A 72089-nucleotide genomic window follows, 5' to 3' on the forward strand; every position below is an offset into this window, starting at 1 on the left:
TGCCCAGAACATGCTGCAGCTCCCTTCTGGCCTACATTAGATATTTCCCTTTCTATAAAGGTCAGGCAGATTCAGATTCAGGGTGGCTGGTCCACATGGGAACACGCAGAACCAGGAGTTTCAAAGCTCTCCTGGTCTCCCAGTTTAAACTGTCAAACTCCAACATCATTGTTTCATTTTCTTCTCTTGAAACTACCTCCCTGAGTTGCCTCTGGTCTCTGGAATTTCTTCACAGACTCAGCAGGAATGGCTCAAAAAATTCTCTCCTAAGCGTGTTTCTTCTCAAATTGAAGGTTCTAGCCGCTTAAAGCCCAAAATTCAATCAAAGGTAAATCCCACCCTTGAGCTAACATTTAAAAAAATTAATAAATTTTTAAATTGTTTTAAAAACACTGTGAAAAAGTATCTGCTCTTCACTCATTTTCAGTAACCAGAATTTGATAGTAAAATTTCAAAAATCCCTCTGAAATCAAGTTAGTAAAAGCCTGTAAAATAAAAGCATCCCATCTACAAGCACATACTCTTATAAATGGGTAAGCATATAGAATGACAGAAGCAACATCAGACCTCATTTTATCTCGTAAGTGATCAAAAGGCCATTTAAGTCAGAACACAAAGACATGAAGATTTAGAAATTCCTATGACAAAGATCCTGTCTTTCACTACTAAGTATAATAGTCAGATAATTCAAGAAATCAGGGGGATATACCACCACAACCAGTTAGCAATTTTTGTGGGGAATAAATAAACAAACAAATAAAAACCAGGTTTCTAAAAATTGAGTAATTTGTTAAGAAAACCTCTATAGTTTTCAGCCTTTTGGCATTGTTCCTCTAACTATCTCCAAAGAAGTGAGATACAAAAATTCAAATATGAGATTCCCCTCCCCCCCACGATCAGTTTTGGAGTAATTGAAGTCCTCAGAGCACAGAACACACTGGCAAGTGCCATATGAAAGTCCTAGATGGATGAGAAATATGAAGGATAATTTCTTTACTTTAAAAAGAATTAAAATAAGACAACTATGTGGTTACTGCAGGTGAGAATAATTATAGTGGATGACATTTATGTTTGGCTAGTTTCTCCTGCTAACTCTGTCAACTGTTCTCGCCCAAGTGTTTAAATTAATTTCATTTTTCACTTAATCCAATTCCCATTTCTAGTCCAATTTATAATCATTGCTTCCCCACACTAGCGTGGCATTAAATTACTGTCATTCTTGGCCATTAAGTCAGCCGAGTAGATCAAAACCACCACAGCAGTGCCATGAATTTCATATCGAATACATTCCTTTTTGTTGCATTGTAGAAGCTGATCATCACTGTCAGAAGCTACATTATATCAATTTCTGATTTTTCAGGCAGAAGCAACACATTCTGAACCAAAAATGGAGATAAGATCTTTTTTTTTTTAAATGAACACTGCATTTTCTCTGGTCAAATCCCGCTCACATTATTTTGCAAGTACCCACTGAAGAACAGGCCCACACAAGCCTAAATTTTCATCTGCTACCAATGTTGCAACCATACTTCTCCTTACTGTGAACTGCAAATTTATTGCTCCCTTTAATACAAAGGGAATGATCAGAGAGGAAAAAAACAAAACAAAACCACCTTCCCTGATGGTACTCGAATTTCTTTGTGTGCTCAAATTCAACTCCGGAGCCAAATTCACTTTTACATTTAGCAATACACAGACTTTTTAACAAGAGTTGCCATCTCAAATACAGCCGTTCATGTCCTTCTTATGGAGAAGATAGACTTAAATAAGATTACAGCTCAACTAGAAAACCCCAGGGAATCCTGAGTTGGTGTCCGAGGCAAGGTTCTACACTTTTCTGTTCAGGGCCAACTTGAAGTTCAGTCACTTCCAAGCTTGCTTTCAAAAAAATATCTCCAGAAATTTAATTTCTGCATAGTCAACTTTACTGTTAGAAAATGATGTGATATTCTAAAAGTAAGGACAATGCTTGATCTCATATTCTGTGTGGTTCATATAACATGCTGATCTATAGTGTTAAATAAACAACACCTCAATTTCCATATTAAAATTCCCTTCCCTAAAAGCACTTGCTCTCACTTGGAATTGAACGCAAGATATACCTGCAAATCTAACTGGATCGCTATTGAAGAAACCCTGATGTGACTTCTTCCCCCCTTTAAATATTAGAAGTACTATTTTCGGCACATCTGCCAACTCGATAGCTGCCCAAATGCACATTTTCTCCATGCATGCTTATACAGGAAGAAACAAGGACTTTTGTTGCTTGTATGCACAATAAATCACAATGATATTTTTTATAAACACTGTACGGACCTAACAAAAAAAAAATCTTACACTTAAGAGGCGTTAATTGGTATGACTGCATTATTTTTAGTGTCCTACTAAAGCAAGAGCTTATTATTCCCTAACAGTTTCTCAGAGTACTCATACCTAACTTAGTACTTCATACATAATAACTGCAAAGTGCTTTACAGATACTGTCAAATTATTCACAATCTGAAAAGCAGACAAGAGATGAAAGAGTTTTTCTGGAATACTTTCAAATTTAAGTAAAAATTTATCTCTAATCATTTGTTAACTTGAACAGAACAGAGATCTGACTGACTAGTTATATATTAGGAGATTTTTAAGCATCTGCTCTAACTATACTATTTGTTCAGCACACCACTGGATTTCTGTAGACTCTCGTTAAATGGTAAACTTGGTTTTCGGATAAAAACTCTACACAGTTGTTGAACACCCCTCAGAGGCCTTACCCCCGCCAACCTCTTCATCCAGGCAGATCCCAGAATCAACAGGAATCGTTAAGGCTACAGTAAATCTTTACCCCATGCGCTATAGTTAACAGGATTGTGGCTTCTGGGTCTACTCATGATCTTTTCATGACTAAACGAACGCTGCCATTAACATTTACAGAAGTAAGACTCACCCCAACTTGCTTCTGAAACGTTTGTAAGATATTCTCCTACCCCTACAAAACCAGACAAATCTATAACAAGCTTAAAAAAAAAAGTATTCCCACTGTTTACTAAGATCAACTTCTGCGGTTCACCTCACCACACTAAGTTTTAAACTGTAGCTCCATTTCTTTCGCATTTCATTGTAGTGTACGGTGCCAAGTATACGGCTTGCCAGTGTTTGTGTGTGACAGTTATGTATATCAACTGTCACTTAGACTCTGCCAGAGACCATACAGACAAGCTGGCTTCGCTCCGCAGGCTGAATTCACCCTCCATCGATGCCCTGGGAGACTCACAGCAACAAGTCATCAGCAACCTGCAGCATCGCGGCAACCCATCATTTTTCAGTAGAATTGCTCCAGATTGACCAAATAGGAAATTTAGTGCTGAGAACCAAATCTTTCCCCACCCTAAGTATTTAACCACCGGAGCAGTACCTTTTAAATTCCTAGGGCTGCAGATTTAATCTTCCAGCAATCAAGGTGCCTAGCTCCTCTCCAGCTGGGAGCTCTCGCATATTTAAACACTGGAGAGGAGCTTGTTTTTGTCGCTCAAACGAAGAGCGTCAGGTCTGGATACACGAAGAGAACCGCTCCTACTAAGTAAGGAGACGCCTTTCAACGCCCGTTTCGAGGCAGCAGAGCCGTGTTTTAAGAAACCGCCACAACCCGAGCACCTGGAGCACGTCCCCGCACAACCCCGGAGGGAGCGGGACCCACCGCGCCCCGGAGGCACCCCCCGGCTCGGCTTCGCCCTTCTCCCCTCCCCCCCCGCCGCCTCCTACGCCGGAGTTACACTGAGCCGAGGGCCGGCGGGACCGCTGAGGCGGGCGCCGGCCGTTACCCAGGGACGCCCCAACGGTCGGAGCTGCCGTTTGAACCGTCTCCCTGGCAACGAGGACACTCACCCCCCCGGCAGCGGTGCTTGAGGGGCGGCCCCCGCCTCGCCCCGCCGCCCTGCTCCCGGTTAGGTAACGGCGGCGGCGAAGCACCGCCTCAGGCCCGGCCGCTCTCTCACCTCGCGGCAGGTGCCGGGACCGCGCACGGCGGCGACACCGCCTCCCCGCCCCGCTCCGACGGCACGGGGGGACGAGCCGCGGAGAACGAGCTCCCGCGCCGCAGACCCGCCGGGCCGGCTGTGCCGCTCCGGTGCCTGAGCAGGAGGAGCTTCCCCGCCCCGCCCAGTGCGCAGCGGCGGCCCGGCGCGGCAGGGCCGCACCTGCCGGAGGAGGGGCCGGGTTGTGCCGAGGGACCCTGTCGCCGGCTCTCGGTCACTCCCGAAGTGTTGCAGAGGCGGCAGCGTCCACCGTGCCCCCGGCAGGCGGCGGCCGCCGGCAGCGCCACAGGCTTCCCGCCCGCCGGGGCCGCGGCCCTGCGGGAGGGCTGGAGGGAGCAGGCCTGGCCAAGCCCTTGAAGTAGCGATAAGTTTGTGAGCAGAGCACCTGAGAGGCGTGATCACCACAGGGACAGCGGGGTCAGGAGGGTTGTCGGCCGGAGGAGGGAGTTGGGAAGGCAGATTTTTGGACAAGAAATACGGCTGCAAAAGGAGAGGTCTCCAGAAGGGCAGGTCCATTGCAGGGTCAGGGCCTGAGTGCTACATCTAGGATATTAAAGTATCAGTGCTTTGTTATCCTATTAAGGATTTCGATGCGGCTTTTAAAAAACCTTCTTGCAAGAGTGACAAGGGACACCTCTCTGAGATAAAACTGCTGCACACAGGCGTGCTGCAGCCGTGTATTTTTCCAGATGCTGTCTTTGCAGGGACACAGTACCCAGCTTTGCAAAGAGGCTCAGTAACAGCGCTTGTCTTTCAACCTTGCCTCATGGAACTGTGAGGTGGTGGGAACTTTTCTTCCTCCACCCTCTAACTGATCCCATGATTGTGAAGAATGTTCAGGAGAATTAAAAATGAAATCTAATGATTAGTGAGCCACTCATACAATTTAGCAAGACTGGACAGTGCTTTAATATATAGGAGGAAATCCTATTTTGAGAATTGTTTGGAGCAGCACTAGTTTTGAGCACAGTCTGTATCTTGCTACTGGAATTTTTAATGAGTCAGTTCCTATTTTCTGAGCTGTACAGTTAATACAAAAACAGTAGCTCCTGAGAATCTCTGCCTCCATCTCCAATATACTTCCACATTAAATTTTACCTACGTGTCACATCAGAGTTCAAGCCTTTTTCAGACGACAGTTCCCTACAATATTTTTCAGAGAATGCAGGCCTTTAGTTAAGCCTGCTTTAAATTGCCCATGAAAGGCATCTAGGAATACCACAATTCTTCATCTGCAGAGCAGACAGTAAAAACTAGAAAGTCAGTTCAGAAAGCACACAGCACAAGATGCGGTATATGGTGCCTTTTGTGTAGTAATGCAAAGCTTCTCCAAGTCAAGTTTGAAGCAGGTTGGCACCAATGCAGTGCAATACTAGGCAGAGGCCCATTTCTGTTTCAGAACAAAGGCATAAACACAGAGCCTCAGCTTCGTATCAGGGCCCGTTAACTCATGTGCAATATGAAACGGTTGTGGCTACATTACCTTTTATTCCAGGGCTATTTTGATCAGTGTTAGCTTAAACACGTCCACACCTTGCTGCGTGGCACAGGGTGGACACGACAAGGTAAGTGAAGAGCAGAGCCTCCCTATACTCAGACATTTCTGAGCCACTGTAACTAGAAACTTAGCAGGAACCGGAGTGCAGAATTGCAGGAGGCACAGTGCCAGTGATAGAGGTGAGCGGAATGTGAGCAGACAGTTGGCTGGAGCTCAAGGGGCTGCAAAAACATTGAGGGACGGTCAGTGCTTTGCCTCTTTCCCTGGCACATTGGCCCTGAGGCCCAGCACGGGCTTCCTTGGGCTTCCAGGGAGGTGGCTGCGCAAAGAACGTGAAGGACAGTAACATCCGGGTGGTGGTGTGGTGCAGGCCTCTTCATGCGTCAGGATGTAAAGCAAATGCCTACACTTTTGTAGACTCTGATCAAGCAAGAAAAGAAGTTAGAGTCTGCACTGGAGGTGTCACAGACAACCAATACATACAGGAGCGTTGTCGCATTTTGGATGAAGTTATTATGGGTACAACTGTACGGTGATCATTTATGGCCAAACTGGTATTGGAAAAGGGAGCCCCAATGAAGAACATACTTGGGAAGAGGATTTGCTACCAGGTATAATATATTGTATCGAATATTAGAAAAACTCGTAGAGATTGATACTAACTTTTTTTGTAAAAGCCTCTCTTCTGGAAATCTATAATGAAGAGCTTTTTGATCTGAATCCTATTCCCAATGTTGGAGAAAGACTGTAGATGTTTGATGATCCCATAAACAAGACTTTTTTTGAAAATTTGAAAGGCTTGGAAGTAATACCTGTACAAAACAAAAATGAAGCCTACCAAATCTTGGAAAGGGGTGCAGCAAAAAGAACTACTGTAGCTACTTACGTGAATGCATATTCCAGTTGATCCTACTCTGTGTTTTCTGTTACCAAAGAAACCAGAGCAGATGGACAAAAGCTTGTTAGAACTGGGAAGATAAACTTGGTTGACCTTGCAGGAAGTGAAAACACTTCGGTTTGGGGTAGTTGATAAAAGAGCTTGTGAAGCTGGAAATACCAAGTAGTCTGTTCTGACTGGAGAAAGAGTTATTACTGCTCTTGTGGAAGGAGACACAGAGAATCTTAACTTCAAAGAATCCTTCAAGACTCTCTTGGCGAACAACAAAGAACATCAATAATTGCCACAGTTTCTCCCACATCTATAAATCCTGAGGAAACATTAAGTACACTGGGATAAGCTTCCAGACAAAATAACATAATGAAGCCTGAAGTTAACCAGCAGCTACCAAAAGGAGCTATTATTAAGAAAGATACCGAAGAGATTGAGCATCTAAAAGGAGACCTTGCTGCTGCATGAGAGTGAAATGGAGTCTATATTTTCACTGGAAATTCATGAATCTCTTGAAGGAAAGCTGACAGTTCAGGAAGAACACATTGCAGACTATATTGGCATAATCAGTGTCATGGAAGAAGAAGTGAAAACAATCAGTAAACCATTCAAAATTAATAAAAGCAAACCTTAACAACGAAAACAGATCTGCAAATCAAGGAGAAAGAACTGAAAGAAGCACAGACAGATCTGCAAGAAACCAAGGTTCCTCTGGCTGAGAAAGAATATGTGGTTTTGGAAGTAACAGTTTTGGAAAACACCAGAGAAAAGCTTCATGGCACAGCTAGCCATTTGGTTAGTACTGTTAGTACAAAATATATATCTATGCAAAACTGGATCATAAGAAGGCTGTTGATCCACACACTGCTATCATCCAAATACATTTCCAGGAGAAATGAATGTTCTGTTCAACAAAATACAAGATTCAGTTAGTGAGCACAGTCTGAAGCAGCCACAGATGTTGACATCTTATGCATATTATATAGGTGGTCTCCTATCTACCAGTTGTTCAGCGGCTAATATATTTGCATTAGTTGTATCGGTGTCTTTTGCCTCTGTTAAAAAATCGCTGTCCACTGAACTTTCTTATATGTCTGAAAAAATATTACAAAATAAGACTCTGCCATTTGCTAGTAAAGCTGAGCTGTTGAGGTTGACTGAGGAGCATGTATGTCAGTTAAGAAGAGCATTAAATATCTTGACACCAATGGTGGAAATTGTCCCGGAACTAAACTGTCAGTTTCAGAATAACACGAAGCAATTTTCTGCTGTGGCTGATGAGATGGAGGGCCATAAAAAGAAATTTATATCTTCTTAGGAGATCTCTGTATCACTCTGAAAAAATTACAGGAAGAAACAGACAGTGTTTTTCTTCAGCTGCAAAATAGTGTGAAAATTTAAGAGAAGAAGTGGAAATGGCAAGGCTTGTATACAGAAAGAACACAAATGAATTAGTGTCTTCACTGCAAAGCCAGCTGGACCTGTTGGCACAGGAGATACAGAAGAACTTAGCTGGTATACTGTCAAAAAATGGAAGTTTGAAGACCACCATCACTGCTAGGCAAGAAAATGTTTACCTGGAAACTATGGACCTAGTCAGCAGTAAAACTTCAGCTTCAAAACAAATTTATTGCATCTCTGGGTAATTTCTGTCGAGAGCTCAAGGACATAAATGATGAAAACAAGAAGATGCTGGTGGAGTCCATTGTCTGTTCTCAGCAATTTCTTAGCAATCTCAAATGTGTCTCAAGATACTGGTAAACGGAATGAATTTAAAACTGCTCAGACTGTCAGCTTTATGGATCAGTAGGAGTCCTCCTTCAGCAATGAGAAACAGCAGCTTCAGTGTTTACAATAGAAAAGAGAAAGTTTATGATTGAGATCAGTATTTTGTATTGGATATGTTGTTCTGCATTAAGTTGCAGTAGATGTGGTTTGGAACTACCACATTGTACAAATAGATCCTACAATAGATTTTATTATACGCATATCAAGAATACAAATAGTCTTTTGTGTTCAAAGTTCCTTGACATACTACTGGCACTAAAACAAACTAATTGACAATTTTAAAAGCATTGGAATTCACCCGTGAGAGCTACAAACCGACAGCCTATACTGACCTCAAAAAAAGAGGGAGTATGTCATGTTGCTGCCAGCCACGTTCAAGGTCTCCACATCCGTGCTCTCATTTAGAGGCCTGACTGAATGACTGCTAAAAAAAGAATCTTATTGATTTCCAGTATGTGCTCACTGAAAGCCAGTCAATAAGTAAGAACTTACTCAAAGAATGGAATTGTCCTGTGGCTATTGGAAGGTGGGAGCTAGACAGCAAGCAATTCTGTGTAATGGCGAAATGCAATGGATTTAAGTATTATATAGAACTTCTCTGAAGAACAATAGTGAATTGTGGCTTGCAGCATTTACGAAGTGTGTGACTGTTAAAGAGACAGAAAAATTATCCTTAAATATAGACTTGTCAGGCTCTTTTATTCTCTCTCTATATATAAAAGCTTATATTGCTACAAATATACTCCCTTAGATATTTTTTATAAGTCTGACTTTAGAGATTGGCATCAGTGTAATTTCTTTATCACTACAACATATGGCAGTCTTCCCTGCTGCCAAAACAAGGCCATGTTTCAGCCTTAGGGTACAGCTGGGTTGAACTTAAAACTGCGACTGTTTTCACACATAGATACAGAATTTCATTTTACTCCTTCTGACACCATAAAGGAAAAGTAAATTCAAAATTCCTGTCACCGTAACCTCTATGAACACTACAGTGCCTAGTGGTTCCAGCCACTCTAGGAAGTGCTTTTTCCTTCTAGGTTTTGGATAACATCTAAAATGACAATCAGTCACTGCTATGTCAGGATCGTGTATCACTCAGCTATCCACACTGAAAACTTCTTCAGTTCAGATCCCAGCATGAATTTGCAAGATTCTGAATCTTATGGTGAGTTTCCCACATAAACACAAGTTATAGCAATCTCTGTCCATGGGCAATCAATGATTCTGTAAACCTGTTCTCAGAGGCTCTTTACAACTCATCCGTACTTAACTCATCATTTCCTCTTAGAGTGTTCTTCCTGATTCACAAAGCTGAATGTAAACCTGCTGTACTGGTGCATGTTATCTCAACATTCTGAAAATTAGTCAAATCCTAGTTACTTTTGAAAGTATACCAACCACCACTATTTTTATTAAAACCATAAAAATATCAAACACTACACTAAGTTCTGAGCAGTTTGCTCAGCCGAGCATTTTCCAGATCACATGGCAATACCACAAGCATCTAAAGCAAACAAACAGAATAAAGGTTCAACATTAGAAAAAGGAAGAACAGATAGTATCTGCAATCCTATTCTTTAACCTTTCAACTGGAGCTAGAATAAAAACCGTAAGTGCCTCAGGTTTTCTGCGTATTGGTGGAGCTGACAAACACCAATTGCATGACAGCACCTGCTTAAAAGAAGCCCAGTGGGCAAAAGAAAATTAAAACAGATAAGGGAGTAACTATTCCCTTCTCACTAGTAGATATATAAATAGTGTTAGCTATAACATTGGAGTTGTCTACTGCTTTGACCTGGTTCTTTCATCTGGAACAGGTTTAGTCAGATGAGGTGACATTCCCTAGAGAAGGAAGGAGGCTTGCTGATGGGTAGCAGGGTGTGTAAGGTCCTGTTCTGAACCTTGAAATGCTTCCTCTGCCATGCATGTTGTTCTGAATAGAGCTCTGGATGTAGCACTTAACATTACAGAAAGGAAAAAAGGAAGTGGAGGTTAGACAAGAAACTAACAAAACGGTTCTCTAAGCAACCCGTATAGTCCTGTTGACAGGTAAATTGCTGGCCACTGAAAGTTAACAATTTTTTTATTCCTCCATCTCCCTTTTCTAGATCCCCCTTCCTCCCATAGAACAGTTGAACATGGCTCAGCTTGAGGCTGCTTTAAACAAAATCATTCTCCACTTCTGAACTGTTGAAATCAAAATAGTCTGGCACATTAGATGTGACAATCCACAGCTTTTATTTCTGTGAGATAGGAAGTGTATTCTAACATCAAGCAAGCATATTTTACTGCCAATACTCTGAAAATGTAGTTGCTCCATTTAGCACGTGGCTGCTGCAAGAGGGACTGGAGGCTCTGACGTACAGGAAGTTCCATGACCAGAGGAAAGGGATCACAGAATGGCTGGCAAAGGAAGAGCACGGCTAAAGCCTTGGGGAAAATGATCAGGAAGAGAGGGGGAGACCGTGCACTTCTGCAGTGCTTTTTCCACTGTGATAGATATACAATGCTTTACTGAGCCTGGTGCAAGCCTTGGCACTGCCACTCTGCTAATGAAAGCGTAGGCCTCAGTGTAGAGCACTTTGCATGCCTTTGTTTTCAAAACCAGTGTACCTCAGGAACCACAGCCTCTTCAGCTTTTTCTTGCATTCAGGTCCTTCCTACAATGGAAAGTAGCATGGAGATAGTGAAGATCTGAAAGAATGACTGAAAGTTTTCTGCACTTTTAATTCTGGGACAATTAGACAACCAATCCTCTCCCTGTTAAGAATAGGAGGGAGGATGCAAGTCGAGGAAGAAGAGAGCTCATATCACAGAATCACAGAATCACCAAGGTTGGAAAAGACCTGTAAGATTATCAAGTCCAACCATCAACCCAACACCACCATGCCCACTAAACCATGTCCCACAGTGCCACGTCCACACGTTCCTTGAAGACCTCCAGCAATGGTGACTCCACCAACTCCCTGGGCAGCCTGTTCCAGTGCTTCACCACTCTCTCAGTAAAGAAATTTTTCCTAATATCCAGTCTAAACCTCCCCTGGCACGACTTGAGGCCATTTCCTCTTGTCCTGTTGCTAGTCTCTTGGGAGAAGAGACCAACACCCACCTCTCTGCAACCCCCTTTCAGGTAATTGTAGAGAGCAATATATTAAGTAACTTACTGAGCTTAGTCTGTCTGCAGAACCAAAGGGCTTTCTATTAGAGGGTCCTCATCCTTTCCATGATTAAAGCTGTCAGGGCTGACCTCACTGTTATGCCTTCAAAAGCCTGAATGATGAGTAACAAAGTTTTGTTTGAGCCACTTGCTGCTTGCTCTCTCTCATGAGGAAAGAAGCAGCAGCTACACAAAGGACCTTACTGCAAGCAAGCTCTGGAGCCTGAAATGGCATCAAAATGACCTGAAGCTGAATATGTAATTCAGCAGAAAATTTGCCACAGTCCAGAATGTTCATTAAGAACAAAATAACTATGTACACCAGCAATTCCTTCCTCACAGAGTTTTAAAAAAATTGTTTTTAATTCTATAGTCATTAAGCCCTGTAAGTCAGAACATCAGAAGACTAGGAGAATAAGAAAAGCTAGCAGGTACACATTAGAAACACAGCATGTGACAGAAATATGAGCCTGTGTAGCACATTGTCCTTAGTCTTCCTCAACCTGGGACTATTCACTTTTCAGGCACCACCTTGAGAACAGTTGATTCCATAACTGGTCATGGAGTTCCAGTCTTTTGCCATGCAAAAGCACTTGCAGACATCAGTTACTGTAGGCTGCTGCACCCTGCACTTACAGTTTTGGGTTTACTGAGTTTTAAGTTGTTTCTGCAAATGCCACCAGCCTTTCAGCCTTCTTAGTGTGTGTTCTAACAGTTCTCTGTGTTTTTAGAGCATCATTGAAGGTCCTGTATGGCTTCATGTTGTCAGGGCATGAGTTCATATACCGCGGCTGGAAGAGCTAGGTAGATTCCCAAAACAATGATGTTCTGCAGATACCAGTGATGCAAGGTCTCAGCTTATTCAAGTGTCTCAGCGTCTGACCTGAGACCCCTGCACCTTGACAGCTTTTCCCACATTTGTGCACTGGAAACAGAAGATATTCTAGTTAACACAGTCACTGAAAGATGAGTATGAGTCTATTCACAGCAGCACTTACGCAGTTTGGAAACCTTAGTCTCTGAAAGCCTACTATTTTTGTGTACGTGACTGGTGCTGTTAAATCAGTGGGGAAAGAGCTTTTGTAATCATACTGGTGGCAGAAGCATGGCTGTACTAGGTCAGACCAAAGAATCACCGAACACAGTGTGACTGAACCCTCACAGGTTGACTTTCCGATGCTTAACACTTTAGTTAAGGAACAGTAGAAATCTGGAGTAGGTAGTTTCCTAACATAAATCTGTTCTTCTAACACGATGTAATCTTTAATCAGGCAGCTGGTGATAGAAGGTGAATGCAAGTTCCACGTGTATGTGAATTAGCTTATTTTGCATGTCGTGGAAATGCCAGTAGGAATAAGGAGCATTCTGGGTGTAATATGTATCCTTTTGTCCAAGTTGGCCAGTACATATGTTTTGTCTATTTCCATTCTTGTCGTTACCTAGCCATGGAAGTATCTGAATACTGCAAAAGCCACTTTAGCATATCTCTGCATAGTTACCCCACAAATGAGACATTCAGGCACAGCTCTTTGAAGGATCCATGCTTGCTTCCTCAACAATTTGTTGGACTGGTTAGGCTGCATGCATGGTGGTCTGTAATACATTCTGCCATTTGGATCATGATGAAAGACAAGAAGCAGTGCTCCATATACCAAATACTAGATGGACTGCTTACTCCATATGGCACAAACTTGCCTTATCTTGTGACAAGATTTAGGTATACTAAATGTTACTCCATCCAGTATATGTCGGAATAGATATGTATGTATGTATTTGAAGTTGAACTTCTGTAACTGAAGGATTTTTAACAGGTACACTAGTCCAGAACACAATATACCTCTTTTCAACACTACAAAAAATCGAAGAGATCCTGTAACCAAAAACCCCCGCAAAAACAACAAACCAAACCTTGAATGGAGTATTTGATGGATTCACAGATTGACAGTTGACATTTATCTGGAGTTCAGATTAAGACTGTTAAGCTCATTTTGGACAAAAAGACCTGTACACATGGCACTTAAACCTGAAAATTAGAGCACTCCTAATGCATTCTCTTTAGGTCAACAAATAGTGACATATGGAAAAGTAGTATCTTGTATCAGCTACTCTAATATAGTCAAGAAGAGTGGACAAGCTTTTGGAGACACAGTCCTTCCACTACTCATCTAGGTTGCATAAAATCAGCCTAGAGTTTTCCAATAGAAAACACTGACTGGAAGAGCTTATAGGAAATACTTCCCTTTTTTGGAGATAGCACACTTCCTTTACTTAAGATCCCCAATACAGGACCTTCTCCTCAGGAGAGGGAATAAATAACTTTTTTAGGATTCAGGCTCTAGATATGCTTTCTAAGACCATATCTCAAAGACCTAAACAGGGCTTATTTTAGAGGGATCAGAGGGTATGGAAATCCCAGTAGGTTGGCACATAAAAGATGAGTGACAACAGCATGATGAACAGTCATCTAGATATAAGACAGAGGAATCTGGCATTTCTGATGCGTGGTGCACACTAGAGGAAGGCAGTCTTAGTCCCCAAAGCTAGGATGTAAGAGATTGTTCAGTCTGTTTTATGTAGACACTTCATATAGTCAGTAAGAGGAAGATCCTTAGCGCATCAGTTAGAAGTCCTCCTCTCTTCATTGACAAAATAGGAGACATAATAGCCCTACCTTAGATACCAAAGGCTTGAAACCCCTCAGCCACTTTCTGGATTGTGATTGTACTTCAGGATGACATATGCGCTGCGCTGCTTACTCACCCTCTTAAATGAGAGCATCTGAAAACCAATAGAATGAAATATTAAGCAGCAGTTCAGCAGTGGCTTTTGGGGTCACCATTCTGGATGTACCTACATTCCCCCTAAGTCCCATTTAGGCTCTGAAATCTTTTGTTATAGATGGTTCTTGGTTTTTCACGGCTATGCCTGTTTTTGTCACCGGGTAGCCCGTGTATAAAAGTACCCTCATACCTCTAGAATTCTGTAAAATTGAACACACAGAAATTGCAAGGACTGTACTAACAGAGCCACCTAAGTGTCTAGGAAGTAGAAAGCCAGTATGGCTTTTGAGTAACCCAAACTGGAAAATATAGCTTGTACTCTTGTGATTCTGCTTTTTAAGGTTCACGCCTTTATGTTATTAAAAAAGAATTGAAGATATGACCTGACTAGGATGCAGACAAGTCTGAGTACTGATTTAAATGTAAAATTTTTTGATGACATAGATATCTTGGTTGGGATTGCAAAAAAACCCCAATTATAATAATTTAGCATAGCTGTCACAAAAAAATGGTACTGAAATTGCAATTATACCTGAGGCAAAAAAAATGCTTTATCAGCACACTTCATTTTGCTGAGTACTGATAAATGGCAAGGATAGTATCACAGCATGCAGCTATGCTGTTGTATCTTCAGCAGTTTTCAGGCTAACCTTGCCAAACTTGTACTGAAACAGAGGAGTGCTTACACAGGTTACTAACATTATCTGAATGTGACTGCAGGAACTATCAGCTGTGGTACAGTATGTAACAATACAGACAGAAAGGAGTAATAAAGATTTATACATATTGATGTGGACTTCATGTACTAACTGACCTGAGGGTCAAAGAATGCACCTTGACCTATTTTATTTGGCAGTATAGATAACCCATTTATAAGCTGCTTTGTGTTTTCAGATCACAAACTTTGATTAAAAAAAAAAGTGAATGGTTTTCTGCACAGCCAGCGAGCTGAGCTGGCTTACCAGGCAGCCAGAGGAGCCCTTCTTGCAAGGGGGTTGAGGGGTGGCTACGAGCAGAAGAAGGATTCTCCTTTGGAGACAATGCACTTTTAGATTGCAGCCTTAAATTGCTCCTGTTAAGCACACAAAAAGATACTTGAAAGTAATTTCAGGATGATGGATTCCATTCTGGGAACCAGGCACCTTGTGCACATTGTCTGCTGAGGTAGATAGCAAGTTGTAACAGCGCAAGAGACACTAGAAGACAGACTGCATCTAACTTTCAAGAGATGTACCTCTGATTTACGAAAAAGTCTAAATCCTATTTTAGGTTAGTAGGAGTGATAACCTACTTCCATAACAGCTACAGTCAGATACCTGGGGTTTTTTCACCTGAAACGACAGAAGCCATTGCTCAAAACATTCCCCAGAATGATGAGCCTGGAGTGGCAGTGGAACAATCTGGTCTGAAGCCAGGAGGGCTGGGAGTTCTCTGGGGGCTAGCTCCGTACATCTGAGAGGAAGAGAAAAAAAGCAGCAGGGAGGGAGGGAGACAGTTTATGGAAGTTATCAAATGAAACATTTGGCTTGTGACAGCAGGGGCTGTAGATGACAACAGGCCCTCCTGTCCATAAAAGCAACAAAACCATATAATATAGCATTTTCTAAACAGATTAAGGTATTAACAAACAACAAGTAACTTGTCATGCTCCTTCTGATGTATGAACAAAGGGTAAAAGAGTGCAGGAGCAGCTTGCAGAAATGTAAAAATCTCAGTTCTTGGTGGGGTGAGAGGTGAATTTCCCTGTGCAGCAAAGAGGGAACTGCCACTAGATGCCCTGAAGGCATCCTTTCTGCAGGCTTGCAAGAGATTTTACGCCAGGGCAAAACTGGCCCGTGTCACAACCTGTTAAAGAGTCTGGCAGTACTTCTGGAAAGAGAAGCTTGGCTGCTGTAATTCAGACAGGCCATCAACAGACATTTCCTCTGGACTAACTCAGCATATGGAAATATTTAAAATCTCCGTCATCCACAGGCTGAGAGTCCTGCTACTTGTAGGTACAGCAGAGAACCTCACCACAAGGCAGCTGTTAGATGCTGACACCTGATCCCACAGAAAAGCGCTCAGAGGAATTTTTGTCAGTAACTTACTGGAAACAGGTTCTAGCAGTTTTGTGCATGTGAAATTTATCATTTGTTATCACTCATCATTATAGCCTTCTATGGAAAATTCAATTCCTTAATCCATATTAGAAAAACATGAGTCACCCTGACAAACTGTTTATCAACTAATGAAATTTTGACCATTTTCAGCATTAATTTTCTAGCCAAAAAGGTGTTAATCCCTATAAAATTCCTGAACTAATACTCAAAACCACTATTTTTGCATTATATTATGCATATATGAAAGTGTGGTAGCTTCATCTTGATCCTGAAGACATCTTACATAAAGGAAGAACTCTGCCTTCAAGGAGTCTCAGTAAGTCTGCGTTATAACGCTGGAGCTTTGAAGCTTAATCATGCCCTTATTATACAATCTAAAACCGAACTTTTAGTACATAGAGGTAGTACTTCTTTAAATAATTTGGGACCTCTTTAATGGTCTATTTTAGTAGCCCCCAGAGCAACCTGACACTTACATATTTAGACACTGTATCTCTCTATATAATTAGTAAATGTGATTGTTCAAAATCCATCTCTGTCCCACATGCTGCCCCCAGATTTTTGATGCTGTGGAAAGAAGAGACACACAAAAGGGCCCTCTAACTTCAGCAATGATTTCCAGCTGAACTCTAATACTGGTAGTCATGTGTTGGTATCGTTGAAACCTTTTCTTGTTTCTCTAACGCATTCTCTACCAACACAATTTGTATATGTAAGCTCTCAGGGAAATGGTGATACGTACAAATGAAAATGAAAAGGCTCAGATCATCTGTATTAAGAGTGTAATTAATTTTCTGTATTACTGTACATAAAGTACACTATTTAGGAATAATGCAAAATTAGCTAAAACTATACAGCATTATTTGTCTTAACTATATCCTCCTTTGTGAACTAATCCAACCCCAGACATTCTTTACGTGCATTAAAGGTACTACCACATTAAGTGTAGACCAATTCCTTTGTAGTGGACATCACTTCTGTTACAACAGGCATTTTTCTGCAATGTGTTGCAATAATCCATGCTGGTTTATTCCTAAATCAAATAAACCATCATCTTTTATGGTAAATTAAACAAGTAGAGTGTAAGTCTGTTTTCCCCTGATCAGCAATATGAATACGTGTAGTCTAAACCAGTGTCTCTAGTAATTGCTTGCACAAGATGTTTCAGAGTAAGATGTAGAACAAACAAGCAAACTCATATAGTAGATAACAGTAGATATAATAATCTTCCCTCAGGTGAACTTCCTTCCTGACCCTCACTGGATCACACCCCAAGCCAGGGAATTTTTGATCCATTTCAAGTGCAGATTTTTATCTAGAGCCTTGGATTCTTTCCTGTTATTTTCATTCCTATTTATCCTGTTTTGTATAAACATTACTGAATTCAAGGGGGGTTTATATGTTAGCTTTTATGAGTTTAAGGTCAGCCTCTAAACAGGTACTATTTAAAATATGGGGGAAAATTAATGCAATCACAAACTTAGGAAGTGCAATCACAAACTTAGGAAGTGCAATCACAAACTTAGGAAGTGCAATCACAAACTTAGAAAGAAAGTTTGGTTTTGAATCGGCAAGACTTAACTACTGTAACTCTACTGGTGGCTGCATATCTTAGAAAAGTTAGATGATGGGTTTGTCATTTGTTTCTTGGACTAAATGCTAAATTGACATGATGTGTTTCTCAGATCATGCTCTGTAGTTTATCTTTTGGTAATACAATGCTACACATTCTGCTTTACTTCAAGGCTTTTACTTAAAGGTTGTAACCCTATGGTCACATTTTCTTTGCTCTGCAGACTGGTAGCTTCCCCTAATAGTAGCCTCTTCTATCATTAGTGTAGATGCATTTGCTTCTTGGAAAGGAGAAGACTCGAAACGGATAGCAATGACTTGTGGAAGCAGCCAGGAAAGATGTGTTATCTCAGTATGGTATTTCTTGAGGCTTTGCAAAACATCCTTTGTGTGTGCAAGGTAGATTTTTAGCTACTGGAGATCTAGAAAAATACAAGTATAGGACAGGGACTCAAATGCTACTTACCCAGCATAACACTGATTAAGCCACTGAGCTATTAAAATTGCACTGTAACTTCTCCAGCTTCTTATCTTACTCTTATATATAAAATGGTTTTAGAAGTGTTCATTGAGGTTATTTTGGCTTTCCCGTTCTGCACAAAATTTGGCTTCCCATAGGTAAATAAAACAGACTGATTTTTCATGTAAACTGTGCTCGCAAATATGCAATTTGCAAATTGTAGAAGGCTACAACTGAAGTGTAAATGGAATAAATAAAACTGGTTCTGCAACTACTTATAGAAGCATGGAAATTCAATCCCGTGATACATCAAGTCACAGATAATAGAACTAAGTTAGAAAGTTCTGTATATAAAATGCATCACACCCATATAAATATTTATGCATGATCACAAATTAAAAGCATGCAGAGAAAATATAAACATCTTTTTGGGAGGGAAAAATATTACATTATAGTAGAATAGCATCTTACCAACACATATAGGTTATATATTTCTATGTGGTTTATTTCATGAAAGAAACAGGTAATGACTATTCCAGTGGATAGCTGGTGAATGGTTTCAGTGTATTAGCTATCTTCTGTACCATCAGATTGTTACTGCAGTGGCAGTGCAGTAAAATCATGGCTACTGTTACTGCCTAGAGCCAGCTCTCCCTAAATTGCAGCTGTGCTCCCATCGCCATTCTTTGCAGTACAGCAGATTGCATGACACCAAACATTTTCAGTCCTCTTGGTTTTTGTAGCCGATGCTTACAAAAACAAAAATAAAACTCTCTTTTCCCCAAAAAACTTTGTCTCCCTTAGATCACAGAATTGTGATAGAATATCATATAGTTCACCAGATACAAGTATTCATGCTAAAAAAAAACTTAAGTTTTTTCTTAAGGTTCTTTTTCTTAAAGTTCCTACCAAGGTTTTCTTAAAATCTGGACATATCTGAAAAAAATAAAATTACATTCACTGGCGGCTATTTCACCTTACCATAATAAAGTTTCAATTAGAAGTTGAACTAATGTATTGTTAATAATAAACATTATTTACAGATATTACGGATAACACATTCTTCCATTTTTTAGGGATAGATCATGACATTCTTGGGAAAAAAGAAAACACTAAGGACTTCCTGGCCTGTTGGTTGCAGTTTCCATAGTCTGAGAGAAGGTCAGTGACAGAGCTGGGAATAGACCCTTCTCTGTCGAGACCATGCTGTTACTAAGGCTTCAGTGATATTCCAGATAATAAAATAGTTGCTGGTGTTGCACAAAAAGAACATGTAAGTAGCTTTCACAGAAAATAATTAAGTTATTGATGTTAAACAGTAATTTTTTAGCAAAAACTAAAAGGCCTTTGTCTTGACAGGGCATCGCCGTGGTTTGCGTTGACTTTTTTTTTCTTTTAACGTGCTTATAGTTTAAGACAGTTGCATACCTGCATACCGTTGGCTTTCACTTGTTACTTTCACAGTAGATCTTTATATGTGTAACAAACTTAGTCAGAAAAAGATACTGATTGATACAGAGTAAATGTGGCAAACACCATGTAAAGAAACATGTTGACATTGTGTAAAAAAAAAATTAGAGGAAGAACAGGATGCCCACAAACTTTTATCTATGGTCTAATTTCAAATTAATAATTGGTAGACTATTTGGGTTTGGGGAGGGGTGGGGAATTCAGAAAGAAAGAGACGATGCTGCCCTATGTCACAAAACCAATGGGTCTTATATTTATTGTGTAAGAATGAAGCTTCCTCAAAGAGGTGAAGTGGGATTATTATGTTGATTCTTGTTCATATACAAATGCATTATGCTAATTTCCTGTTTGCCACCAATGTTTCTGAATTTGGAGATTAAATCAGACCTTTACTGAAGACTAGATGACGCATCCTATTGAGAATTGTCTTCAAAGATTTTTTGAGAAATCCCTGTTAGGAGTAGTAAGTAGAGGGATTCCATTTTTGTATATTGCTTTTAGCATTGTGGATGGCAGTGTTGGAATAAACAGTATGGAAGGATTGATTGGATTCCTCCTCTGTTTTCAGGGAAGCATTCAGTCAGACATGAAAGAGATTTCAGCATGACGTGATTTAAATTGGGAAATTTCAAAATAACTGATAAAGCTAAATAAAATTCCCAGACACGCTGAAACGGAATTCTTGTCACTTTAAAGCAGCTTCTTTAGAGAAACCTTTTAATAGGTAAGGAAGCGTAGTCCTTCTTAGGGCAAAATCAGCCCAGAGCTGATCAGACGTGAGCTGAACAACTAAGTTACTTCAGAGCCTGCTTTGGTCTATAGTTTGTCCAGTTTTCTGGAATAATCACAGGTTAAAAATAAAAGTTCCTCTTTCCCTCCTTGTGCCTTTAATACACACTGTGCCCACAGCAGACCTCAGGATCACTCTTTTTTTGTGATAAAAAATATTAGAAAGATACAATTTAAGAAGCTTTATCAGTATGCTTCATACAGATCAGACTAAGAATACATATTTCCAAGCTACACTCAGGTGGTGCTGCAATTCAGAAATCCTGGATTCATGTTTTTCAGCTGTCAGAATGTTCACTTTTATTTGCCAAGCAGAACGTACATAAAAGTTCAGATCATGTAGAAAGCAGGCATTTCCATGTGCTTGCCTTTTTTGCTACACTGGAAAGAAGAGGTCTTAGTCATCTTGGATGGGTGGGTCACCCAATGTACTTCAGTCATCTTAGTCACTTAGGTCAGGCTTACTGGTCATTCAGTCACATGATTTACCTCAGTCCCATCAGAAGGTACTTTGGTCACCTCCCCAGATGATAGTAAAATGCAGAGTAAACTCCATGGAACTCAAAAACCCAAACAAAGTAAGTTTTATGATATCAAAGCATCTAAAGAAAATTACTGTTCTCTTTGAGAGCAATTCTTCACGGGAGGTCTTCACTGGGTATGGAAAACCTTACTGGAGAATAGGGAATTATCTGGGCTTGCTCAGCCAGTTGAATATCAAGGACCCCAATGAACAGGTACAAAGGCCTAAAGTTCCATCAATTTATATGTAATTAATCCAGCAAAATGGTTGTGGTCACTGCATTTATCAATATGCAACTTGTATTTGTACAATGCTCTCTGTGACAATTTATCATAATACAGACCCTCTAATATAGCTAACATAATTCCTACCTTTCAAGTGGATAAACGTTCACCCACATTTTTTTCAGGCCCAAAGGGATGGTGTTTGTCTTGGGTGACTCTGGTGCATCAGCAAAGCCAGCCCAAGATCAGCCACCTCTTCATTCCACCCAGTTTCTTCTCACCACTGGTTCACCTCTTCCACATTGGAGCTGGCACAGTCGTTTCTGTAACTGCTGGAGTGAAACGACCTGGGTGCAAAGTGCAACCTCTCACAAACCAACCAACCAACCAACCAACCCACCCACCTGGCAGCAATACTAGTTCAAGGTATTCATACTGCTCCTATCAGATGCCTTTTGTTTCTCCTCCTGTGTTGCTGGTAGCTTTCTGTGGGACCAGTCAAACCATCAGTAACTGATATGGCTTAGAAAAATTATGGGCCTTCTTTTCTTTATTAAATCACAGGCTTTCTTTTCTTTATTAAATCAGACCAGCTATCTGATGTTGTTCGCTCTGCAGAGTTCCTACACCCTTGCTCTGGCACGAGGGATGAACTGAAGACAGGGTTACAGGAAAGAATAAGGGTGCCAGTTCTCTCAACCAGTACTGCCACTGAGAAAAGAGCACAAGGAACTGAACCCTATGAGTAAAAATGAAGTAAAAATGCACATGTAATTGCTATAGTTAATTAATTCCAGTACCAGGCTGCCTCATTCTCAAATATGCTGGCTCCTACTGTGCATTTCCAAGTCAAAGTAACCTGCTAATTGAGATATAACTATCAGATAGGAAAATTATGGAAGAAGATGTCAGGTATACCAAACCACAGTCAATCAGGAGAATTTAAATGTAATGTCTTTGAAATGAGTGTTATCTGACAAGGAGCTAGTAACCTGTCTGGGCTGTTGCGAGAGCCTGTAAATGTGAGCTTGCTGCATTCTCCATAAACTTCATCCATGTAAGGACTTGACAAAAACTCCTTTAAATAAAGCACTGCAGCCACCTAGCCTTGAAGAGATGCAAGTGTTCAGTAACACTCTGATCACAGCCTGGAATTCAGCAAAAGCCTTCCATGTATTTGTAGATACTTCGGGAGCCAGTAAAAGATGGATCAGTGAAGCCAGTAACACAGAAACAAACTGAATTAAGTAACAGAACAACCAGAAATCACTAAAAGGCAAGAGTGATCTAAATGTCCATCTTTCTTGAGTTTGTCTTTACAAAGTTGCAGGACAGTCATTTTTGCTTGGCTCATAATCAATTCTTGCTAATGCTATGTTCTCTGGTTCTGCCTAACACTGATGAGATAAGGAACAAATGGATCAATGCTCTCATTGTATTTACTGGGAAACCAGTAATCAGGACAGAGGACTGAATTCCCTGAATTCTAATTATACATTATACATTATTTTGCCAGAGTATCCCTTTAGACTGCCATAAATTATGAACAAACAGCACCAAAAATACGAGAAAACAGTGTCAGTGGTAGAAAATGGGGACAGAATCAAACATAAACCTATGCCGCCGTGGTATAAGGGCACTTCTAATTTTCCTCTGCTGTCAACCTCTGGGTCATTCCCAGACCATAAATCACATAGCAAACCTCACCTGCCTCCTCTCCAAAATTCACAAGTTGGGCACCCATTACAAAAAAAACCCTCTTATTTCACTGAGATTACCTGCCCATCTGGACTAATACTCCGATTCCTGCTTTTCTGAATAGTAAAGACAGCAGAAAAACCTTAGTAGTACCTCACAGCAAAGCAAGTTAACACCAGACATTCCTATTCTCCCTTCTCTAAAGGGAATTTTCAACAGATCAATCAGACTTTTGATGCTAGTTAACTACCAAAATTAATTTTTCATTTTCCATTCAGCTACAGAACTAGCTGAGAATGACAAATGAAGAACACACGATGTAAAATCAAAACCAGGATGAAAAACTGAAACAAAGATTCAAAGAGTGGTCACAAATGTACTTTTTATTTTCCAGGTGCACAGTAGTTTTAGAAATTTCTCTCTTAGAGGTGTGAAAGGATTAAAAGGAGATCTAGTGTGGCAGCCTATCGCACAAATATTGTGTGAGTTACGGTATTTTCCTCTCGTGTTTGATGCTGTCCGCTGTCAAGAATAGGCTGCTAGTATGCATGAACTCAGTTGGATAGTCTGTGTTCTTCTCATGGGTTGTTTTGTTAAAGAGCTACTTAAGAACTGATTTATTTCTTTTGTTAAATTCCCTGCAAAAATTCAGGCTCCTGGTTCAAGGAAAATGCATCCCATTTGTAACACTGTATAAGCTGAATACACACAGTTTTCATGCTTTGAGGAACTACACATTTGTTTTTTAATAATCACACTTGCAGATACTTTATATGGGGAAAAAATAATCCAAGTTCTTGATTACTGGTATTTAATATCAACATGGTCACATTGGTAAAATAGCAAATTATAAAAAAACCCCTGTTTTTCATCTCAGTTCTTCTGCTTGCTACAGTCTAAGAAAGATGCTTCAGAATAAAAATCTTGTACTTCTGATGCTTTCTTTTACATAAGAAGAACAGCCTTGTGCCATCCTCAGTGATAGGAAGTGACAGGCAGAGCATGACATCACTCTTTATTTTTAACCGATTGCCTTCTGGTGAATTTATTTTGCTGTCAGTAAATATTACAGCAGTGTTAGTCACATTCAGGCATTATGGAGACAGAAGCCCTGTTCTAAGTTTGATCCGAGAAGCCGGCAGTTCTTAGCTTTTGAAGGGGAGAAGCTTTATTTCCAAATTTGGCACAAGGGCTAGCATCCAGAGACTGATTTATAAGAATATGTCTCAGAGAAATGCTGAAGTACACATCAATGGTCTACAACCACCAAAGGCATCCATGTGAATTTTACCACTACAGGAGCACCAGATAGGCTAATCACTTATAAAAAGTACTCAAGAACAAATGTTTAGTCAGCAAATAATTTACTACTGATATTTAATTAAACTTGCCACCTGTCTGAGACCAGCAGCTCTTAACAGCATCCATGTTCCTTTTATCACTAATATCACTTAGCTTCCCAGTATCACTACTCATGCAGTACCTCAAATAAGAGAACATAAATTAAAGACATGTTTCTATCCTTCTCCTACAGACAGTTAATCTTTAAAATGAAGAAGTGGAGAAACTGCACCTTCAGGATTTCCCCAAAGGGAGCAGACATCCAGCACGGATCACGCTTATGCCACCTTGTCTCCGTTGCCTTTGTAAATCTATTTGGCTTTCCTCATCCACCCGCTTGGCTCTTGCCTACCCTCTAAGGAAAATACTGTCATTCATTAGGCAGTACTCAAGCACACTGTAACCTTACTAACTATCACATCATCATTGTTATTACTAAATAATGCTACTAGTAGAAGACCAAGTTCTGAAACGCAAGTTTTGCATGCTGACAGTAGTAAGCACGACTACATGGATGCAAGGGCAGAAAATACAAGTTTTCCTCCTAAAAAAGAACATGGCAAGAAGTTGGGTCTTGTCTCCGTCCTTCATTAACACTCTCGCTCCAGGTCACTTCATTCAGGCAACTATTACCATGCATTAAAAGAGTCTGCAGACAGCACATACACAACTTAAAAACATAAAGCAATTACTTATTGGCTAATTCACACAGCGTCTGGAATTAATGAGCCACTAATAACCTCCTTTGGTAAGACACTCTATGAGTATTGGTTGACCCTGCAATCACGTGGAGGACCATCAGGCTCTGTTGCTTTTTGCAACAGGTCAATAGTCCTTAGGGTTGCTCTTTCTGCCTTCCTTTCTCTCAGAGGATTTTGTATCTTTTCGTGATTATGTTTTTCTTCTTGACTCTTTAAAATGCTAATTCCATCTCAACAATTTTACTCTGTCTACAGTTTTACCTTTCTTAGCTTTTGCATGGCTCAAGACCAAGTACTTTCTCAGAACCCTTTCTCGCAGTTTAGCGATTTTTGCAGAAGTCAGAAGGAAGGTTATTCAGTTGGGCTGAAAGAGAGGGTCTGCACCCTGATAACATAGCGTAGCCCACAGATTCTGAACAGTACTGGAGAATTGTCCAGATTTCCATGTGGAGTATGTCTTCTAGATGATACCTGCTTATAAACTCAATTTTGTCACTGAATAAAGCAGTGAGGTGCCTATAAGGACATACTATACACGTTAACGAAAGAATAAGAGGAACAACATCCCTAAACACTTCCATGTCACCATTATCCAAGTAAAAACTTGAAAAGCTTTTAAAAAGAGGGTGAGACATGTTACACACAGAGACCCTCTCAGTCTCGCTATCGGGCTACCAGCCGAACGGCAGCATTGCCCTGCAGGCGCCTGCCCGATCCCCGTTCTCGCTGCCCGGACTCCACTCCGTTGTCCCACCAGCTCCCACCGAGCGTCACCCCGCTGATAAATCAAGCGGCGACAGTTACATGAGGTATCGGGGGCTCATCCGCCAGCCGGCAACCCCTGCAGCCCGCCGCCTTCAGGGCATTCCCCGACGGGACTCGCCCGGCCCTGACTCCCCACCGGCGCGGGGGGACGCTCCCTGGGGGCTCCGGTCAGCCACGCCGTTAGAAGAGCCACGGCAAGACCAAACCGCCGCCCCTCATCGGCGCGGCGGGCGGGCGGGGGGCCCCGGGGCGAGCCGGCGTCCGAGGCAGCGCCGGGGGCGAGGAGGAAACACGGCCAGGGCGCTGTAAAATAAAAAAGGGAATCGTCTCGGCTGTGGCTGTGGGTTGGTCGGGGATTTTTGGTTGCCTTCTCCGCTGCAGCAGCCGCCATCTGCTACCGCGCAGCACTTCAGCCCCTTTCCCCGCAGCCAGGCCTGTGCGCATGCGCCGCCGGTCCGCGCAGGCGCTGCGCAGGTGGAGGTGGCGGTGGTGGTGGTGGCGGCGGCGGCGATGGGCGGGCGGCTGAGTCGCGTGTTCCGGACTTTCAACGTGGAGAGCCGGGCCCGCCGCGAGATCAGCAAGGAGAAGCCCACGCCCGCGCCGCGGCACCCAACCTCTCGTCTGGACGAGCTGGCCGGTGGGTGCCGGCCTTGCCAGGCCGCGGGGCGACGCCGGAGGGGCTGCCAGCGGGGGGCGGGGTCTGTGGGCCCGGCGCGGGGCCCAGCCACGGGAGGCGGAGAGCGGGTGCTGGGGGCGGCCTGTGTGGGCGAGGTGCTGGGGGCGCGGGGCCGCGGCGTCCCCGGGGCGGCGCGGGGCCGGTGACATTGAGAGCGGGGCGGCTGGGCGCGCGGGGCATGCTGGGAGCCGTAGTCGGCGGCGGCTGTTGCTAGGGGCGGTTGCTAGGGGCGCTGGGGCAGCGGCCGGCGGGCGCCTGGGGCTGGGCCTCTCGGGCCGGCTCGGAGTCGGACCCGCACAGCGGCGGCAGTAGCCGGTCTGCTCCGCGGGCCGCTGCGGGGCAGTGAGCCAGCGGGCCGCAGTCGGGTGGTTGCCAGCGGGCCGCTGGGCCGTGGCGGGTACCGCGGCGCCGCCGTGCGAAGCGGTGTGGTTAACGCTAGAGCTGGAGGAACAGCGAAGCCTCTCCGAGAAGCACCGTGCGTCTTGGGAGTCGTGCCGCTCCCCTGGGGGAGCAGTTAAGCTGGCAGAACGAGCAAAAAGGAAACAATTTGACTCAGATCTGCCTTTTCTCTATTTTTTTTCCTTCTCTTCTTCTCCCCGCTGCCTTTAGACCACCCAGAGATACAAGAAGAAATTTACAGAAAGGACGATAGGCTCCTCACCTTGTTAAAAGATGTTTATGTCGAGTCCAGAGATCCACCTGTGCAGGTGAATATGTCTTTCTGTAGGAGGCATGCCAGCATCAGCTTTGTGGTTTTCAAACTCAGCACAAATTCTGTATAAAGAAAAATGTTCTGTTAGTGCCTAAAAGCTACCTTTTTTATAGGTAAAAGTGATGTTTTCATTACTCTTTTATATATCGGTAGCACTGACTGTGTTTGACCCTGGGTCTTCAACACGTGACAGACTGTGATTATACAACCTTCTCAATGCTTACGCAGCCTTCCTTTTTAACATCATGTTGATCTTCCTTTGTTTTTCACCTGAATTCCCACTTCTGCTTCCTCTAAGGCAGAAGGGCAGTTGGCCAGCCTTTTGCAAAGATGCAGGAATTTGGCAGAGATCTCTCCTAGAGTTGTTAAAAGAAAAGAGATTGGGACTACTATGGGAGCATGGATGGGGTAGAGGACAAAGACATCAACGTTTTAGTGGAGTCTTTAACTACTGATGTTAATGTCGTACTGTGCAGAGACTTTTCCTTATGTGGCCAAGGAAGTGCCTTAGTTAGTTTTTTTTCTGCATAACCTTCTGGTTTGTTTGGTGACCAGTTTCCTCATTGCCAACAGCTGCAGTCTTTGGCTTGGAAGGCAAAGCATATCCCTTCCAGTAAAATGCAGACTGAGGTTCCGTCTCCTCTTTTCCACCATGTTACATTATGGCTTATGCATTTTACCTGTTGCATTATTGGACCACTTTATTCTAGCTGCTTTATTCAGTAATGGAAGTTTTATAATCATCTAGCAATAAAATTTCTAAGTCTCTCTAATTTGCTACTTTAATAGTACCTTGTATTGAAGACTAAAAGTATTTAAAAATGCAGACAGATTTCTGCAGTCTCTCCCTGAAGTTTCCAAGTAACCTCTATCCTTAATTTTCATAATAGAGATTAGGAGTCTAACCTTGAAGTGCTGAAGGTCTAATTTCAATATCTTCCAATATTCAATTGTAAGCCTGTCAAGAGAGATTTGAGAAAAAGCCAGAAATGGAACAAATCTTAGTGCTTGATTCCGTGCCACATAAGACTTCCTCTTGTGGTGTGTCTACTTGCAGTTGTTAGGAAGAGATGATTGATGTGTTAGCACAGAGGCTCGTGGGCAAAACTTCATCCAAAAGCTTCCTTCCTTTCCTGATGTTATTCTGAGTATTTTGTACATTGTGTATGTATACATACCTGTTTGTATACATACCTATATGTATACATACCTATATGTATATTTGGAATGTCTGTCTCTGGTAAGTGGAAAAGCACCAACCCTAAGTCGTGAAGTGGCAGATACCCAGAGACAGATCATTTTATTAAGACTTTAAAAAATGTTCATTATCCGAGCACAGTTTTAGCACAAAGTAAAAGGAAGAAATGGGGAACTAGTAGCATCATCAGACGTTCTTTGTAATTTAGAAACAGACACGCGGTTATAGATGCTGGAGCATCCACATTAGTCTTCTCAGCTTGTGAGTTAATACAGAGTGTCTGTGGGCTAATCAGTGGCTGTGGACTCTGATAACTTTGAAAGTACTTTTTCTTAAAATTTAAGGAAGGTTTTAATTGTGTCTTTTTTGCAGTATCATTCACTGGTTAAATCTTAATAAAAGGCAATATGAGGAAGGCAGAGCTGGTTTGGAAATTACTTGGAAATATGATTTTTTTTTTTCCCCTTTGCCGTGAATCAGTATCAAGTACTAGGTTATCTGCATTTATGTTTGGCTACCAAAATCTGTAGTTTGCTTTGTATGAAGGGCTGCCAGGTCTGTACAACACTTAAGAGTTCAATGGATGGTAGCTTTTCAGAATTTGGGTGGGGATTGACATTGTATGTAGAATGGCTGCGGAAGAACTGACAATTTTTGTGATATCAAGAAGCAAGGCTGGCTAAGCATTTTTTTTTTTTTTAATGCTGTGAAAATGGGGAAAGCTAACAGGAAATGCCATATTTAGGAAGACAGCTTGGCTGCTACTGTATGCATAGTAAACAGAACTGCTGTTAAGCTCTTTTTGTTTTCCTTCCCATGATTAGGTAAAAGGTGGAGGTGGTGAACATCTTCCATGTAAACAGGAGGAAAAGAGACTTACAAAACTAGGCCACTTGGGAGATCTAGATGTTAAGAAGGTTCCCAAAGGCAAAATTTCCATTGTGGAGGCTCTGACGCTTCTTAATAATCATAAAATTCATCCTCAAACATGGACTGCAGAGAAAATAGCAGTGGAATACAGTCTGGAACTGAAGGAAGTCAACTCTCTTCTGGAATTCTTCATTCCTTTCACTGTGCAGGAATTTCCTAAAGAAACCAAAAAAGCTATAAAGTCAACATAAAAATAATTACCAAAACCTTGTGTGATCTCACTCGTGTCTTAATTTTACTCGAGTATATTGAGTGTCTGAAAAGAGTTGGTAACATGTCATCTAACAAGGCTGCTTTCTTATACCAGTAAGATGTATTCAAGCAATTCCATTCTATATTGGATGGCTCCAGTTAAATGCAGAAATTAGAGGATACAGTTTGTAAACCAGAATATAACAAGTTGTATGAGAGCATGTCACATGATTCTGGTTATCCCATTCATATGTTACGAGTTCAGTTAAAACATGCATGTTCTAGTGAGAACTTTACCTTAATAGATTGCCTTTCTTAGCAGAGACTTCCTGGCTTTCAGCTAAATCAGTGCTCTATGTGTATTAGCTCTGTGGTTTCATGTTACAGTGTTCTTTCAAGGACTTTCTGTCAGGGTGTGTGTATATACAAGCAGCTGTATTTTTTTTGAATAAGAATGGAATAGTATTTATACTTCATAAAGAAGGTTAACCACAAGATCATTTGGGAAATTCAGCTGTGTCAAACTTAAAATAAAAAGAAGGTGAATGGCAAGAAGGCTTCAGTAACAGTAATGACTGATGTGTAGCTCCTCTTCCACTCTGTTCTGATCCAGCTTTAATATCTGCACCTCCCCAGGTGCTGTCTGTCAGTAAATTTGTAAAGAGTGATGATCTTCTAGCATAATTCTCTTGCAGCAGTCTTTGGCACCTACTGTATGAGAAATAATGGTTCATATTATAATTAATAGGTAGCAATGAAACGCAACTGGATCTACTAATTGGACCCACTAGTAGGTCTTCGGTAAATGTCTGCCTGTCCTGTTACAATAGCCCTTTTTCCCCGTGGAGGCCTTCTCTGACTTACCCAAACGTGGGCTAGATCAGGTCATGTTCACTCACAGTAAGTTACCCACGTGCTACCAGATTGAAGATGAACAGCATCCTTTCCAGCTGTTGGTAAAGGACAACACAAATTGTGAGGTGGTAGCGGTGGATTGTAACCTTGATAATGTGACTATTCAGGTCTGTGTAGGTAAGGAAGAAGTTTTGCACTGATGATTAATACTGTAGTGAAAACTGGTTCATGTTTTCCAGGTAAGCTGGGGGGGATAATCAGAATTGGTATTTAAAAATGCATTATGGTTGCCTTAATTCAAAGGAAACAAAAATGAAAATTTTATGCGGCGCTAACATTCCTAGTGCCCATCACCAATATTAAGAATGTGGAAGTCAGTACCGTGCCTACAATGTAATTTTCTTTTTAAGATCTTTTCTGCCAGGTCTTAGATTTCAGGTTCTGGTAAATATCTTACCAAGAAGATTATCAACTTTGCTATTCCACAGCAACATTCTTTCCAGTTCTCTCTCTGAGCTGGAACAAGGTATTTACAGTATAGTTTGCCACAGTGTATTCAAGGTTTTGCTTGATTCATTTCTGACGTATATAATGCTGTACCTTAGTGGAAGATGACACCTAAGTGCATTGTATAAAAAAATTTAAAATTGTTAGTCTTTGGATGTGTGGATTGGGGATCGACTTGTCATTCTTCCTGTAATGTAATGGGGACAGAGCTGCACTCTGAAACTAATGCATGAGTTACATACGACATTAAGATTTTTTTGTTTTCCACAAAATACTCTGTTTTATAGAATATTGTAAGAGAAATACTTTATTGTTTGAGTACTGTTTGTCCTAATATTTAAGGTAATATTCAGAAAACATCTGTGGAATGCATTTGATACAGATACTGTTTTGGAGTCGCAGTAATTTCCTTCTTTAAAAATGAATCTTTAATTAGGTATTGGAGTTGATTAAAAACTCACTACAATCAGCACCAGACAACAGTTTAACCATGCCTCTTGACTAACTTGGTATGTATTTTGCCTTCTTTAGTCTGCCTTTGTGAACTGTCTTGTGACGTGGCTATACCGTTACAGTACCCTGTTTCACGTAGAAAGTCCCTAGAGGCCTTATGGTATACTACTGCTTCGCTTACACTCTTCAGCAGCCACGTGCTTTGGGACGTTTGGTGCTCATCATGTTCAGTGCTCCAGCCACACCTTCAGGACAAAATCCTCTCCATGAATGAGATGATAGCAAAGCTATCCCTAGTTTCTCTGGAGCCAGGATCTCGTCCTCAGAATATATTGTCCATGGGAGTAAAGCAGCCAGGTCCCACAGCACAGAGGTGGGCTAGGGATCCATCTCCCTGGAAGCAGGTGAACTCCCGGTGGCCCAGAAGGCTCCTCTGGAGCAGGGAACTTCTCCAGCATGGCGTGTTCACTTCAGGAAAATTAGACTTAATGCAGTTTGCTGTCGGCAGACAGATTCTTCTGCTGGTCACCTGCCCCACCTGCTGGGCAATGCCAAACCAGCATTATGAAGGCATTGCTGATGGTATGGGATCATGTAAAATCTGTACCTTTATCTATCCAAATTATCCATAGTCTGAATGTTAGCTTTCGTTGTCTCTTCAGACATGGAGTGTTTTACTTGCCCAAAGCTTACAAGAAGATCCAGGAGCATGGATCTTTTCTCTTTGCTGTGGTGGGAAAGCCTGTCCCTGATCAAGCACTCTCAATGCTACTGTCTTCTCCTGTGTAGGCTACCGGCCACAGCCAGGCGCGAGGTCCTTGGCAGGTGTGTGCTTAAGCTGTGTTCGAGTGAGTATGTGTTTGAAGATAACACTGTCTTTAGGGTTGATGTCTGGGACAAGACTATTCTCACTATTGCATCTTTTCCAGAACTGCTTATTTCCTTTCTTCCAGTTTCAAGGGACTCTTTACTCATCAGTTATCTTGCCTGCTTACCAGTTTCTGGTTTTGATGCAATTTCTAATCGGAAGAAGAATAATGGTATTTTGTTTACACTTTTAACTTGGTTTTGTCTGTGTCCCTTTCTGTCTATATCCCTTTCCCATAGCTGTTTGACTGTCAGCTTAAGGAAAAGGTACTCTTCAAGCAACTGTTTTGAAGAGGTAATTATGGGGAATTTGTGGGAACCTGCAATTCAATTTTCTGGTATTCCTATGTGGAGAATTTTTCATGTTTCACTGCCATGCATGCGGTGCACTAGATTTAGCTCAGATGGTTCTGGCCACCATATAGAATCATTACATTTGATAGGGAACAACCTGCTGCACTGAAACTGCTTTGTTCTTGCCAAATAAATGTAAAATGTGTAGCAAGTATAAGCTTTGTGAGCCTGTAAGGGATTTGTTTCACTTCCAGTGTAAATGACACATGGTTAACGAACTTCTTTATATGTGGCATTATTACATCAGTTTTCCGAATGTCACTGCATCAAGCCAGGGCTGCCTTGGGCACTGAGACAGGGTGAGTACACAGGGCAGGCTGAGCCTCATTTGGAAATGAGGGTTACATTCCTGGTGAGACATAAAATTTAATTTCTTCAGGGGAGTTCCAGCAGGTATACTGGAATTCCTGGCTTGAATTTTTCGAAAAAGTTTCTCTTTAGGGGGAGTCTAGTAGCTCACTTACCCACGTTTTCTGGGACACAGTCCCACTCCTCTAGCCTTGTTCTATCATTAAGTCTATTCCCAGCCTTCTCCAGCCAGTCTTCTCTGCTATGAAAACTTTACGCAGCTGCACTCTTGCTCTTTACTAGCTCACATGCAAATGTTGGTTGTGTTCTGCCCTTTCAGTCTCAACAACCCGTTTTATTTCTGCAGAGCTGTCTTGCCTTCTAGGAGCAGCACATCTGCTGAGGTAAAGATGAGAGGACTGAACACATGTTTTGCTCTGCATAACTTAGGAATAGGACAGATTTTCAAAAGCGATGTAGCTTTTCATACATCTTCAAAAGCTGCTCTTGGGATATGTGAAACTAAGTAATCTTGTGCTGTCTCACCATGTATTAATCATAGCTAGGTTCCTGCAGTCTGATGCCAAGACAGCAAGATTGGAGCTGTGAGGCAGGAAAGAGTTTTAACTCTGCTTTCTGTGCAGGTTAGTCAGAGGGAACTTCAGTACAAAACGTGGTCTTTCTGTAGCCTTCCAGCACAGGGCACTTGTCTTTCAAGCTACCTCTTTTTACTCAAGGAGAAAAGAAAATTATGTTTATATGTGAGAGGTGTGTACTAAACTTACAAAATGGAATATCTTATTTCTGTATTGAAAAATGGAGTCAAACCTCAAGTAGTCATAAAACAGGATCCAAATGCAAAAGTTCAAAAAGGTGGCTGTCTCACCTTGTTTCATATGAGCATTGTGCTTTCATGTTGGAGACTGCACGAAGCTTCATGTTTCACAGCTCTGTTCTGGAGCCCATTTCTAAACAGGAGTTTTCTGGTTCTTAATCAGGCGGTGCCAGTGTTGAACTGACAGCAGAGGAGTCCTGGCCAGTGCACCTGAGCTTCAGGTGCAAATGGATTTTGGCACTTGAGACTGCGGCCGTTATATGCCAACTGATACGCTATTAGCAATCAAAACACTGTGTCGGTGCCTGTTATTAAATCTGTTTCTAGCAATCTACAAGTCTAATGAATTCTGTAACCCTTCACAGTTTAGGTACTGCTGTATTGCTATCAGAGCCAAGTGTCTTCTGCTGAAAAAAAACGCCAAAACCCATGGATTAATTTCTCTTAGAAACTTAACATTAGTTTTCTTGGTCTGAAACAGAGGCTTGGATTTACACGAGACGACAGCAGCGTTAGTTAACAGCAGCACATCTCCTGCAGCATGCTGGAGAGAGCGCACTGCGGGAGCTCCTGCAGCTCTGTGGGGTGGAGTGGGGTTTGATGCGTCTGCTGCCAGAAAGAGAGTTTAAAAAATAGATCTGCCAAGGTAGTTCTTCTGTGACTGTTGTGCAAAATCCCCTTTGGGTGTGGGTTACTTTGGTTGCTGAAGCTCTGTCTTTAGGTGAGATGTTTTGGCCTCCTGACAAGAGTAGTGCTGCTGTATTACCGAGGAGAGAAGTGACTGGGAGCCGGATAGACCCCATAATCATCTCCTATAAGGATTCCTTGCACGGGAATGGAAAACACACATTGTGTTGTAGGACTGAGGTTCTCAGGCCACTACGGTTTAGAAAGCTGAGGGAGGTGATGGTGTGGCTGGAGGAATGCCTGCCTTTGAAACAGACGCCCAGCAGCAGCCACACCTGTGTGCTGGGTTCACCCAGGGAATAAGGGATCCCACTGCTGATGAGCTGCAAATGGTGCTGGTGAAAGCTAGAGTCGCTCCTGCCAGGGGTTAATGCAACTGGAAGCCTGAATGTAGAGTCGCATCTGGGAGCTCCGCTTATGTGAGAGAGATCGGGGCTCTGCAGAGAGGACAACAGCACTGGCAACTTGGGTGCAGCGGGGAGTGCAGAGCTGGTTATAATTGCCTATGTTGGCAGAGGGAAAAAGAGATGAAGGTGGAGTCTTCAGAGCATTTTCCCTGAACTGAAGTATGCCCTGTTAATTGCACAGGTCTTTGTTCCCAGGAAAATCAAAGCAGCACGGTTTGTGACTCAAACCGTTTTGACTCTACACAGGCCACACGTTGGGTATGAAATAGGGGCAGAGCGCTGCAAGCCTGGATGGCCAGAACCATGTTGAGCTGCTGTATGGACAGGTCTGTTGGGAGTTGCACATTGCGTGCATGTCACACTTGATTGCCTTCTGTCTAGGTCTCTGGTGTTCACAGCACAGCACTGTAACCTAAAGGATGCCACAGGCTTGATGGTTAGGTCTCTCCTCTTAAAGTTGCATCACCCTTAAGGTGAAGTGGAAATTGACTGTTAGGTAGGAGTCTAGCCTAACTGTCTCCGTGCCCCCAAAAAGCTGGAAACTATGAATCTTATTTTAGTTGCATAATTCCGCTACACCATGAATTGCCTTCGTGAGCACCAAGCGTAGCAGAGCTGGAGTCCCTCTTGGTGGGCTGAGGTGGAGAAGTGGTAGGGGCTGCAGCACGGTGAGTGCGGGAAGGGCTCACTGCTGCTCAGGGAGGGAAGCCTTACTCGTTCCTTACCACTCCTACCCCTGTTCCCAGCGCTACAGCCCACCTCCTCTCTTTTTGCTAGCTCAGGCACTTAGCAGACCACTTTATGAACCGCTTTAACTCACTAACAGGGCAGAAAACAAAACAAAACAGGTGTATTTAAAACTAAGAAGGAGAAACACTCATTACTGTTGTCAGCATCAGTGGCTATCCTTTGGTTGGAGCCAGCATATATTCAGCTTACTTCTATTATCAGCCATGTCCACCAGGGAAACAGGTTATTAAAATTGGGGATGTTTTCTCTGCACAATTTAGGGGCAAAAAGCTGAACATGCAGAGGTACCAAAATGCTGCTGGGAATTTTTGAAATACATTATCCTAAGTGAGTTGATTTCAGATGGAAAAAGTGTATTTTAAAACCTATTTTTTATCTTGTAATAAAATATTTTGGCATTGTAATATGAGATGACATTTATTTCTAAGAACAGTTCGAACTGAATGCAAAATATTTGCAAAAGATAACCCTTGCTTTGCCAAATAATAAGGATTTTTTTTTTCCTTCGGACAATCTCAAAAAGAAATGCTAAGACTTTTATTAAACAAAAGTTTGTCTCATCCTAGTTACTACCATTCCCACCCTTACCTAAATCCATCCTCCCACTCCCCCTACTACTTTGTTGATGAGTATCATCTGTCAGGTTGCTCGTCCAGTTTCATAGATGGGCAATTAACTGTGTACAATGAGTGAGGCTGATTTACTGTCTACCTAAAGCTACAGTGAAGCTGGAATAAATAGGAAGTAAGTGCATTGAATAGCAATGAATCAAAGCAAAGCAGGCTACTGAAGATGTCTTTAGGAAGAAATAATGCCACTCTATTGGCATTGCTCCTCCACAGAGGAAAAAAGTGGGAATAAATTTCATACTGTGTTCTGCCTTTCTCAATTAGCTGTCACCAGTTAAAGATTTCCTGTGTGGGAACGAATTCACAGTTGTCGTCACTTAACAAAGATAAATTCTATCAACTTACTTCTGCACATGCAATACTTCAATATTAAACTCTTTTTTTATATTGCAAATTTCTCATTAATGTAGCAATTTGAGAAATGGAGCCATTTTTCTTGTGACTCTCTTAATAGGTTGACATTTAATCATGGTTTCTTAACCCTTTTGAAAGAAATGTACTATTTTGTACATTTTGAATAAAAACTGTTTGAATTTTATCATGGACGCATAGCTGTGATTTAAGAGCTGAGAAGATACTACAAAAAGCAAGTCTGTTCTTTTGACAAATAACATAAATACCTGTTTGTGATGTAAGGGCTCCATGACATGCATAATTCTCTAGCCTTCAGAAAGTGGTGAAACTGCAACGTCTTGGGGGCACCCTAAGGAAGAACCATAGTTTTACTGACAGAGCACTACAGGAAACCATCGTTGGATTTTTATCCTCAAAATTTTGTGTTTTCCATAATTCTGCTGCTGTGGAACTTGTTACAGAATTCACCCATTGCTACGGAATTCACCCCTTGCTACAACATCGTGCTCTAGCATACAACGTTTCATTTTGCCGAAAAAGCGTAATTAGTCCTCAGCCAAGAACAAAAGCTTGAACTGAGTGTGAACCATACTACTCAAATTCCCTTGAGTTTGCTGCAACCTAAAACAATACTTTGAGAAATATGAACTGCTCCCTCTGTCTTAGCTGCTAGGTACTTCTGAAAATGAAAGATGAAAATTAAAGTTAAGTTAAAGTCAAAATGCAGAGCATTATATTAATATAAATTACATAGGGCTTTTGATGTGCTATTACTCCTTTCTGTCTTGAATTTAACCCAGACTCCGTGACAATTTCCCTTATTTTTATTTTTTTTTCATTAAGAATATAAAAGGCCTTTGGTAAAATAATCTTTTGTCCGTGATGAAATGATAGCACCTCCTTCGCCCTCCCCTGCACAGATCATCTCAGCTTCCCGAATGAGGGAGGAAAACAGTAGACAAATAGATTCAAATGTCAGGTTGAAGAATGTGTCATGAAGGATTTTCAAATGCTACGTCCTTTCTACACCAGGCACTAGACACGGATACGTTGCATTTGTGCAGTCTTGATCAAAGGTTTGTTTCAAGTGGAAGACTACTTGAATTTGAACTAACTTCACATGCTGCTGGTTTCAAGTTATTTCCACGATTAGGAAAAATGATTACTTAAGAGATAAAAATCCAGTGTGCATTCCAATTGGTCAAACTGTTTCTATGGTTGCGGAGCGGTATCTAAAGATTCAGCTAGAAAACCATGGCTTAAAGATGAGAGAACAGGTTATCTGTTGCATCCCTTCACTAGATACACTAGACAAAAATGGAGTTCCAGGCTGCGGAGGAGATACAGGCAGATGATTTTGTTGCTGAATCCTTGCAAATAACCCCTCTACCCAATAAATTTTTTTCTGAAAGCCCTGCCAAGTCCATATATGCTGCAGGTGGCCTCCTTTTTTATTTTATGTTGTTAGCTAGCAAAGCTTTGAAGTGACCCCAGAGATTTATAAGAATATCCTGAGATTTATGCTGGGGGGGGTGGGGGGGGTGTGGGTGCGCTCAGGTGACCTGATTGCATCGTTTGGGAAGGTGATTTACCAGGATGCACCTAAATGTAAACTATGAAAACAAGAATAATATTTGTTTTGGCTGTGTTCTGCAAGGACAGTTCACCCCACAGCTTTTAGAGAAGTTATCACAGAAAGCATTACTTAATTTACTGCTATGTTTTCCTCTGGTTTACCATTAGGAATAATATTGTCTTATTTTTGTTCTGAGGTCTGCTAGCAGCAGAGTAGGAATAAAAAATTTATAGGTATAATATGAGAAATTAATCTTGACTTTTCCTAGGCATGCTTTTTTACATACACGTCTCTTGCCATGCTACAATAATATTTCTATTTCACTTTTTAATTCTACTTATAAAATTGCAGATCATTAGCAGCATCTGTAATTTCTGTAATACTTTCAGAGCTTGTCTGTAGTCCATCAAGGTTATACAAAGCAACTGCACTGGAATAATGAGTACTGGAGTCTTACTGACCTGCAGGAGCTGGATGACAGTTTTAGCAGGGGCTGGGCAACCTCCAAGTCAAGTGAGATTAGCCATCTAGGCATTCAGGATCTAATGGTTACAGGGACGAGGAATGTTTTTTAGTGGAAGGAGAAGAACTGAGCATTTCATTTGGGAAAGAGACAGACCACTTGCTACATCAAAACATTGGGCACCATGTTGTAAACAGTTTTGAATTCATAGAATCCCAGAATAATTTAGATTGTAAGGGAGTAATTTATCTTGTGCGGTCAGGCTTGGAATACTTCCAAGGCTGGAGATTCCACAACTTGGGCAACCCGTTCCAGTGCTTAACTATCTTCATGGGAAAAGTAATTTCTTTATGGCTAGGCAAAATTTCCTGTTGCACCTTGTGACTGTTACCTGTTGTTTTTCTGCTGCTCATGTCTGGGAAGAGTGACTCCATACTGCCTATGGCTGGCCAATGGTCTCTCAGCATCACCAGAACATTAAAATTATGGGGAAAGAAACTTGATTCCATCCATCTATGCTTTACTCCTTTGCTTGGAATGTCATCCTTCCAATTCCTGTTCCTACTGGAAGCTAACTCTGCCACCTCATCTATAAGACATGAGTGAAAAGAAAAGGTACTAAAATATAGCTTAAAAGACAAAGGAATCATTCAACAGAATACAAATATACAATTTAAGGATTATTCTGGCAATAGTAACAACACCATCATTCTTCCTGCCAGCTTGCGTGTTTTATCTATATATACTTAGTATCAGGCAATGCATTCGTCTCTGGAAAGCAGCAGCCAGGGCTGTGGGTGGGAGAACAGGTAAACGAGCAAAAAATCCAAACAAAACTTATTCCTGTTTTTAATCTGTGGTTTACCAATGGAAATAATATTGCCTTATTTTATTTAATGAAGAGTAATGTAGAAAAACTATACGTAAGCTCACAACTGCTCTTCTTCCCCTTAGCAATCCCTCCACAGTAACGTTTTCCGGTAATAAGGTTACAGGATCCACGTTACAGTCAGAGCACTTTATGAAAGGAATTGTTTCCGTTTATTGCAGGCTTAAAAGATCCATAGCTGTTTGTTACACATTTTCTAAGGCCCCAAACTTTATGAAATAGTTGGAAACTAGTCTGTTATAGATCAGCTTTATAATTTATGATGCTTTGATTTATTTGTATTGATGGTATTGATACATAGGCACAAGTGAGTTGACATTTTACTTTCAGGTCTCCCACATTTTCACAAAGATACTGCACAAAAATTGCACACAGTGTCTTAATGACTCAGGCCTACATCAGACGTATGAAGAAATCTGGGTGCAGTGACTGACTCCTCTATTTTTTCGATTATTGCCTTAGCAGTGTACACCAAATCATTGCCATTTTATCACTTAAATCACTCCAGAAAGACTCTGTGATGGTTCTGTGGCATATACATGTTTATCTTTCTGGGAGGTGTTCATCTTAAGTTCAAGTCAGTGATAAAAGAAAGCTGAAAAATTGTGACCTGCCACAAGAGAACTGTGGAAGAAACAGTGAACTCGAGCCTGTGCCAGTGCAGGGGCGCACCGTTATCCTCATCAAGGGAATGGAACGAGATAGACCCTCAGGTCCTGATCCTGCAGCTTAGATATGTGTCCATTTACATAAATGGTCAGGTTTCTACCAACAGAAATGATGCATGTGATTAAAACTATGCACAGTTAAGTCTTAAGATTAGCTCTGAGGCTTCTGCAAATTTCTCAGAAATAAGGCTAGTTCAGTTAAGATTCTGTTGTTCACTTCTTTTTGTCTGAGGGATGAAAAACACTGAAATATACTCTTCTATGAAAGTGTGAAGTGGCACCCTGTGAAGACTGCCGAATAGTAAAAGGCATGATAATGCTCTTATCTTGTGCTATTGATCTGACCATGTGAGAACACTCTTGAAGTATAGATGATCTTAATAAAGTAAATTAGTCTAACACCCTAGAGACTTCCTTTTAACATACAGTGATACAGCATTATGCTACGTTACAAAATCTCTGACACTGTACATCCTGAGTCAGTAAATGACAGTGAACTTTAGAAAGAGAAAAAAAATACGATGCTTACAGACAAATGTGATTTATTGCTGCACAATGGAGAAAGACATGTACACACACACACACACACATAATAATTCTTGTATTAGTGCAATAGCTTAGATTTTGGGAGCAGTCTAAGCTTGCTCAAGTGTGCTAAACTACATGTGGAAAGACGTAATACTCCTTTTAACTTTATTTTTGACAATTTCCCAAGACTATTGCTTCCTCTGGATCATCACCTCGTGCTGTGGCAGATGCTGGCTCTGTTGTGTGGGTCAGTTAGATCCCAGGTAAGTACAAAGACATTTCACCTGCCTATAAAGAGAAAAGCATCTGCGTGTGAGATGAAAGTCAGCCTATTTAACATGTACCATTAACAACTAGAAAGCAGCAATACTTTATGTCTTTTCACTCTTATTATAAATGAATTGGATCCTTATCCAGATTTGCCACATAGGGTAGATACCAAAGATTTGTATAATATTGTTTAGTGTTTAGAAAATATTTAATCATCACTGTAGAGTACAATTTGCATTATTCCCATTTTTCATGCCAACTTGATTTGTATGGCAGCCAATATATACTAATTAGAGAATTTCCCTAATTAATTTTTGTCAGTGTATTGCCCTAACATGACTTAAAATGTACAGCTTAATGTATTAAATGTATTAAAATTGCTTCTACTTCCCATTGTATACCAGGGAGTAATTCGCTATTAACAGCAAGTGTTTACAATAATCTTTAGATGCATGTATTCTCATTAAAATGAACATCCAACATGTTGGCCAAGGATGCGTCATACTTCACAATGGCTCTACAGGGAAGGAGATCCGAGTTGTGTATTCTTCTAAAGCAATGGCCGACAAGAATAAATTGTTTTCTTTTGTGTGAAACGTATTTTGTGCTGCTTATTGCATGCCTAAAGGATGGATTAGTGAACATGAAAGTACAAAGACTGAGCATATGTACTGCATGGGACAAGGATGGCAGCTGCAATGGAGGGCTATTTGAGAACTTGGTTGATTATGTTTTGTTGCTAAGCACAAAGCCTGCTCTATGTGCATTTTTATCACTCAGGAACAAGGTACCAGCATATGCCATCCTAGTTACCATGGTTTCCATTCAGCCACAGTGCCCTCTCGGAAAAGAAACAACTTTAGTTTTATATTCATTACATATATTGCTTAGGTACCTCAAAACCAGAATTGGAACTTGAATTATCTATGGACAGATCATCATGATTTGGTTCTTGAACACGATACGTACTTTCCCAGATCTAAAAGCATCTCCTCTCACCCTAGAATGGTTTGAAAATAAACACCCTCACAGGGATGCCTTTTGTCAAAGAGCACTGAAGCTGAACCTTTTGAACATCGCAGGTTATGATGCACCATGACAGTGAATGGATTGTGCAATTCCAACTTAGCACCAGATGGTACTGTTGCATTGCTAGCGGGCGGTGATGGACTGGGGGCCTGGAAGAGGCTGCCTGGAACCTCCAGCAGCCACCACTGGCATCGTGCCCCGCTGCCAGGAAGGCACACTTTGCCACTGCAATGGTTAGGGTGTAGAAGAAAGATCTGCAGTGCGAGGGCAGTCCCCTCTCACAAGGAGTCGCCGCTTGTGTTCTCGTAAGAGAATCATAGAATCATTTAGGTTGGAAAAGACCTTTAAGATCATCAAGTCCAACCATAAACCTAACCCTGCTAAGTCCACCACTAAACCAAGTCCCTAAGCACCTCATCCACACATCTTTTAAATACCTCCAGGGATGGTGACTCAACCACCTCCCTGGGCAGCGCAAAGGCATTTTAAACACACTGTTTATTCTGAAGGTGTCAGGCTAGATCAACAGCTTCTGATGTCTGCACCTTTTCAACAGCTCCAGAAAGTGCAATGCACAGCGACCCACTCTCTAGCAAGGCCCCTTGTGGTCTCTAGCTATATTTAAATCACAGAGTGTTCAGTGTGATAACTTTCCTAGGAGAATCTACAGTAATTTAGTTTAGGCAATACAGAATACATGCAAAGAAGCTAAATATGAAAGGGATTAATGCTGTCAGAACAATAACCAATGTTCTCAATTTTTTCTGAATTTTCACCTTTTTCATGTAGCCGTGATGTTCTGAGAATATGATGAACAAAGATAGCAGAAGCTGGTCTTGAGGTAGCAAATTGCATGTGAAATGACATATGAAATATGCTAAGACAGATGGGATAATCTCATTTTTAAATGTGTCTGTTGAAACAGCCAAGAGTGAAATAATTAGTAGTACAAAAGCTAATTTCAGTAGGCTTCAGAGTCAGATCATAATCACTGAACAAACCTCTTCATGATTTGCTGACCCATCACCATTTCTGACTTCCTACTTCACAGAATCACAGAATCACAGAATCAGTACGGTTGGAAAAGACCTGTAAGATCATCGAGTCCAACCTGGGGGGGGGGGGAAAAAAAAAAAAAACAAAAAAAAAAAAAAAAAAACAACCACAAAACCCACGCCACACAACAACAATAACAAGCCACAACCCACCCAACACCACACAGCACCATGCCCATCAAGCTACATCCCACAATGCCACATCCACACGCTCCTTGAATACCTCCAGGGAGGGTGACTCTACCACCTCCCTGGGCAGCCTATTCCAGTGTTTCACCACTCTCTCAGTGAAGAACTTTTTCCTAATGTCTAGCCTGAACCTCCCCTGTCGCAACTTGAGGCCATTTCCTCTAGTCCTGTCACTAGTCACTTGGGAGAAGAGACCAGAACTTACCCTAAAGTACTTGTGAAATGAGGCTCCAGTTACACTTGTCACTAGAAAACTGCAAGGAAAGACACTCCCTACCCTAATCGTCCTTCTTTCTCCCACCTCTATAGCTGATTAGAGCTGTGGTAAATCTGTAGTAAATAACCATTGGAAAATGTTGACAAGTTAATTGGGCTCATAACTGCGAAGGCAATGAGACATTTCTGCAACTGTTTAGATCAGCTTTGTCAGAAGTCAGTCAGTTACAACGGCGACACATTTAATTCTACAAAGAACACGTAGAGAACAAATCAACTTTCAGGCTTGAATTACAGTGCAGGAGGGATAATTACCCTAGCAGAACATGTACTTAGAAACAAAAACCTTTTGTAGTGCACAAACACCTGGAACAGAATTACACTAAAAATTAATGTTGAGTATCCAAAAAACACAAAATAGGAATATTGAATAAAACAGTTACACCATTTTGAGCTATGAGAATTTATGTTCTCAGTGGGGATGGAGAAGGGCAGTATTTGAACAGACTTCCAAAACATACTGAGGTGATGCTGATTGTTCACTAGGCATCCATTTGTTCCCCAAAGCCAATGAACAATTGTGGAGCTGCTTGCATCTATTTGTTCCACAGTCCCCACATGCCTGTAGGTGGATTACATGGATGTGTGGTCTGGAAGGCATGCTTCAGTTAGAAACATATATAAACCAGAGCCACTTACAATGATTTATCAAAAACCTCAGATGAGCTTTGAGATCTGGATTGATAGAACTGCGCTCTTTTATATAACTGCCCTGCACCAAATTTTGCCAATTTTATGTTCAGCTAAGTACAAACTGGCAATTTGTTCTTCTTGCTATGTACATTCTCAGATATTATAAACCTGTACCTGGTTTAAAACCTAGCAATAGTATATAGTGTACTAATGAAAACATATACGACATTTTGAGTCTATCTAGGTAAAACAAACTCGGGCAGGTCATCTGATGAATTTCTGAGCTTTACAAAATTTTACCTGTTACAAAAGCTTGGTTTCCTTGTTCAGCATACCACTGAATGTGCCCGTTAATTGAGGGCACTTTGGAACAAAGGACATACATTTGAGAAAAATAACCTCTTCACTTTGGAGTCCCTAATCTGTATGAGTTTCTTGGTGTTTTCTTGGAATGCAGAGTGAGGCTATAATACAAAATAAGTTATTTCTCATCTACAACAAACGGCTACAAAGAGATAGGAATTACAATATTATCAGTCCCAAGCACAGAAAAGTCTTGTGTCCCAGTTGCCAAGAATCATATTACTGCCCTCAAGCATCAGGGAATTTTAAAAGAAATATGGGGTTCGTGGGTTTTATTTGATTTACAATTATTGAACCTTTGCTGCAGACTTTTAATCTTTTCTCTACAATCAGAAGGCTTAGAAACTTCCATTAAAAAAGAAGGAAATAAAGCTTTTCATCCACTAGCAGGACTGAAGGAATTAAAACTTCTTGAGAGAAAAAAAGATAATATATTTTTTCTCTCTGATAAAAAAAACAGGTAAGTTAATGTAAAATCCATGGTATCTTAATCAGATATTGAGGACTAGTTTGGAGGAAGGTTTTCCAGCATATAGTTAGGCATTTTCTTCAAGATTCGTTTCTTATCATTTTCTCAAAAGAGGAAATCAGAGAGCAGCTCATATATTCTGCCTATAGATAGAATTATACCCCAGCTATCCAGAAGCTGCTGATCCAGCATACAGTGTATTATTGTTGACAGAGAATAATTAAAATTCTTCTACCAAGAAGAGATTGCTTTTTAGAGATTCATGAAATAATCCCATATATCGTCTGTATACCACTTTGGATTACCACTAAATAGACGTATTCTATAAATCTGCAGTGTTGTTGTTTGTTAGGAAAAGCCTTTAGTAGATTATCAAAGGAGTTTTAGTTTAAACTAACTGATCTGTATTTCCTCTGAATTATTCCAGAGCAAATTATGTCTTTCAATGGTTTATTATTATTCTGAGTTCTTCCTTTATCCTTATTTTCATACTTTACATAATCTTAGACATGACCACTGTGAGGATCTAATGTGATCTAAAATAAAGTGATGTAATGCTTCCTTAATTTCCTATTTCTTTGAAATAGAAAAGAAGCGTTAGGGAAAAAAACCAAACCCACTATTGATCAAACAATTTCAAGTGAAAGGCAATCCTGCATAATCCTTCAAAAATTACTGCAGTGATTTACTACCTTCATGGTTCAAGACTGAGCTCTACTTCTAGACTGACTGTTTGTGGTAAGCTTTCAACCATTTATTGCCTCTCCTTTAACCAATGTTTATGGTACTGAAAACCAACTGTATTCCCCATGAAGATACAAACTGTGATTTAGTAATATAACGATATAACGCATATACAAAGAAATGCACACAGTATTAGCCTAGCAACTGTTGAAGAAGGATAGGAAATACCTCTAGAACTACAATTGTCAGGAAAATGACAGGCCTACTCAAAATATCAACTATTCCAAAAGAGATGCTCACAGTAGCTCTAACACGAATCCTGCCCTGTTTGTTCTGTTGAGGAAAAACACCCTGGAGGCTGTAGAAGTCATTTTGTTTTCACACCCTGCAGACTGTTCTGAGACCTGCTGTATCTCTTAAGTACTCTGATGTTATCATGTCAAGCTGTGACTGAAACATTTTCTATTAAGGCTGGAGCTAACACTATGCTACGATGGATCTTTTCCATTTCTAGCTTCTGTATGTGTCCCTGTAGGCTGGAACTTTGCAATGAGGGCACTAAAAAGGCAAACAGGCTTTGAGGAACGTGTAGCTACTGTGCATTTTCAGTCCTGCAAGCCAGTCCTTCTTTTAATATATAATTAAATTGTAGAACTCATTGCTGTGAGACGTTATGGAGGTCAAAAGTGTAAGTAGATTAAAAAAGAAGTAAAAAACCCAAAACCAAACACCCAACACTGAAGTGACAGTCCATGCGTAGCTGTTAAACACAGCAGTCGGGATGTAACATCTTCTAGGAAGAAGTGATTTAGGAAGTCCATAAGTCACTGACTGCTGGAAACCAGACGTAATCATTTGGCACACAGCCTGTTTCTTACACTGCTCCTGTAAGCATCTACTGATCACCCTTAAGAATACACTGGGCTAAATCACGCCAGCACGAGTGCCACGCTAAAGCTGTGTTGTAGCTTTGTGGTTGACTCGTCAGAATGAGTCTTTCATTGGTCAAGGTCAACACCAACATTTCAGAACTTGCAAGGACAAGCACTATGGTACAGAAGCATCCAAACAGGCCAAGAAGAAACAAGCCTCAGGGCAGCGTGAAAGGAAGCACAGCAGTTTTTCAGTTAGACCCACAAGTCCATATTGCCTGTCGATTTTTTGCTGCCATCTATCAGGCATTTCTCAGTGTGCCACAGGAAAACATCTGAGAATGCATAAATCTGGAAGCAAAGTGTTTTCACCCTGTCCAGAAATGTTGCAAGCTTAATATTTCAAAGGTCCTCACTGCGTGGAGACTATCATTCAGGTTGCAGCAGAAATAACTGGTTGCATAGATACAGCTACTGGGCTGTGTCAGATAGTCACCACAGAAATGGCAGAAGCTGGTGCTGTCCTTTCTTTCAGACTTCACTTGCCTCTGGAGCTCAGCTTGTGGAACGGCCTCTGTGGGCACTCCTAATCTACTTCTGCGCAAAGTCAGCTAGCACAGTTTAACCTATTGCTTAATGTATTTTGAGCTAATCTTGGCTGACCTTTTGCTGAAGCAAATAAGAAACACTTGTATGAGCCTTTCTGCCAGATCAGCTCTGATGACAGTGCCCTCCAGCAGAAAAGCAGTCATGTCTAAAACTTCCACAGATGCTTTCACAAAAGTTATTTAACACAACTCCACAGCTCAGTAAGAGCTCACTCCCTGCACAGGCAAGATGTTGCAGAGCAGAATGTGGATTTTCTCCTTTTAATCCCCAAGACAGAGCTGTAGCTATGTCCCTACATAGACAGTAGGATGCTCAGAGTGTAGAATTTGGGGTGGTGTTTTTTTTTTTTTTTTTTTTTTTTGTTTTTTCACAAGAAAGACTCCAGTCTGTCTTACAGCCTTCTGATTAAATTGGCAGAGCTGGAAATCACAGATGTCATCTTTGTACTGAAAGGAGTTCATCCCACTGTGACTTCTGCTGAAAAGCTGCTCCAGAACCTGAGTCTTCTGATGATTAGAAATGTTCTAAATTTCAAGCCTAAATTTTTTCATAGCTCTTCTCCCTCCTTGGTGATTGCCATCTCACTGCCTGTGTATTTATAGGTATCAATCATAATATTAGCAAGGACTTTATATAGAGCAATCAGGAGAAATATGCTTCAGTAAACATGATCTGAAATTGAAAAAAGGATGGTTTTATTTTTTCCAAGTCTGTGAGTTAAAATACATCTTTGCTGTAACCACCTCCTCCCTGCATAAAAAAAAAAAAAAGAATCAGAGCTGGCGTCAGCTGGTCTATTTGAAGACAAAAAGGGAAAGGAGTATGCTGATCATTAGCAAAAGGTTGATTCTTCAAACATGTTTACTTTTAGTAACACAGAGTTGCTTTAAGAGGACATAGAGCTTTCACATTAACAATGTTTTTCTCCCCAGTAGTCAGTGTTCATAAGAATAGAATAGTGTCAAATTATTAATTTTTAAATGGATGTTTTACTTATTCCTTCGATATTTTACAACTCTCCCCCCTAAAAAACCAACAGGTAGCACCTTCTTTTGTTTGCTAGAAAATGGATTTAAAATGTCTGGATTTTTAAAATACAAAACTAAACCAGCAAAGAGCATTACAAAAGAATAGCCTGCTGTCTGTTTGTGCAACTGCCTTTACAGGTGCCCTACATTATTGTTTCATGTGGATACTGAATAGACAAGAAGGAACGTGCCAAGCAAAATGTAACATGCAAAACGTCTGATTGCTAGAAAGCCATTACTTCTCTCTTTGTCTAAGTAAAACAGATAAGCAAAAATTTATTTCTTCAGCCTGTATCTGTTTGAACTCTACTGCAAGGCCTTCAAGTCAGAGTCATCATATAAAGGGCGTAGGCACACACACACAAAAACCCCTCAAATGTCAAAGTCTCTGATAACAACCTCCTCATTGCTCATTGGCATTTATGCATCTAAAAATTAGAGATGAAATTAAGGAAAGAAATAAAAACCTATGAAGATCTCAATGACGTTTAAGGAGCACCCATTCCCCTGCTCCTTATCTACTCAGCACAGAGATCACCCGCCACAAAGAAAGAAGCTGACCTTTCTATTGCAGGACTCAAGTACTGTTCCAAAGGTAACCCTAATTTGCTCTTTCTGCTGTCTTCCTATCTAGAATCGACATCTACAGCATTTTCACCTCATCCACCTCATAGCAAAGATATGTTCGAGCTTATTTAAATAAGAATTCCACTTCACTCAAAGTAGAGCTGTTCCTTTGGAAGACCTACAACACTGGGACCAACAGATATATTCAAACATTATAGAAGAAACTGTAAAAGTAATCACTCATGGGATTCAGAGTGAAATTCTGAACCTGTATAGGTTAACATCACCTCTAACAATTAACAACGCTATTTAATTGGCTAAATGAGTTGGCTTTCTCTGAAGCACACAGATTGTCACACAGCACTGCCAGATCTAACCACCAGATACAACTCAGAAAAGAAATATTAGAGTTACTGAGACTGAAGTTCTCTGAAATCACTGGGTGAATTTGTAGTAGCATTCAAACAAAAGGCAAAAAAGGTGTTGGGCATCATCTGAAAGGGTAGTGAGAGAGCATCAATTTGCCACAACTCTAGTGTAACACTATCGTACTCACATTTTGAATGTTCTATACAGTTCTGGTCTTGGCATCTGGAAAAGGACGTGGTAGAGTTAGGGAAGATACAGAGAAGATAACTGAAATGACTGAAGGGAGTGGCTGCCTTATGAGATCAGACTAAAAAAGTCGAGACTTTTCAACTGGGTAAAGAGAGTGCTGTGGTGAGACTTGTTCAAGGTTTATGAAATAATGAAGGTGGCTGAAAAGATAAATATGGAACTGTTTTTCATCACATCTCACAGTTTGCCTCATTTGGTGAAATTAATTTGATACAGGTAAAAAGAACACATTACTTTGCACAGTAGCTAGTGAATTTCTGGACTTGCTTCCAAAAGAGGTTGTGGAATCAGATCTCAACAGAAGGTTCAAACGGGAATTGGACAAGTTTATGTATAATAGGTCCAAAAATGGCTAGTAAAAGGACTAGGCAAGGATTTAGCTTCCTAACAGCCATGAAAACCAGGGGAGTACAAGGAAAAAGGCCTGAAGAAGGTGGCCAAGCTTGTGCGCACTCTATAAATAGTTTCTCTTCCTGCTGCTGTTTCCTTTTTGCTTTTCTGTTTAGGTACATATTAATAAAACCTTGAAGCCCCCCCACTCAGGGAGGGAGAGGGCTAAAGGTAAAGAAAACAAGGAGAAAGAATGAACTACAATGGACAACAAATGAAAGAAAGGGAAGAGTTACAGGATTGAAAATACAAAGATAGGGAACCGGAGGAGGGCATGAAGCAGAGAAACCCTGACATCACCCACCCCTGCTTGAAGGTTAACCAAGGAGCAGGCGGCTGCTGCCCAGAGATGCTCTGGCCTGGAGATGTGGGAGGATGATGGAATGAAGGGACACAGGTCCCACAGTCACCAGAATCCCCCCATCAAGCTTCCTTCTTCTGGTGACATGAATAACCAACAGGGACAGTGCCCGGAAAAGGTTGATGAGGAAGGAGGCCCTGCAACTTGGAAGGGCCTCAATTAGAGGGTGTATAAATAAAAAGTTGAGAGGAAAAAGTACAGCTAGAACTTCACTGAGAATTTCTGGAATTTTTTATTTAATTGGAGGACCTATGAAGCATTTGTCAGTGGTTAGCAGTTCAGAAACCTGATAGAGGTCACTTCATAACATTAGGCTCCTGGGGCATTGCCTTGGGTTCTGAATAAAAAGAAATCAGAATTTTTTAAATTAATAATATCTATGTTGTCCATCTTGATTTATAGCATCTATTAAAAGTAAAATTTGCTGGTGAATGGATGGCAACAGTTTTAACACGTTGCACAGAATTAGATTTTGCAATACCAAATTTGTGACATCAGAAAAAGAAAGGTGCCTTGTGGCAGAAGTCCTGTTTTGTTATGGTTTTCGTAGAAAGCGTAGTTGCATAAAACACTGGACATGTTCAGACACTGCACTGTAGATAGTTTCCTGCATTAAGACATTGGAAAGTCATCCCAGCTAGTTTCACTAGACTATAATGTAAGGACCCAAAAGCATTTGCTGAAAATAAAGACTGTTATTTAAATTCCTATGTTATCAGTAAAAATAATTGTTTTAAAAACAGAAGATATCAATACATACCATAAAGGTTCTACTGAAAATTGGATTGAGTAACTAGAGTAGATATAAATCTAGTCTGAATGTGACAGAATAGCAGATTTACAAAACCAGACACAGCTGGGATCAGGATGGGGGGAAAGACTATACTTATTTCATTACACCCTCTGCACCGAAGCACAGGAAACACTAAATTGCGGGGAGGGAAGGGAAGAGAGTAGGAAAAGAAGTTTATAGTTCCTCTCTAGGAAGTCCATGCATCAAGATTTTTTGCCCCTGGTTCCTGGATTGAAGAACAAAATGAAACAAACATCATATTAAAAGGAGTATATCAGCTTTAGTAATACTGGATGTAGCCTCCCTGCCAAGATTAGAAATACCAGAAAGAGTCCAGCATACTAAATACAAGGGGAGGTCAGTTGGTTCTCTTACGAGAGTCTAAATGAAGAAAAGTGTTGTGTCTCATTCCTTTCTTAAAACTGGGACATGAGATGAAGATACATAGTTCTCAGATTTGAGTTTCAGGGGCAAAATATCACTTTGCAGACTATTCCGTGCCATGTCCTCCACTTCCACAAGCTTATGAAATTATTATAATTGCTGAAGGATTTAAGTTACAGCCCAGACACTTCAGGATCTGATAGATCAGAAGTTGAACGCTGAATTTTCCCAAAACATTTTTTTCATGGCGATGTGTATGGCACACAGATGCCATTGAAGCAAGATAAACCAAAGCTCTAAGGCAAACAGTAGCAACTGAAGCAGCAAATGGCCTTTGAGAGGAATGTGAATTTATGAGGTTTGTTGACCATCTTTTAATTTTTGCTATGAGAAATAAAAGAGGAATGACTTTGATAGCAGTCAGATGGCCAAAAGAGAAGACAAGAGACCTTAAATGTGTGGCGATACCTGAAATTACATAATAAACGATCTCGTATTTGCTTGGCAATTTTGCTCAATTTGAGCAAATTTTGCTCAAATGCTTTCTCTTTCTCCCTCTTCTTCTCAGAATAAAAACAGCATAGAAAACAAAGTACTGAAAATGTGAGGAAATGACTAGTTGATATTTGCTCCACTGCAAAAGCAGCTCTGGAGGACCTCATTTTTCTAGAGAGAGGTGTGAAAGCATTTTCATGCTACATTTCAACCTCAGCTTTAGTTCACAAGCCTTCTGCATCAATTCTCAGATAAATGTCATAAATTTCCATTTCAAAATAGCAGTCTGTTTTTTCACTATAATCCTTACTCACCTAGTCTTTCTTCACTCACTCGTTACTGTGGTGAGCTTGGTTGCATTCTACATATGGGCAGAACAAAATACTTGTGTAACTTCAAACACATGAATAACCCCATCAAGGTCAGACCTTGGTACTGTCCCTTCGTTATTACACTACGCTGTGTTTTTTCATGCCTTCAAATTCATTCTATTACAAAGAAAAAAGCAGGCAAAAGGGACGAGAAGGGTTTTTTTTTGTGTTGGATATACCAGAAACCACATTTTGAAGTCTTCCTTTTCTTCAGGGCACAGAGTTCAGATGCAGCCTTGAAACTCAAGACTCTTTTGGGGTTGTATACAACTAACTGCTTAATAAAATAAGTGCAAACATAAAATCTCTCAAAATCTGATTTTTGTTCTGTTCATCTTCATGTTTTCTTGGTACTGCTGGGGGCGGAGGGGGGGAAATCTAACTGCATCATTTTATCATCCCTGTTCAATGTTTCGAAAAGCAGACTTTTCCTTTTGGACAAGTCTTCCCTGCTACCCCCGCCTCAACATTATTCTTTGGCCTGTTCTGTAAGAAAAAAAAATAAATCTGTGAGGCTGAATTTTAGTAAAAACTGAAGACCAGTCATGTTATGTCCCGATTTCCCTTCAAACAATATTAATGGTTTCACAGGAAGGTCTGATCATTTGCTCTGAGTTTTCACATATATACTGAAAATCATCACTGAACCGAGTTAAATATCGATAGACTAATCAGGAAAAGTCCAAATAATGCTGAAATGCTCATGTAGTATGCTTTCAATTGATGACTGTTTCAAGAATTCTGACAGTTGTGCACAAAGTGAATTAGCATAAGCATTATGTTACTTATATTGTAATAGTAATAATAGCAATTTAATGCAATCAGTGCAGTGATGAAGTGTATGAGTCATTGCTCTAGGAAAATGACCAAGGAGTCTGGAAAAGGCTAACAAATACTGTAGTCAACAAAGATTCCCTGTCCTTAGTATTCTCTCTGGAATTAACGTTATAATAGTAGACAGAAAGAGACAATCCACCTTCAAGGCCTTGTCTGCACTGAGGCATTACTTAAAACAGATCAATTCTACCTTACCGACTTAGCACAGTTTGGAGCAGTAAAGCGTATCAGCAATCAGCAAGTAGACCACTGTGTTGTCCAAGCCCCTCCCTGGTAAACGAAACAAAAAAGGCCAGTGCTTCGGCCAGCATTGCCGTTCCATGCTGCATTACGGGGAGAAGCACGTGCATTACTGCTACTGCAAGAGAGGGGAAGAGTTCTGGGGGGGGGGGGGAAGCGCACAATTCATGTCTGCTAATGAAATTTAGCCTCCTTGTGGAACCTGCTTCTGGGGTGAGGTAATTCAGAGGATCCTTGTTTGTACAATACAATTTTCTCCTAACTTCTTCCTGCGCAAGAGCTGTTTTTCCCTGCTTTTTTGGGTCCGAATGACTAAGATTTTCTGCATTCTCTTCTCAAGAAAACTTTTTTCCTTCTGTCCAAGGAACAGTTGGAATAACTAGCCCTTTGTATTTTAAGTTATTCATTAAAGTTAAATGGCTTTCTCTTCAAGCTTGTCCTAGGGCAACTATTATAAGGTTAACCTTTATATAGCTGTGAATCCGGGTAAGTTGCTCAATTTTCTCTGCACCCGGCCAGCCACAAATACGTATGCATATGCCTTTGCTATGGTTCATAGGTGTTGCCTCAATACCTATTCTGATTTCCCAAAGCAGCACGGAACACCAAGGGGAAAAAGGTCCCAAGCCACAAAAGGCGGTTTCAGAAGGGCAGAGAAAACCTCATTGTTTGGGTTTTTTTTGTAAGACAGCTAGTGATCCTCAATACAGTGTCCCAGATACAGCTAGGTTATTGTACTTATTATAGAAGTAACAAAAAAACCTCCAAACCAGCCAGTTCCCTACAGAGCAATCCTACTTAGCAGAGTCTTTCCCCCAGCCACATATCCCCACAGATGACCATCCCTGCTCCACCTGGCTGCTTCTTCAGCCTTGTGACAACTCTCCCAAACCTCAGCTAGAAAGCAGGTTCCTTTCTGCCTTAGTTTCTCTTTTCAGATTACACTCTTCGAATGCTTTCCTAAAGCTCCTTTCCAAAACAAAGGAGATGTGAAGCTCACACCTAAAACCAAGGGACATTTACACAAATCCATTGGGTACAATTAGGTAGATTGAGAATTAAGCTTCTTGTATTCACCGCTATTTGTAGTTCCTTGCTTTGGCAGTAAGAACCAGACACTGCTGGGTTTAATTACTCAAAAAAACCCCACTATAGGATCATTTTAAAATGTGTTGTTGCCTCTTCCACAAGATGGAGTGCAGAGATAATATCTGAGGATTTCCAAATTGAATCAATATATCATGTCTCCCTTATGCCAGAAAAAGCCTTTAAAGACTTTACCCAACCACAGCAAAACAAATCAGAAGCCCCAGTGGGGCAGTTTCTCACTGGTTAGTTATGCTTATTTCAGACGGGAGGAGTTCAGAGTGCATCCCAGAAAACAAACAGAGCCCACAGGTCTTTTTTCTTTGTACGCTCAAAATGAGCAGTCGAAGTTAACAGTGATTTTCCTCTGATGGGAAATGACAACAAAAAAGTGCTCACACCCACTTGTTAAAGAAGATTTAAGAATAAAGAAATAATTTTACTTGACCAAGAATTTTTAAAGCAGCCAGAAAGAATTGCTTCCTCTTTGGATTTGTCTTGTGGTTCGCAACCGGAGCCTTGTGGGTACAGGGCAGCTGAACTCGGTCAAGAGTTGTACTTCTCGGAAGTCAAAGCAATATCAGTGGATGTAACTGCTAACGTTCTGCTGCCATCATCGCATCAGCTTTGTGCTGATGAGATCCATTTGGGAGAACGAGAAGCTTCCTTTTTCTCTTCTCTCATGTTCTGAGTTCACTGCGAGCAGTTGTGATCTGACGTAGAGACGTGTTAGCTGGCAATCGGGTAAATGCAGTCTGAATAGGAAAGGGGATTGTGAAAGACTCTTCCTGGTTCACACATCAAGTTCTGTAATACAATATAGTTTTTGTATCGATTTACATCCTTGTAAACTCATTTAATATGACACGGTGTGTCTTACCAAATAATACATATTTTAATGATGAAAATAAAACGACTAGTTAAAACCACAACAAGCTACCCTGAACCACGTAGACTTTGGCCTGAAATCACTAGCTATTGCCTTGCACTTCTCAGCATCAGTATTCACAATACCTCAGCTTGGAGTTGATATGGCTGCCCATACCACATACTGTGTGACCGTAGCTTTGCAACTATAACGTGTTTGGCAAATCCTCCTCCTTACCAAGTTAGCTATGCGGGCAACGAGGAGACATAAAGGCTTGCCTTAGTCCTTAAAAATCAGCTGGCACAACTCTGTATCTCGAGACAGCGACTCTTAGAGATATTTTATCTCAGCTTTACGTACGCAAGGGCAGCGACACCAGCAAGTGCATATCACATTTACGTCCCTGCCTGGCAGGAGGCTCGGAGCTCCTCTGCATTTGTTAATCCTGCTTTCAGCATCGCTTTTACCTGGGTTTTTAAAAGAGGCGTCTCCAACTTTACAGGAAGAGCCTGCTCGGCGCTTGGCGGTGAAACATGAACGGGGGCCCTGCAGAGCACCCAAGCCCAGCCTAAGCCAGCCCTCTGCCCGCAGGTGCGGGGCACGGGGCTCGGAGGACAGCCGCCCGCCCGCCCGGCCGTGGCCGTGGGGGCCGCTCCGCCGGGAAGTGCCCACCGGCGCCGGGGGCCGCGGGAGCCGCTCGGCCGCAGCGTGCGCGCGCCCCCGGGAGGCGGAGCCGCGGCGCGGGCAGGGGCGGGGCTCGGCGGCGGCGCCGCGGCGAGCGGGACGGGCGGCCGCGGGGAGAGGCTGCCGGTAGGCAGGCGGGGAGGCAGGCGCTGGCTCGCCTGCCCGCTCCTCGGTCCGGCGGTTCCGCGGCGCTGCCTGAGCAGCAGAGCCACCGCCGAAGCAAATGAGGAGGCGGCGCTGAGCGGGCTGCCCTCCAGGGGGTCGGCAGCCGGGGCGAGCGGCGCGGCGGGCGGGCAAGCAATGCCGCTCACTTTTCTGCTTGGGCTGCCCTTTCTCCTCCTCCTCCTCCCGGCTTTGAAGCTTTTGTTTTCCCCGGCCGCTGCGGTGGCAGGAAACTTCCCGGAGGGATGGGCTCAGGCCGGGCTTGTGCTGCGCTGGGCTCCGCAGGGCACCGGCCACGCCGTGAGGTGAGGCGGGGCGCGGAGAGGCGTTGCGCCGCGGTCGACGCTGGATCCGCCGGCGGCCGTTCCACGGGGCTGGGCTGCAGCTGGCCCCGCTCCGGGGAGGGGACGGTGGTCTGGGCGGCAGGAGGGGGTGGAGTTGCAGCGGGGACCGTCGAGAGCCCCGCGCGGTTATGACGGATCCCCCAGCCGGGGTCCCACGGCCGGGAGGGCGCTCCAGCCCCGGAGGGACCTGCAGGGGTCCTGCCCCGTCCCGCGCCCGCGCGGCCGTGCCCGTGGGCTAGGCCGGTTCGGGGATCGGCGCCCCGAGAAGGCTGCGTGGGCCCAGGGCGGCCGGGCGTCCCCTCTCCCGGCGGCGCCGCGGGAGCCGTTGGCGGACTACGGTCAGCGGCGGCTGAGAGGAGGCGGCGGGCGGTCGCTTCCCGGGGGGACGGAGCGGGGCCCGGGAGTGCTGCCGGCCCGGGGCGGGCGCTCCTGGGCGCGTCCTGTGGCCGTGCGGGCGGGCACGGCCACCCCTCGGCCCGCCGGTGGAGGGTTTCCTCTGGCGGCGGTGGGGGCCGCGCTTCCGGCTGGGGTTGTGTCCGTGTGGGTTGGCCTCGCTCTTTGAAGCCTTCCAGCTGATGCCGCCTGCCCGGTCACTGAGGGCGGAGGCCCCCCTTCCTCCCTGAGGCGGGACACCTCGTTAGGGGCACGGGGGTCTGGCTGCTTTCTGTCACCCGCCCTTCAGACTCTCGGTTGCGCAGAACTCTTGATCAGGGAGAACCTGCCGGTGTCTGGTACGGTGTACGTGTTGCTCCTGATGTGGGGAGTCGCTCCTGGAAAAAAAGAAGTGCCTCACTTAAGAAATGAAAACCGGTATTTTTTAAACGAGCCTGTAATTTTTATTTGGGTGTCCCACATGGTTTTCTTCATACTTGAATTTCAAAAGTCAGAGGATACAGTGCAGCCTAATGTATGTATAACAAAGCGTATCATAAAGTTTTCCTTGTAAATCGGTAAAAACACTTTTCCAAGAAAATGGTGGATTTGCATAAAGATACAGGTAACGTACACATTTTAAATGGTCAGAGCTAGGTACAGCTGGCAAGTTAGATCCATGCCCAAGAGAGTTGTTAAACAAAATTGTTTATCCATACTGAAAACGTAAATGCTTAAGCAGTGGCAAATGGGTTTTGCACAATGCATTTTCTGTGGGACAGCTTGTACATTCTCACATTAAAGCAAAGGCGGCAGAGGCATCGGATTATGAAAGGGTCAATTTTAAATAGATTTCTAGATATCTGAAATTGTAAAGAGATTTCAAAGAGTATTGATAACACAGAATAGCTGTCAGTTGTCAATTGTACATTTACTGTTGTTTCTGCACTCTTATCTGTTATGAAAATGTATTTGCCTACATTGCTGTAGCTACGTTTCCAGGATAACATAATAGATTCGCTAGTAATTATATTTTTAGTCTACAGAAGCAGATTTGGTAATGACTAGTAATTAGAAGAATAATAATTTCTAAGTAACTTTCATTTGAAATATTTGCTGCCAAATGATCAGCTCTCGGAAACCCAGCTCCTTAAGCTATTTTGCATGACTCATTTATTAGAGTGTAGCCTTACTGTAAGAGCATATTTTAAATGTACAGAACTTTATATATTTTTTTAAACTGACAAAATAAATGAGATGGTGGATATTAGTAGATAATATGCAAGGTCTGCCTGCTCAGGCGAAACAGGAAGAAGCCAAGATGAGCTCTACTAATTTCTAATTTTCTTCTTTTATACTACAAAGTGTAGATGACTTTTGACAGGTGGTGCTGATCACGTTATGCTTATATGCTTCATTGCATGTGCCACTTTTAAAGTCTTCCTCTAAGAATAACAGTAGATAAAGCCGGGAGAGGCTGTGACCGCTTCTCTACCAGTTAATTGAATGTACCTGAGACTCTTCTGTGGTCTTGAAGCCAACTGGCACAGATTAGCCCTCGTCAATGCTGCTAAACTCTCCTGCCTTCCAGAACAGGATAGCTGAATACAGGCTACTAGTTGGGACTGGCTCCTGGCCTGTGTTAAATCCAAAATCACGTCCCAGAATTGTGTGGGAGAGCTGTAGCTGGCCTGGGTTAGAAGGATGTTGCGCTGGCCTGTAGCAGTTCAGCGGTCTGCGTGACTGAGTTCCATTTCCCGGGAATGGTTCCTGGCATTGCTTGATTTACTAGTGTGGACATAGTCTATTGGTAACACTGTAAGTAGCCTCTCTTAACTCTGTGCTCAATCATAGTGCTCTAATTTCCCTGCATTGAGGATCTCTGGCACTATAAAATGCTGCTTTTCATAGTCAGCTGCTTAGAACTGCCAGGGCTGCTTTTTTCTCCACTTGTGCAGGTGGGTGAAGAGGGAGTAGGTGAAGGCTTGGTTGCTTTCCCACTTGTCCATAAAGGGGGGGTAAACAGGATCAGGGAAAGGCTTACACAACTTGTTCTGCTTGTCTGTGAATATACTCCCAGAGCAATGCATGTCCATAAGCAATCCTGATGGCCAGATGTGAACAGGTCCATGGCCTGCATTCTCATGCTGTTTTGCTACTTTTGTAATTGTTTTGCTGCAAGTAGCAAGTTGGGCAGAGCAAATTTTTTTTTTTTTTTTTAATGCTCTGAAGATTTTTTATCTCTAGATGCCTGGAGAGATTACTAGCCTGTTAAAATTATTAGAATAGATGTTTAAAATAAATCATTGTGGACTCTCACCATGCTTGCTGTCTTTTTTGTCACTGAAATTAGGAACAAAGCCTGTGTGCTTCATAATGTTTCTGTAAGTGTGTGTTTTGGTTCACGTTTTTGCAGTATTTCACTGTTTGGTTCAATAATGAAATGGTGCATGTGCATTGTATTTTATGCTGTGCTTGCTTTTTGAGTATTGATATGTGTAGTTAATCTCGCATAATAGTTTCATAAATAAATTTCAACACAATTCTAAATGATGTCAGACTTAATTGTCACAAATGAGGAAAGTGAGGCAAGAAAAAGTGTAACTATTTATCTAAGGAATCCTAGTTGTAGGATCCAGAGGTAGAATCTGAGATCGAAAACTGATCTGTCGTGTCACACTGCCTCTCACAGACTTATAAAATACTTTAATAGAACAGTGTATTTTTTTCTCCATATTTGCTGGCAGCCGTTACTTTGCTAACCTAGTTAGTAGTGCAGTTTGAACTTAAATAGGAAAATTGTTTAGTTGCATCATTTCCAGTTGAGAATAGCACTTGGGTACTTACCTAAACCTTACATATGTGATGGGACTTGGCAAATGCTTTAAAGTACTTTCCCAAACAGGCAGCTTGTCTCAGTGAAATTCCAGTCGATTTCATTTGAATGAAACCTCATAAAATACAAATCGTAACATTGAGACATTTCAAGGTGTACTTTAGGAGAAAGGTGAGCTATCCTTTTCTTCTGCCTCTGTGTAAAAGCACTGATTCAGTAAGGTATATTTACATTTAGGCACATGTTGAAGTGTCTGAGGAGTCCCACTGGTTTGAATGGGACTTAAAGAAATTTCTTGCATAATTGTAACCTAATTTACCTCAATCTAGATGTATATTATACACAAGCTGTGTTTAAAAGAATATTGTTAAGACCACATAAGCACAGAAGTGTTTGGAAATTTAAAGCTTTGAAGTGGTGATGATGTGGCCTTTGGGAGCTGTGCTTTATACTATCTAGGATCCCATATTTTTCAGAGCACTTAGCATCTCAAATTGGGCAACCAAAATTAGTGGATGGTTATGATTTTTGCATCTCTTCCTTGATTTTTCTCCTCCTTGGAGTTACTAAAGCAAGGTTTGAATTGTGTTGATTAAATATGACATAGTGACACACAATAATAGTGGAGAAAGCAAGGTTTTGAACAGTTGTTCCTCTTGGTGAGCACTGAGCCTTCTAAAGGAAGCTGGATTCTGTGTGGATAAATAGTATTTAGTCATGTAGTTAAAGCCTATGTTACAGTGTTTAATTACAGTTCTATAACTGCTACTTCTCAGGTCTTCAGAGCTTGACTTTCAAACCTTAATAGCATTCATTTTTTAACATAGTTTTTGGGTGTGTAATTTTCCCAGTGCTTTTTTATTTTATCCCTAAAGCAAATGGAAGCAAAAAGAGTATTTTTTTCTGGGGTATCTTTGATCACTTCTTATGTCCTTAGCAGAGTTAGAACCTCTAAATGCCAGTTCAGGCTGTAACTGAGCTGTAGTAGTAGGTTATGATCCATACGTGGATTGACAGTGAAGGGAAATAGCATGCTTTATACACAGATTATGAAATGACCCATGTTACCTCATAATTTTTATGTAATATAATATAGCTGACTTAAGGAGGATGGTGAAACTTTGAGGCTTAGTTTCCATTCTGTTGTCCACAGGGCAATGCTGTCTGGTGACTTCGCTGTTGTTTTCCCTGCAATATTCTACCCGTACTGACCTGTTTCTTCTGGACCATCTTGTTGCCCAGCTGCTTCCTGCATTTTTCTGCCAGATCCTTCTCTTGGTTGATTTAATATATAATTTCTAGTTGCTAGTCACTTTAGTTGGCCAGTTAGAATATTTTATCCTAATCTAGTTTGCAGCCCTCTAGTTGCATGGGTTAGGTCAGCTGGCCAAGCAGGTGAGGTCAAGAAAGCAAAGGGGAAACAGGCTTTGAGATCCAGCGCTCAGATTTAACAGGCTGTGGTGAAGGAATAACCACTGTTATAGCTTAAGTGGGCTGAGGCTGGAGCATAGAACCACAGAATAATTGAGATTGGAAGAGACCTCAGGAGGTCACGTGGGCCACCATTCTGCTCAGCGCTGAGCCAGATTGAAAGTTAGATGAGGTTCCTCAGGATCATGTCCACTTGAGTTTTGAATATCCCCAAGGATGGAGTTTCTGCAACCTCTGTGAGTAACCTGTTCCAATGTTTGACCGCTCTCACTGTGAATCTTTTTTCCTAAGGCCTAATTGAAGTTACCCAAACTATAGCTTGTGTGCATTGTCCCTCGTCCTTTGCTGTGAACCTCCAAGAAGAATCTGGTTCTTGTGCTCATTAAAAGTAACAGATTTTTTGCAGATGCTTAATAACACACTTTGTGTCAGGAATGTATGTAACTTTTGCCAAACATGTAAAAAAAAATCCTCATCCAGCCAGTCTTGCAGACCTTACTCAATAGAATACTGATCAAATCAGTTGAATTACTTCTTTTTTTCATGTGGGCAAAATAAAAATCTTTTGCTAGCCTTGCGTTTCGAAACAGATGAGATATTTGAAATTTCTCCTTTAATTAACTTTAATGTGTGTTTCTTCTGTGGTGGTGTTCATCCGTATAATATCCCAGTTCTTCAGGAACATTGAACTATCTTCATTACCTCACTATCTTGTGCAAGCTCTCTCCTCATTTTAAAAACAGGAAAAAGTGATAGAAAAAAGTTCACAAACGAGGTGTTCAGTTTGGGTTGCTTTGAGCACAAGGGGAAAACTTTGCAACAAAGCAGGAAAAAAAGTGTATTTTTAATGCAAATTGTAAAATAACAATACTGTCTTTCTAAAGCTGTCTTAGTTAGAACTTCAAAACCTGATACTGCTTAGAAATGGTTATTGCTACAAGTTCTCTGCATTGGTAGTGTAATTCACAAAATTATCCCTTTCAAAGGATTGTACAAGGTTCATTGTGTATAATGATAGACAAGAGAGTATGATATTGTAGGAAAAAGAGATGACTTTTTTTTGTCAGACTTGAAAAGTAATTTGAAAACACATGATATTATATGTTGATTAAATTCTTATCTTCAGTAGATAATACTCCAACAAGCGTTTGATCATTTTGATTTAGACTCTTCTATCAGTTGTCACTTCTGAATTTTCTCTAGGTTTTTTTTTGAGTCTTACATGATATTTGTGGATGTGTTTAGAAGTACATGCACATAATGTGTTCATGATATTTTGATTCCCGTATCACTAACTGTATGTGTATATGCTTTTGCATATAGACATTCCAAAGTGCAGATAATGATTTCAACTTGTACTTGTATCCAAATTGCCTGTGCTTAATCTTACTACCAAAATGATTTTAAGAAACAAAGTAAAAAAATCTCCAACCCCAAATCCAAACTTCCCACATCTAGCCAAAGACATGACATGAAACGTTGAAGGAATACATGTGTTATGTTTGCACTTCCATTCTCTCAAAAATGCACACATGCACACCCCAGACCTTTGTATGCTTGTATTGAGTACTCTGGAAAAAACTCTCTGTGTGGCTTGGAGAGAAACTACCTGTTTATTTTTGGAGCAAAATCAACTGAATAGCAGTGAGGCATCCCATCTCTAGCCTTATTTCTGATATGAAGGGTTCATGAATTGGTAGAGCCGAGAAGTTAATTCCGTCCTTCACACTACTGAACTCATTCAGCATGTCTGCTCAGGCTCCAGGTGTGTAGTTTATGATAAGGAGGTGACATTTGAAAGAAATGTTGGCAATATTTAATACTGACTCACAAAGGCATGTTTGGAGTATTTATAACAGGGAGAAGTTGAACTATGCCTTACTGGTATCGGGACATCTGAATCTGCCGTAAGAAATTTCCATTGCATTTATTATGAGGATAGGGATGGGTCTGACTACATTTGCTGACTGAAGTTAAGAGCCTTTTCCCTCCCCATTTCCTTCATTTTGATAAGATAAGAAGACAAGTTCCAACTGCATTCATCTTTTCTGGAAATACCAAATCAAAGCATGAAATCTCAGGTCGTAGCACTTCTGCTGTTGCTAGATGCAAATGAACTGGATTAAATGTGTGTTTTCAAGGCTACCACAAATGATAGACTTGAAAAAGTGTCTCCATGGTACACTGGCAATATGGTGATACACTTTTGAGCTATTATCAGCAAGGCTGAAAATGTAATAGTCCCTATATATTCTCTCTGGTTTCCCCACTGTTTTCAAAGTCTCTCTCTGTTCCTGGGTATGCAGCTATTCGAATAATTAATCAGATTCTTCATTTTTTGTTGCCAATATAAATGAATAAGAATTAGGCATTGGCTCAGGGACTGATCAGTCACTTCGGTGGTGTTCCAAGATGCCGCGTTTCAAAAACAATGAGGAAAATGAATGATCTCAATTCCAGTATGGTGTTTCTTGGCTCTTGGCTAGCTCCAGAGCACACTGAGTATCCAAGCATCCTAGCTCCAGGAAGGGGGGGCCTGGGTGAATCACTCCTGGGGTAGGCTGGTGTCAGCCATTGACAGGGCAGTTTCTGTAGTTTTCTGAAACTACAGAATTGTGGAGTGCACCTATTAAGCATTATGCAGCTCTTACATAGAAGCATACATCTGAATCAGTTGTTCAGGCAGTACAGATGTACGTAGACCAATGTAGGTCCATAGAGGTATGGAGTTCATATACAGTACTGTTAAGAAACAAGATGATTAAAAGAGATACCTGAAACGGTTTAGATGAATTTACTTTCTAGAGATGCACGTTCAGTCTGACTGCTGACTAAGCTTATGTGATTCCATCAAAACTGTGTTGAAATTTGATGAGATCAGTCTTAGCCCCAGTAGGAAGAAAATGTGTGTGTGTGTGTGTGTGTGTAAAAACAGATGCTAATAAGGAAACAGACTTTCTTAAGGTCTTAAGTTGGGGCTTCACATTGATGAGCGCTTACTAAAGTTGCCAGGCATTGCCAAAAGGCCTACCCAGTCTGGGGACTGCCACATCACTGTGTTCTAAGTATTTCAAAGAGCTGTCATCTACATCATGAAAAAGGTTAAACTCATTCTTTGAAAATGTTTTCCAAAATGTATGTAATCAGCTGTATTTCCTGAGAACTTGCTGTGGACACTCATATAACATATCTATGATTGAACATACAAGTGATTTTAGACTAGTGTTTTTATTTGACCCATTTCTTCCCTCACCTGGGAGAAAAGACATCAAGAACTGTCATTGCTTCTGTCTGATATAGTCAGCCTGCTGCTTTCTTGGAACCAACCACCACCAAAGCATTTAAGAAATGTTGGTTGTAGTCAACAGTCAGGTGGGACTTGTTTGAGGGAAGCATCAGGTATCTAGAGTAAGTGCTACTGTATTAAGTACTTCCTGGAGGGGTGCTAGCCAGTGAATAGCAGTGAGAAACACTGCTCTGTTCCTCGCCTGAGGAGACTCCTGATTTATGAAAGCTCAAATCTCTCTTCAGTTGCTGTCAGCAGGTCCAGCAATATGGACTTGTATGTCACCACCGTACAGCAGAGTCAGGCAAACCTATGCAGATTTATCACTGAAATGATTGACACTATGGCAAAATCATTCTGTGGATTAAAGACTGGCTTGCTGTTGATGGGTCTTTGTGAGATGTAGGCAATGAGGAGTTTGTTCTGCTGTACATAAGTGATTAATTTGCCTGTTAGATAAGAACTGAATTTCCTTTGCCAGATAGGAGTTTCCAAATTCAGGCAAAATGGTATATGGTTAAGATGCATTCTGCCATTTTAAGTTATATCTGTTCATCCTGGTAGTAGAAGGCCTGATATTACCCAGTTTCATCTTAGCTTGGCTACGGCATTGGGGAATTGCTAGTTACCCTCCAGTCTCTGAATTGGCTTTCCTGAATATTTTGGATTTGCGATTTTTGTGCTCTTAACAATGTTTAAATGTTGCTGTTGGGAACTGGATTTTTATTTTAGTTTGTACAGATGATATTTATAGTTTTAGATGCAAAAATCTTAAGAGTAAATCTTTTTAAGACAAGTGGCTCTACTTTGTAATGTGATTAACTTTCATCAGGGTTTTTTGGCTGCAATTAATAACATTGCATCCCAGGTCTTTCAAATTGCTTCTCTTAGAAAAGTCTTAAGAGAACAGATTGACCTTGTGCAGTTCTGAAGGCTCCTTCAGCTGGGCATGGTGGAACTAAGATGAGAGAAACGTTTTTATTTCTGAAACTCTTGGTGGAAGATGATATACAAGATCTCTCTCTTAGAGCCAGGACTTAGGCCTTCAGCAGCTTTGCTTAGGACTGCAGTGTCAGGAAAGAGATGCTATTGTAACACCTAGAAGTTGAAAAAACTGCATGCCGTTCTCAGTATGTGAATCACTTATTCAAGCTAGAGCAGGGAGAGTTTGCGTGTGTGTGTGTGTGTGTTAAGAACATTATTGCCTTTCCAGACTCATTTATATGCTCACTAATCATGACGACTGTATGCTGTTTAAAATATAAATGGTTTTGAGCCTATTTCCGCTATACAGGAGGATATGGTTTGGGAATTTAGCTTTCTGCAGCCAGATGGATTATAGTGTTGCTAAGGAAACAGACTATAAATGAAGTGGCAGCTGAGTGTCCCCAGAACATCAGACTGCTTGAAGCTGGTATTTTAAACTCATTTAGGTGGGTAGATAAATTGATGATGTGATGAGAAGTTAATTTCCTGTATTTTACGGTTCGTTAATTTTCATTGCTTTGTTAGTATTTACAAAAGGTACCTTAACTTCCCACTCAGACCACCTGGTGTGTGGGTCACTGAACAAAAATTTGCTGTTAGAAAATGGACAAAAGCTGTACAGTAAAACAGATCCTAAAATAATCATTAAAATAATCATTAAAACTACTGCTCAGATAATGGTGTAACAGTATGGCAGCAGTATGGTCCTGCTGAAAAATTGGGACTAGGAAGTAAGCTGAGATTATTCAAAGTACATGGGAGAGAGAGCTACTACGGACCTGGTGAAGTTATGGATTTTGAACTTCATGTATAAGCTGTTTAACATTTATATTGTACCTATTTGATTTACATATATGAAGTTGGTCAGAGCAAGTGAATTAAATTGTGGTTTTGATAGTTGCTCTGCCCAAGAAGAGACCTTGGCTCTTTTTTTCTAATGCTTTTGCTGAAAATGTATCAGGTTTCCAAACCAGGGTTATTGACTGATACAACAGGATATTTTTTTTTTTCCTTTCCACAGAGAAGGGCAAGCATAGCTGAGCAATTCTAGCTAAGCATGTGGCTATAGGGGAAAGGACTTGACTTAGGTAAGCTGAGCCCAGAGGACAGACAGCAACCACTGCCATTGGTAAGATGGACTGACTGGACAAGGAGAAGGCAGGAAGAGTTCTGTACAGCCTGAAATACCTGCAAACCTCAGACTTTTAAAAGCATATAGATAGGATGTAGGTCTTCCGCCTCCCACTCCCCAAGGTCTCCAATGTAAGAGGTAAAGAAACGTGCTTATTTCATGTTGCTTACTTTACTCCTAAGTGCCTTGTGTTCCTGCAGTTCAAGTCCCTTCTTTGCAGTGTGACGGGCTTGGAAACTCTGAAATAGTAGAGAAGGTAATGGTATCCATGTTCTCAGTATTGTGTGAGTTGTGGTTTAAGATAAAAGGAATGACTAGACTGTATCTAGATATGATATATCTAGAATTGCACCTACTTAAAAAAAATGGTGATAGATGGATAGTGAAGGGCAGCATAAAAACCTAATGCAGGAGTCTGCTCTGCTGTTTTGAAGTTGTATCCCATGCATACAAGGGTGTAAATTCAAGTGCATAGCAAGTGGTTATAAATTTATTCAGACATATTATTTATGGGGCTTATCTACTCAAAATGAAACTGTCATGGACTAAATATGCATGAGTTTTACAGGCTATGTTTGCTTAAGAAGAAAAGGAATAAAAACAGGCTGGGAGGAGAACAGGCAATGGTTGAGTCTGTAGGGCTTCAGAAACTTGCCTTAGCTACTTCTGTAACAAAAAGAGGAGACCTGAAAATGTCTTTGGAAGACTGAAAATTATAGGAACTTGCCAAACAAAGATAGTTTGTGAGCTAAATATGAAATGGAAGGCCGAGGAAGGATTTAAAGTGTATACAGGTGGTCAGTAGAATTGCCATTTTATGTTTTCTGAATTGAAATGAAACTGTTTTCAATAAAACGCATTCTGGAAAATGAGTCAGTGTTCCAGCAGTGTTAAATCTCTTCAGCATGCAGTGTTTAAACTGTTATTTAGAGTACACTGGAGAGAACTGTTTCTGGCCTTTTCAGCTAGATAAGCAGCAGAGGTCATTTAGGAGATGGCATTAAGTGCACTATAACCTTTCCCTCCATGTTTGTCGTATGACTGGATTTATTGCATTGATGTGAGGTCTACATATGGATCAGGATCTGCCACTGTCTTATCGCTGGGATCAGTAGCCAGAGCAGACTACAGCTGTCACAGTATATAAATCGCGACTTTTCCTCTTTAATTGCCCCTTTGCTGAGGGACTTTAGGATTGAACCAGTTTAATTGTTGTGGTGGCTGTTTAGTCCCTGAAGGATGCTTTGCATCTTTCCTGAAAGTCTCTTTCTCATCTTCTGACAATCTGTATGCCTGTTGTGTGGTGGAAGGAGCTGTAGGACCCATGAGAAATCTGGCAACAAAGAGCATACTGTGGATCAGATTAACTGTTACTGCAAAGCACCCATAGGAGAGGGATAGTAGGAAGAAGACAGCAAGCCAGGTGAAAATGTTCTGAAGGATTAATTGTGGCTCTTGGACTGTTGGTTGAACCTGGATGAGAAATATTTTGAGGGAACTAAAGTAAATGTACTGTACTGTAGCCAGGTGTGCTGGAACAAGTCTTGTTAAAGTGAATCTTTTTTTGTGTAAACAAAATAAAGATGTATAAACAAACAGTTTTGGCTGTTATTGGAGAGGTTTTGTGGAAATATGTTAAATTCAATAAGATTTTCAATGGAAAAAACAATAATGATTTGATAGGCAAAAAATTATATGGAAGTTATTTTCAGCCAGCTCTGTGAGTGTAAAGGAGCTGCTAACAGAAGCTTGACTATTGCATCTGGACTAGGAAAGTGGTTTTGATAGAAATAAAGAGAAAATAATCAGAAGATTAGACAAAAATACTTAACTTTAAATCCATCCCAGAGAAAGGCAGAAAAAACATATTTTTATTGTCGGTCATGACATCCTAATACAGAATCCTTTAAAATGACCTGCAAACTCTCCCCAGTAGTTTAAAATCTGCCCCCTCCCCCTCCGCCCCCCCCCCCCCCCCCCTTTCTGTCTTGGAAATATAGGAGGAACATCACTTCTGATTTTGTATGTGGTTTTTTGATGCCTTGTACTGAATAATGTTAATTTTAACATGAACAATATTTCAGGATTTATAAAAACATTTATGGACAGCACAGAGACAAGGGTTTTGTTTTCTGGTCTTTTATGATGGATGTCATTACAGCTTGCTTTCCTATAAATCTAGCCCATAACTTTCAGTTGTTACTGACTTTTGTGTGTTTCAGTGTTTTAAATAAATCTATACAAGTCTCTTGGTCTGAATTTTTCGGTGGTTGCTGAGTAGTTGCAAATTAGAAAATTATGTGTTATGTTTATTATTCTATTTGGAGTTATCCTGCATGCAAGATGATAAATTCCATACAGTATTTCTTCAGAATTGTTTTCATATTGAAATTGAGACCAAATAAACTTCTCTGTAACTGAAGAAACACTTTGATATTATTTGCAAAATGAGTTAATTGAGCATACTTTACCAGCTTTCAGTTAAGTGGGGAAATCTGATCTTGAGCTACCAAAATGGAAGACAACGTGAGTTGATGTGTGACTTCCTCCTGGTGAGGTAATACTTTTCTTTCTAGTTTTGGGGTTGGGTGGGGTTTTTTGTGTTGTGGTTTGTTTTTTTTTTTTTTAGGGTGTGTTTTTGTTGTTGGTTGTTTTTGTTTTTTTAAAAACATAATTAATTATTTTTTAAAAATAGTGTGAAAATCCCTCACTTTTATTACTGAAGGAGCTTTTCCATGGAAACAAGCCTTTCTTAAATATGAGGCTTGTGAACTGGGAACTGCTGTACCTCTATCCATGTGAGACATTTGATTTGGCCTACTATTTGTTTAACAGTTCCTAAGTAGCACAAAACCACTGAGTATTGCAAAATCACTTCAATTAACTGTCAACTTATTTGTAACAGGGAATTATAAGGTACTTTAAAAGATTGTTCCTACAAAGGATTTGAATCTTTCAGTTGATAAGCGTATTTGTTTGCTTTGCGTTGTTATAAAAAAAAAAACCAGAAAAAATTGAAACAGTCATCTCTTGTATTACATTAAAACAAAACAGTGTGCTTTAAAAATTGCTAGATTGACTCATTTGAATATTTTTGGCATGTAAATGTAATCAATATTTTTAGCTGTTCATGATGTGTGTTCCAAGCCCTGCGTATCACGTCTGTACAGAAATTGTTAGTGCCTTATTGCATAGGGTCTGAACGTCTGTAGTATGTCATGTCACCCTGAGAGTTGTCCAAATGGGAACTCTCAGTTTAACTGTCTTTTTTAATCCCCAGTATGAACAGATGTCTAACTAGGATTGTTTCTCAGAAACAATTGCTATCTTGAAAGTGTTGTTCCAGTTGGTTGGCATGAGACAAAAATAATTCTGAAGCTATTAAAACAATTAGATGACATGGATAACTACTAAGAAGCAGTTTATTTAGTCTCTGTTTCTATGTTATGAAAAATAAGTTACTATTGTAACATGCAGCTGATTTTTAATAGACTAATTTAGACTAATAAGAAAGTATAGGGTAAATCTGGGGGAAAAAATCAAAGGAACACAACTGTTAGAGTATTTTGTTGCATTAAGCATTTTATGTTTGTTTTGGCTGAATAGAGATGCTAATAAGTCTTGAAAATACACACACATGCACCTGTGTATATGTATAAGAAGAATAGTGTATCATATAAATACATAAATGTGCATATAAACTAAGTCTATGTTTAGTTCTCAGCTAAATCTTACCCTTGCAGCCTTTAAGTGCTCTCAGAGCAGGATGCTGCAAGCAGCAGCATTTCTGTTGCTGAAATACAGTCACCTCACCGAACTTGCTATCAGCACCTCTTCTCTGTGGACCAAGTGCCAAGAAGTAAGATCCATAACATCTGTATTACAGCAGCAAGACTCTTGGGCAGCAGCAGAATTTGGCAGTAACATAAGCTGAATCCCTGTGGGAAAAGCAGAATCAGGGCTGATCCCTTTGCTCTGGGAACTAAACGAAATCCCAGAAACACATTGTGGGCAGCACACAGTGTGAAAAGAGTACAAATTCAGTCATTCTAATCACTTTTCCATTAGCATCTCTGCATCTTTTATAAAAAGATGAATTTTTGTTAAAATAATTTTTTTTCAAAAAACAGGTATGTGGGAGAGACAGTTTAATAAATTCCATTGATACAGAATGCTGTTGACGATGGGGTTACCATTTCTGTAAGATGAATTTTGTAAGCCCTTGCATTTTGGTAGAAGTTAGTGTGCTAACGGCTGTTGTCAAAACTACTGATGAGTAAGAAAATCCATCTTCCTCTGTTTTTAGCAGAAAGCAGCGCAATAGTGTATGTCAGGTGTACTGGGGCACTACGAAGGGGTAAGAATGATGTAATACAAAGGAGCCTTTAGATCTTTACCTTATGGTATATGAAGGTGAAACATCTTCACAGAACACAAATCTTCCGTTCAGAGAATATACTGGAGAAATTACTCTAGCTGAAAAGCCAAAATAGCCTCAGGACAACTCTGTTAAAGCTTTCTGACTTGAAGCAGGCTTTTTCACTTGCCTATTATCTTCTGATAGACTGACTTTTTGGTGAAGAAAGGAAGCTTTCAGTATTTCAGTTTATTTTTTGCCCATGGTTTGACTTAATATCCTAAAAAAATGTTAAAGAAACTTGCTAAAAAATCACCTTGGACTAGTTGCAACTAGATATAGAGAGCTGTCGGTGAAGTACTTAACAAAAGTTATGACTCATTTGAAAAGCAATGGTGTACTGAAAACATTTCATAATATTTTGGAGACCTTCTCTAGCCTGTTGCTAAGTCTTTAATGTAATCTGAATGCTTGTGGGAAACATTTTTAAGTTTAATGGTGTTTAAGATCTCTGCGATTTTAGTTCCTGCTTTGGGGAATTGAAACAGACCTAATAAGATGCAAATTCCTCTAAGATCATCAGTAATTACAAGTTTTGCATTGTTCTCATGGCACAGCACTGTCTTGAATGTAGGTATCTCTTAGTATATAGAAGACAAATCTAGATCTTGCGCCTTGATCTGTGTACCCCAACATCTCATAGCTTCAGGCCAGAAATGGGAAGCTTTTAAATTTGCTTGCCAGGGTCTGTTTTGGTCCAGATCAATCCTTCTGCTTCAGGATAGGGAAGCTGGGTTCAGGAATGAGCGAGTGAATGAGGAAGAGGTCAGGACTACCCTTTCAGTAGCTCTGCCAACTCTAAATGCTGATATCATCAAGGTTGTAATTTCACAAGTAAAGCTCTTTGCAGGTACAGGAATCCTTGCATTCAGATTTTGTTGCAGGATTGTGAAGGGTTACAGAGCTTTTCCCCTCAGTTCTTAAAAAAAAAAAAAAAAAAAAAAAAAAAAAGCCTGACTAATCATTTATAATGGGGGGAAAAAAGGAATGTCATTTGGAAGTGGTGTTAACCCCTGATTGCCAACAGAAAACTACCCAAAGCAATCTCACCCAGTTAAGAGCAAGCTCTTCAAGGTACTCAAATTTAGTAAAATTTTTCAAATTGACTTTGAAAAAGTGCTTTTATTTTTTCCCTTCTTGGAGGCATGAAGTGGAAGAACTTTCTAGTTTATGGTGATGTTTTGGATGCTTTTCTAAATAGGTTTTAAAGGTACTTTTAGTGAGAATTGGAAATACTTTCTATAAACAGGTAAGTAGAGAGAAGAAATGGTTCTCATATCAGAGAATGTGCTTGTCTGGTGGGAAGATCTGACAGTTTGTTGCTGTATTTAATCCGTCCAAGTTCCTGGCAGAT

General features: G+C 41.0%; 1 protein-coding gene and 1 pseudogene across 1 annotated transcript; both read left to right on the plus strand.

Moving 5' to 3' along the window:
* The first annotated feature begins 5306 nt into the window (after nucleotides 1–5306).
* LOC104261871 (kinesin-like protein KIF11) lies at nucleotides 5307–8264 on the plus strand (annotated as a pseudogene).
* Nucleotides 8265–26289: 18025 nt separating this feature from the next.
* On the plus strand, nucleotides 26290–31080 carry NDUFAF4 (NADH:ubiquinone oxidoreductase complex assembly factor 4). The gene is made up of 3 exons (XM_059835513.1): nucleotides 26290–26416; nucleotides 27065–27162; nucleotides 29190–31080. The coding sequence occupies exons 1-3, from the start codon at nucleotides 26290–26292 to the stop codon at nucleotides 29484–29486; spliced, it is 522 nt and encodes a 173-aa protein (XP_059691496.1). The 3' UTR covers nucleotides 29487–31080.
* Nucleotides 31081–72089: the final 41009 nt, after the last annotated feature.

Source organism: Gavia stellata, chromosome 2 (assembly GCF_030936135.1).
Source record: "Gavia stellata isolate bGavSte3 chromosome 2, bGavSte3.hap2, whole genome shotgun sequence".
In the NCBI taxonomy this organism is placed as follows: domain Eukaryota; kingdom Metazoa; phylum Chordata; class Aves; order Gaviiformes; family Gaviidae; genus Gavia; species Gavia stellata.

Excerpts from the sequence above, each read along its gene's own strand:
- NDUFAF4 (XM_059835513.1), top strand. The coding sequence starts at position 26,290 with ATGGGCGGGCGGCTGAGTCGCGTGTTCCGGACTTTCAACGTGGAGAGC. Across the intron at positions 26,417-27,064 it reads TCGTCTGGACGAGCTGGCCG|ACCACCCAGAGATACAAGAA; the intron begins GTGGGTGCCGGC and ends CGCTGCCTTTAG. Across the intron at positions 27,163-29,189 it reads CCAGAGATCCACCTGTGCAG|GTAAAAGGTGGAGGTGGTGA; the intron begins GTGAATATGTCT and ends TCCCATGATTAG.